This window comes from Microtus oregoni, unplaced genomic scaffold (genome assembly GCF_018167655.1).
Source record: "Microtus oregoni isolate MIOR12 unplaced genomic scaffold, Mior012 000015F_ref0000493, whole genome shotgun sequence".
NCBI lineage: Eukaryota > Metazoa > Chordata > Mammalia > Rodentia > Cricetidae > Microtus > Microtus oregoni.
Window position 1 is genome coordinate 37,112,189 of NW_024543074.1, and position 59,923 is coordinate 37,172,111.

Sequence of the window (59,923 nt, forward strand, 5' to 3'; positions counted from 1 at the left end):
GAGAGAGAGGACCGGGAGATCAGAAGATAGGGAGACCGATAAGTTTGGGATCAGGAGGCCTTGCACAGGCTATATCTATGCCAAGCAAGCTTGAGGAGTACAGCGTCTTACATACTATTCAGGGGAGAAATGGTCAGGCAATGATGAACAAAGGGGATGTAGGGTAAACGGGCTAGCCACAGAAACGCACCCTGGCCCTGAACCAAAGCCGCTAAGAAGCACACTTTGGCCCTGACCAACTTAGCAGGAAAACCAACCATTCCTGATCACGAAATCCAGCCAATCTCTGAATTTGTCCAAGCTCAAGGATTGAAATCTGACCAATTATCACCCTGAAAATCTTCACCCTGGAAAAACACCACCCCTAAGAAGCCCTATATAAGCCCAATGCCTGTTCAGTTGGGAGCTGCCTTTTTCCACCATGGCTGGAGCCACCACCCTCCTGGATTCTTCCTTCCCAATAAATCTCTTGAATGAAGTTTTGGTGAAGACCCTCCTTCTCCAGAGTGGACCACACTGGAGCAGAGCAGAAGAGTAACATTTTCGCTGGGGAAACCTTCCCCTAGCCTAGAAGAGTTGTTAGATGGGGGAAACCTTTCTCTGGAGCAGGGCTGGAAGCTGATACGTTTACAGTGACTTTGTGATACTCCTTGGCTCCTGACTGCCATCATTCCTTTCCATTCGAACTTCAATACTTACAGGGAAGTCAAAGAATCTCAGTGTATCTGAGCATGCAGAACAAGCACACGGCAGCCTTGGTACTGATAATCCCAGTCTCTTTGTACAGAAGCCAAATTCTTAGGAATTGAAACCTTAACTCCTTCAAGGCCCCGATCCCCAACTCTAGATTGGCCTTGCCATGTCTGCTCCCGAACAAGGACACAGAACTAGGTTCCCTTTGTCCTTTGATCGGGGTCTCTGAGAAAGTCTTGGATTGTTCATAATACTTTGACTGCATTTATGTGTGTGAACCATGTGTATGCCTCCAGATAGTTGTGAACCACTGCGTGCCGGAAGAGTCTTCTGCAAGGACAGTAGGTACTCTTAACTTCTGAGTCATATTCCAATCCTGTTTGTTATATATATTGTCTTGTGAAGTAGACCAGTCTGGTCTTGAATTGCAATTCTCCTGCCTCAGCCTTCTGGTGATATTGCATTACACCATTTCTGGCCCCTCCAGAGTTCTTTTACATAAGCAAGAACAATTCTCTTTGTTCCCTATGTTCACTCCTATTTTTCTGGGTGTTTTCCTGTGTAGAAAAAAAATCTAATCCCAAGAGAGAGAAGTTCATGCTTATCCTTGAATCACAGTGTGAATTCAGCAGGTTCTTCCCTCCTCTGGGACATAAATGTTCCTGTGTCCCTAAGAGGCAGGGCTGAAGAGGACATGTGTGATGTTGACAATCCAGGCTTTCACATCTACCATGGGACCACCGATGGTAAGGACCATCCCAGGGCACAGGGCATGGGCGGAGTCCAAAGAAGAAGTTAGAGACTGCCTTACTAGGCCAGTACTATGTCACCTTAAATGTAGATTGCCTTTAAAATAGAGTCCATAGATCTTGGGGACCCTCGGCAATTCTTCCCACATGAGACATTTTCCTCTCAGCAACACTGCAGATGAATACACACACACACACACACACACACACACACACACACTTACGCTCTCACACACATGTACACTGACACCCCAGCTATGGGCTGATGTTGACTCAGAGGAACAGGGAACTCTGGAAGATAAGGAAAAAGGAGAGTGGCTGGAAGCATCCCCTCAGTCTCCAGGAACCATGATCAAGGGCCAAGAATAAATGAGTCAGAGATGCCAGAATTTCAAGTCAGAGGGGTCTTTAGGGCACTCAGTATTCCTCCTGGTATAGACCATCTCCATGGTAGCCGGAAGGGAACAGATCCTAGCATCCAGTGTTCACCAGTCTGGCCACCTTCAGCTAAGACAAGTCTAGAGGGGACACAGAGAAGGTCTCCATTTTCTCCCCACATATTGTGAGGTCACCACCTGTTACTTCTCTAGTTGGTGGTGTGAACCTGGGAGAGCTGGGCAGACAAAAGTCTCATGCAATAGCCAGCTTTATTCAGAACATCAGATAGCTTATATTCTGAGGGTTTTCTGGGGGTTAGCATGGTCTTGAGCAAAGTTCACATACGTTTAGGCTGTATACAGTCACAACGACAATCGGTGCTTGGAGACACCTTTGAACAGCGGAAGTAAGATGGCGTGTAATCTGCAGCAAGCCCACTCCTATTCACTACACCTGGGAGGGGCACAAAAGCTCATTCCAAGAACAACGCATGTTCTGGAGGAGCAAAGGTCACAAGACTCTTGTCACAAGCTCTTGGAAGTCACTCGTGGACCATGTTCCAACAACACCTGTGGCCATACCTAGCTACAGCCACACTGATGAGCCGAGAAAGGGGTAAGGCTGTGGGTTTTGGTCCCATCTTATTGTAAAGAGCATTCTGGCAGTTTGGCTTTATGACTCAGGAAGTTTGCTGGTAAACTGTTTCTCATAGTCGACTTTAGTTTCTTCTGTGCCCTTGGTGCCAATTTGTGAGGAAATCTTGAAAAGAGGCCAAATGGAATTCACAGAGATTAGAGAGACTCCACTGTGTGGCACTGTGGATCAAAGGCAGATTCGGGGCTGGAATGGGACCGCCCATCTAAAAGGACCTCTCAAGATGGAGAAGGAATCTGAACAGTCCGGAAGAGTCCCAACAATCAAGCCAAGCAGTTCTGCTCTCAACCTTGGTCTGTTGTTTTTAACTATGTTATTCTATTTACCAATAAAGACTCCGGAGTGAGATAATTGGGGTGAAAACCTCCTAGATTAGAGAAGCTGAGAAGCAGCCTTCCTTTTTGGTCAGAGACACAGCAAAGAACATCTCTCCTCCACCCCAAACCCAAAAGGACCACAAATCTCTAAGTCCCTCTGTATCCTTCCTGTGAGTCTCTCTATCCATATCCCTGCCCTCCATATTCTCTATGGCTAATTCCTGTCAACTAGATGTTGGCTCCATCTCCTGATCCAAGATTAATTTTATTTACAGTCTTAGAGTTTCCCAGTGTGATCAAATATCCCACCACATCAGTCAAAGAAGCTTCGGCTTGCAGTGGGGCAGCAGTTGGCAGTCAGACTCCCAACTGGCGAGAGTGCTGAGAATAAGGGACTGCTGAGTATTTTCCTCCAGGGCTCAGCAGACTTCAGGGGAAAGGCATGGAAAGGACGTAAGGGGCGGAGGATGGGGAGCAGCATATGCTGTGCAATGTTGGTACAATGTGACGGATGCAGTCCTGAACTCAGCGCAGTGGCCTCCTGCACGGGACCTGCACAAGCCTGGGCCATCAATGTTCCACGACAGAATGGAAGGATATGAATGAGGCCCCCACCCCTAGAAGGGCTACAGGCAATTGGTGCTTGCTGGGAGACAAGGAATCATATTCTTCAGTGGTGTAGCCATTGGTAAGTCGCCCTTGCTCAACTAAACAATCCCACCCTTATGCTCATGCAGGCAACCTTAAGTAAATGTAGTGGGATACATACATATGCACACCCACAAGTGTGAAAGGAGGAGGGGCCTTTTTTGGAAGATGAAAGGGTTCAGAAGACAAGAGATAAGAGAAAATGGGGGTATGTGATCAAAGTACTATATATAGGTGTGTGTGAATACATATATATATTCCATATATTCTACATAATGGGGATTGAATTGAATCTGCATCTTATTTTTGATAATATATCCATGTTCACAATAGTAATTCTGCCAATCCAGAAGCATAGAAAGTTTTTCTATCATGGTATCTTCTTTAATTTCTTTCTTTTTTAATTAAAACGGATTCATGTGTGTTTGTGTGTATGTGTGTGTCGGTGTGTATGTGTGGGTGATGTTTGTGTGTGTGCCATGTCCTACATGTAGGAGGCAAAGGTTACCTTTGTAGAATTGGGTCTTTCCTTCCCCCTTTATCCACAAAGATCCAATGTCTTAAAAGTCTCATTGTAGGGGTCTTTCACTTTTGTAGTTAGGATAAATCCTAAGTATTTTCTTTAACTTTTTCCTCAGCAAATTTATTTCTATTATATATTGTAGGTGTTGACTAATTAGAAAGCCATTTCCAGATACTTAAAATATTCATCTTTACACTTCTGTTGCTCTAAAGCCACTTCTGGTAGCAAAATCTGTAGTAGTTTAGATTTTCTAGAGGAACAGAATTTGTAGAATTAATCTTCTACATAGAAAGGGGGTTTATTAGAATGGTTTATAGCCAATATAAAGAATGGCTGCCAATGAAGGTCCAAGAATCCAGAAGTTGTCAGTCCGTGAGGCTCGTGTCTCAGATGGTATTGAGTATGAGCTGGAATTCTGAACAAGTAAGCTCTAATCAGAGAGAAGGACTGGACTTGCCAGCAAGAATGAGAACACACAGGCAAGGAGCAGGTTCCCTTCTTCCACGTCCCTTACACAGGCTGCCAGCAGGTGCAGCCCAGATTAAAGGTGGATCTTCTCACCTCTAAAGATCTGGATTAAAGGTTTACCCTCCCACCTCAAAGATCTGAAATAGAAGTGAGTCTTCCCACTACAAATGATTTAATTAAGAAAAAGAGAATCCCTTCCCTCACAGGTGTGCCCAGTCATTTGGGTTTTAGGTAATGCTAAACATAGTCAGGTGGCCAACCAAGAACAGCCATCAAATATATGAAAGCTACTGATTTTAGTAGGTTGATTTCTGTAAACTGCAACTTTACTGAAGGCATTCATTAAGTTTAAGAACCTTCTGGTCGAGTCTGTAAGATGGTCTAACTACAGGTTGGGGGGGGGGGGTGTCTCTATTAAGGACAGTTTAGCTGCTTGTGACTCCCGTTTCCTTCACAGGTCTCTTTGGCTTCAGTGTTCTGAGACTTTAGGCACTGAATAGAGCAGGTGCCCTTGTCTCGATCCAGGTCTTAGAGAAAATGCCATCAGATTTTCTCTGTTTCATATGTGGGATATAAATTTGTCATATCTAACCTTTGTTATTTTGAGGTATGTTCCATCGATTCCTAATTTCTCCAGAAATGTTATCATTGAAGAAATGCTGGGCTTTGTCAAATTCTTTTTCTACATCTATCGATCATTTTCATAGTGTGTCATCTTTGACTCAACCTCACAGCACTGGGATGAAGCCCTCTTGGCCATGATGTGTGAGCTTAAGGTGAAGCAAGTATTTTGCTGAGAATTTTCCCGTCTGTGCTTACCAGAGAAATTGGTCTGTAGTTTTCCTCTTTTGTTGTCTTTATCTAGTTTCAGTTTCAGGACGGCACTGAACAAATCTGGTCGTGCTATTTCCCTCGTGGCGCCATTTGAGAAGGATTGTTTCTAAATCTTCCTTTAAAGTTTGATAAAAATTTACTGTTGGATCCATATGATCCTTTGTGGGGGGACCTTTAATTACAGCTTCAATTTCATTGCTTGTAATGGGTCTATTGAAGTGTTTTATATTTTCTGACTTTAAATTTGGTAGGTCATATTTGTTTAGAAATTTGTTTTAGGTTTTCCAGCTCTTTAGAATACAAGTTTTTAGAATGATCCCTGATGATGCTCTGGATCTCGCTGGAATCTGTTGTAAACACTCCTCTTTCTGCTGCAACTTTATTATTATTGTTTCCTCTTTCTTCCTGTAAGCAAGGGAGCAGTGAAACTTCCAAATGGACCATTCCGTAGTTAGAAAGCAAATTTAACTGGAAAAATTAACTGCCAGACTGCCTCTGGGAATAGAGGACAGCAGCTTGGCAGGAAAACCAAGTGGATCTTATATGATAGTCAGCAGGATGGTGTCAGGGGGTAAGGGTTGAACTGTGGGAGGTAGGGTGCTGGATACTTAGAGTCACACAAAACTTCTACAGAGCCAGTGGCCTCTGGGTTCTTCCCTTGAAATGAGAGGAATGAAATTCATGGACCAGAAAGGTTGAGCTTTGGAAAAGCTTTATCACAGATTCATAAGTGGAAACTTAAGCAAAAGAGAAAATACAGCTCTTGTACAGAAGGGTGGGTCAGCTGAAGTGGGGTACCATCCGGGGTCCTCAGACTGGCATTTATAAGGCTTTGCTGGATGGAAGCACGGAGTAGGAGGAACTGGTCAGTCCAGCTGGTCTGTTCTCAAGGTGTCCAGGTACCTCTAAGTTCTCGTCACACCCTCAGATACAGCTCCCAGGAAGGGCAATCTCTGGGGGAAGCCAGATGATGAGAAGCCAGAATTCTTGCCTAGCACCCCTAGCTCCTGGGGCTCAACGCTTCTGGCATCTCTGGCCTTCAGCAAGGACAGAGCTGCTGAGAGGAACAAGGACACCCTGTCTTTTAATCAGGGAAAACCTTTTAGGGTCCTCTACCCTTCAGACAAGCACCTGGCCAGTTTCTATATCCTGTTCTCATTAATAGCAAACAAATATTTGAACCAATAGAGTTTTCTTTGAACGTTACTCATGATAACGTTTACAAACACTGAATGGCTGTATTTTATCAAAATGACTACTTGGAAGCTACTGACACACTGGGATTTTTAAAAAACTGTTTGGGTCTTTTGTCTGATATTTATCTGAGTATTACACAAAGTTATTGATTTTTGTAAATATCTATCTTTTCTTGATAATATTTATAATAAATATGCTTATGTTTTTCTCATTGGGTAGCCATTACCATAACAGTGAGAAGAATTCTACTTAAACAATTATTCCTAAGTGGTACATTCTTGTCTAAATTATATAATAATTATAAAATTTGTCTTTCTAGTCATAAAGTTATCTTAATGGACCAATTCTAAAAGCAGTTCTCCAGACTGGTGATCCTTCTATATTGAAGAAACTTTTAAATTTTTGCTTGATAAAAATTGACCTAACTGGTAAAAATGATGCTTTTTTTAAACCTATACTGCAAGTAAAAATGATACTGTTTTTACTTTTTTTAAACAAAAATAACATATTTTATGGATTTATATAACTGAGAGTTTGCCTGAAAGTTTGTGTACCACCTATGCCTAGTGCCCATGGAAGCCAGAAGAGGGCATTGGATCCCCTAGAACTAGAGTTATGGGTAACTGTGAGCCACTATGTGGGTGCTGAGAACCAAACCTAGGTCTTCTGCAAGAGCAGCCAGTGCTCTTAACCACTGAGCCATCTCTCCAGTCCTTGTGGGTTGGTACACTTTGATACCATTGCTTCCTTTCCCAGTCTGGCCTGAGTAACTGCACAGGTTGGATCCAGAGTGAGACTAGAGGCCCCTGCACAGGTGGAGAGGTCCACTCTCGGGGGACCGCCCTTGCTTAGGGCATATAGCTGACTGGGTACAGAGAGAGAAAGTCGAGGGGACAATAGGGACGAATGTTGTCTCCATGAGATGCTCTCTAACTATTCAAAACGGCAAAGAAATCAATCTTGTGGAACATACACACAATGAGATTTTATTCCGCCATAAAACAATCAAATTATACAATTTACAGGTGAATGGAACTGGAAAATATTTGAGTAAACAAGGTGATCCCAGCTAAGTATGTTGTCTCTCACATGTAGACCTTAGCTTCTAATTTCCTATGTGTGATACCTATCTGAGCCTGATGAGCTTAGAATCTAGAGAGAGGCCCATGAGAAAAAGGATTACTTTCATCAGAAAACTGTTGTATAATTAAATCTCAGCAAATATTATCTATGCTACATTTAAAATCTAAAACGTCATAATGGTTGGATTAGCATTTTGACCGCTCTGAAGATCTTAATTTTCTGAACACGCTCTGTGAGGAGCTGCTGTTACAGTTGACTGCCTCTCCTGGTGTTCTCTCTCTCTCTCTCTCTCTCTCTCTCTCTCTCTCTCTGTAGAGTTCTGAACATTTAGCCATATATTCTGAAGTTCATCAAGTACATTTTTTACTTGATGCCTTTCAACTCCCATTGGTTTTCATTATGTTAATTAAAATCTGCAAATAGATTTAAAAACTTTCTAGGTGAAAATTGCACTTCTGGTAGGACCCACACGATGGGTCTTGTACCCTCTATTCCCTATGACTCAGCCCTGCGGGGTCAAAATGTTTAAATCTGACCCTCAGACTCTCAAAAAGAACTTTTCCTTTCTAACAAAAATTCCCCTTTGCTCCCACCTTGAGATGCCGTCTCATGGCGCATTAGGCTGTAACCAAGCCCTACCTTTTGGGTATAATTTAGAAAATGGCTCTGTGATCCCCTGCATCCAAGGCACTGGTGACCTCCCTCTCAGCCATTAGAGGATGTCACATCTGCCCCACTAGGCTCCGACACTAACCTGTCTCTGTCAACTTAGCCCCAGAGGGCATTCTCGATACAGAAGCCCCCTGCTCACCCTTGAGCTTCTCCACACTATTCACACCTCCACCTGCTAAACTTCGGCTCCTGCTTCCTCCTGTTTGACTCCTCCATCTCCCCTCCTCCCACGCGCTCCTGCGCATACTCACTTTAGAATTTCATATATGGAACCCAGGGGACAATTCTCCTCAGAGAAAATCCTTCCCCTTCATAAGACGACTAAAAATGAGGACTTTGGTACCATCTGGTTACATGTCCCCTTCTCCATGTCTGACCAGTCCCAGATATGACCAAGTATGGTCATTTAGCCAGGATCCCTACACTCTCCTTCAGGAATTCAAAGCCCGCTGTGGCTTTTGGTCTAACGAAATAAGATATCACTGTCATCCCAACCACCCACTGCACACATAAGAAATCGATTCCTGCGTCTGGTCTTTAGCACAAATGGGTTAATGGGTTCACCTGGAACCTAGTTACAGCCAATCTAAGCACCTCTGGGGTGCCAGGTTTGGAATCTCATTGATCATGTCAAACCACGGACATAGGAAGTGATGGGGAAGGGCCTGCCAAGTCCATCATAAAACCCACAGGTTGCAGGGATAACACATGGAACTCCTCTCCTTTGTTGTCGAAGTCAGCTGAAGCCTGGACCCCCAGACTCGGGACGGCCAAGCCAGCCTGGACACACATTTCATAAACCGACCCTCTTCAGATTTGAAGCAAAAGCTTCAAACACCACACCAGGCGCCCCTAGACCCTCTTCCCCACTTTTTTAGGCGTGGTCTTCATGTCTTTAAGAGACCTTGAGGGTGAGAACAGGAGGCTTCTGCAACTGCTGCCACCTGTGCGGCTCAGGAGGTCCTAGAGCTCCATCTAGTGACTGCCTGCTGCAGTCTGCGGAGCGGAGCAGGCCAAGGACAGTTTCCTGTTACCGTGGAATGTCCAAAATCCCAGGGTTTCCGTGAGACCAAGTCTAATCTGCAAAATGAGGAACCACTGGAAGCGAGACTCTCCCTTTCCCCCTTGGGAGGGAAGGGCACCTCCATCCAAGGACCTCACACTCAGGTCAAATGTAGCTCAGCAATAAAGCCCTTGCCTAGCACTTGTAAGATTCTAGATTTGTTCCACAGGAATGAAAGGTGGTGAGGAGGAGGAAGGGAAGGAGAAGACTGGTGTCTAACCTGGCTGATGCCTGTTTACTTAATAAATGATTATATATTTTTTTTCTACCTTTGCAGTGCTGAAAATAGAACCCAGGGCCTCACTCATGTCAAACAAATACTTTACCACTAAACCATACCTCTGCTGCCCTAGAAAAGATACTTAAAATGCTATTTCATCTGGAAAGAGATTTAAATATGCACGTCTTAAAATTGATTTGGTTTTAATTATAATTATGTATGTGTGTCTGTCAGTACAGCCATCCCTGGAGGGCAGAGGTGGCAGATATTCTTGGACTGTAGTCAACAGCTGAGCCATCTCTGTCTCAAGTTTATATTTTGATAAAAAGATGTCCTCAGCATCACTTTGAAAGGACAATTGTTGTGATGGTTGCTCAAGGAAGCAAGGCATCACGGATTTTTATGTTTGTTTTTAAAAAGGTTTTTCAAATTATTATCGTGCATTTGGGTACATGTGGGTGTGCATGCCACCACACACAAGTGGAAGTCAGAGGACTTGGGAATTGGTTCTTTCCTGCCACCAAGTGGTTCCCAGGGACCAAACTCGGGTCGTCAGGTTTGGTGGCAAGCACCTTCACCCTCTGAGTCATCCCACTGACCTCGTGTTTTAAAGTACATAGGGTTCTGTGATAATCCTTCTATACTTCTTTCTATGGCTCCAAAACTTCTTTCTTGTCTGTCAGACTATCAACACAATGTTCCCAGGTCTAACAAGCCATCAGAGCCAAGCCTGTCCACACACATACAACCAGTGTTTCAACTTCCCTGCAGCAATTAAGACACCTTAACAAAAGAACCTGGGCTTCCAAACACAGGCAAAGACCTGGGGATCAGCTCAGTGGTGGTGGAACCTAACACTACAACAACCAACCAACAAACAAAACAATAATCAGCACAGAGAGAGGCAGGAGGTTAACAGCACCAAGGAATACAGAGGGTAGGTAGGAAAAGTGAAATGAAGCAGCCTTTTGATAGACTTAGTCAAACAGGATTTATGCTCAAGAAGTTAACATGGCCCTGAGCTGGAAACTGGACCCTGGTCCTGTTTCCTCAGAAATTACAAAGTAAAAGCAAACCTGGGGTGATGATCTGTCTGAGAACCCTTTATCTGAAGCACTGAGTGTGCTATGTTCTCAGCTTCAAGGACTTTTCCACATCCTCGTCCATAGGTCAGGCAGTGCATTTTCTGTGAACCTAGGGATTTGAAGATCAGTGTGTCTCAATATCAAGACCTGGGTCAAAGCAGTCCTGTAAGTTCACTGCAGAATAAGCACAGCCTTCAGCAATGGTTTCCAAGGCAAAGGCAGTTCTGAAGCCAGCATGCCATGCCACATGCCAAATTGGACAGAAGCACCTCCATTCACAGTCCGAGGGCCATTCGGTGCACCTCTTCGCATTGTGTCCTCCTTCCTTCAGACTCAGGTGCCACCAGGCTGCCTTGTTTTCCCTCGAGAAAACTGATAACACCAAGATGCAGGCATTCTTATCATACCCAGACAAAATTAGAGCTGGAAGTTATGAGGGGTGGCAGGCCATCTGTCAAGAGCTTTGTTCATGTTCCATATGTATCTCATAAATTATTAGCCTCAGGAATGTGCACAGATTTCTGTAGCAATGTTTACCTCTAACATCCTTTAAGGCTGCAACAATTGAAAGGCTCTGAAGAGAATACCTGCCCAAAAATAGAATTTCCACTTGATGCTAGCCCTGCCTTTGGTCTCTGTCTTAGGATTTCTATTGCTGGGAAGAGACACCATGACCATTGCAATTCTTATAATGGAGAGCATTTAATTGGGGCTGGCTTACAATTTCAGAGGGCTGGTCCATTGTCATCATGGAGGGAGGGGAAGCATGGTGGCATGCAGACAGACATGGTAGCTGAGAGTTCTACATCCAGATTAACAGAGAGCAGGAGAAGAGTGCCTCACAGGGCCTGACTTGAGCATCTGAGACCTTGAAACCTACCCTAGGTGACACACTTCCTCCAACATGGCCACACCTCCTAATAGTGCCACTCCCTGTGAGCCTGGGGGCAGTTCTTACAAACTACCACAGTCTCCGAGATCAACGAACTCTACATCATAGTAGCTGAGGGTCCATTTTTGTCCTTTTTCCTCTTCAGTGCTGGGGCTCAAACCTAGGACCTTATAACATGTGAGACAGGGGCATGGCCACTATGATACACTCCATCACCCTCCTGGCCTTTAAACTCCTCTCCATGTTTCAACTTCCTTGAGCATGCCCATCATTTCTCTAGCTGCAGGAGCCTCTTAGGTCAGAGCACCCCCCGGAAGAGGACGGTTACCCATGCTCCGATACCTCTGAGCAGAAGTGAGCATCTTATAGGAAGCGGATTGGTCCTGTCAGGCAAGGACAATAATGAGCAGACAGATAACGTATTGGCCACCTTGGTAGACCAGAGCTGAGACAGTGCCTTGGTCCTGGGACTTGGTCAGGACTGCTTAGTTATTTCTCTCCCTCTGCCCCAGCTCTTGTACTTAAACCAGAAGCTCAGGTCACATCCTGAAGACGAGTTAAAGGATCCCTTTTCATTCCTCTTTCCAGCGCACATTGATTATATCTCCAGCTTCACACCGTACAGTTTCTCCAGTTGGCCTTGGTGGGACACGGAGTGATGCCTAGCCTCTGCCCCAAGCCTCCAGGTAGTGTCCACGGCAGACAAACCAATCAGGCTTGCCATGTGGTGTCAGCTTCAGTGTGTCCCTTGTCGTGAGCTAACTGAAACACCAAGGCCCAGTGAGTTTGCCCTGCACACTGAAGAGCTGTCACGGGCCATTAGTAGCTGACCGTTCTGGGTCCATGTCCAAATGTCCATGTCATGTCCTGCAGATATCCAGTGAAGAGGATGTGTTGGTAGGGTTGGTGTAGCGGCTACTTACAATATGAGAACAGTCTAGTCTAGCGAGTTCTTTCTCATCCATAAAGCATATTTATTAGTATCAGGTTCAAGCTTTTAACAATGATGTTTTATGTGTTTTCTCCTTTAAGACACCACCCTGTCTTGCTGATGGACACCAGTTAATAGGATCTAATATTAAGCCATCCATTTAAAATGTTACCATTGCTGTGTGCTGTTGACTAAGTGTTTAAGATTCTGGATCTGTGTTTACTCGGGACGGCATTAATCAACATGTAGGGGCACACAGGCAGAAGAAGCTGGAAGGCTGTTTTATTTAGAGTGTGTCCTGAGAATCTGCTGTATTTCTAGTTTGATAGTCCTGGCTCTCTCCTTATAAATAATTTTTTTTTAAGTTTTCCTCTCCCCGTTTGTATTCTCCATCTGGTCAGAGTTCTGTTTCTCACATAGAAAACTGGAAATTTTTCATTTTCTGAACATTTATATATCCTGCAATATGTTTGAATGAACAGTTAGTATGCAGATGCGCATAATATCTATTTTTTAAACATGCTGGTAATTTCCTCTTTGGGGAGGATGGCAGATCTAGTCTTCCTTGTTTTTTTGACATGGAGTCTGTAAGTACTGGTCTTGAACCTGTGAGCCCCAGTGACCCTCACTTAGTCCCAGGTGAGCTCGAACTCCTTGTCATTCTACCCACCATTTTGTTTTTCTTGATTTTTTTTCCTCTTATTTTCTTCTTTAATTTTCCCAAACTACTTCCATTCTCTCATTGTTCATATTTATTCCACTGTCTGATTTTGGTACTTTAATTACATTTTCCCCCGCTTTGTTAGTTGAGTAATAATTTTCTTCAAATTTTGAAAGGGGGCATTTTAATGTTAGGCATCTGATTACTTCTTTGACTTGATCTTATTGTTTCAATTTACTGTGTTTTCATCTGTTATTTTCTAAAACACTGGCAAGATGCCCTGTATTCCTGTTTCTCGTTTGTCTTATATATTCATATGTACTATATTATTCTGCACATAAATGTTCATGGTATTTATTTACATTTTAACATGAATTCTAGTTTAGTATGCTACAATTCCTGATCTTCTGTTTAGCTTATGCTGTCTGGCAGGTTGTTTTGAGACTAGGGTAGGAATGGTTTTAGACTCGGTGACCTTCCAGTTTCGGCCTCTTACGTGCTGGGATTATTTGTGTGTGCCTTCAGGCCTTGCTGCTCCACCTTTTTGTTTGATCATTATGATTGTTGCTTAAAAATGTATTTTATTTTTAAATTCTGTGTATCTGTGTGTGAGTATGTGCGCGTGAATGCAGTGTATCAAAAAGGACATAAGGCTCCCCTGGGGCTGGAACCAGGGTGTTGACATCAAAACTAAGATCCCCATAAGAGCTCAGAACTGCTGAGCTGTCTCTCTACCCCCTTTGTTTTAATCTTTTCTGAGATTTTTTTTTTAATTGTGTTTTTGTACCTTCTGTTGTGTAGTAATAAGGGCAGCGGCGGGGCTGCGTCCCCAACACCCCAGCCGCCTGCCCGGCTAGCTTATGCCCCGAAATAATTACACGGACATTGTATTCTTTTAAACACTGCTTGGCCCATTCTCTTCTAGGCTAATTCTCACATATTAATTTAGCCCATTTCTAATCATCTGTGTGTAGCACCCCAAGGTGCGCTTACCGGGGAGATTCTAGCCTAGTCCATCCTGGGTCGGAGCTTCATCCCGGGAGCGGGGCATGGCGTCTCTCTCAGGCGTCTGCTCCAGAGAGGAGAGCTGTCGAGACTCTGAGCTCACTTCCTCTTCCTCCCAGCGTTCTGTTCTGTTTATTCCTCCCACCTATCTTCCAACCAATAAAATGGGCCAAGGCAGTTCCTTTATTAGCCAATGACCTTCCTCCATCACTGTTGATTTCTAACTTAAAATTTTAACAGACGTTTCTAACCACATACTTTCCTTTTTGAGATGTGTTTTTGTTGGTGCTGGGAACTGAACTTGGCCTCGTGAATGCTAATGAGGGTCTGTCACTGAGCTAAGTTCTCCACCAACATCCCTCTCTTGAGTGATGGACATAAGGGTTTCTAAAAATTGCCCGATATGATCCTAAGTGAAAAATAAACTGTATCCATTTTCATTTTACTTTAAAATAAATAAATAGATGTTAATTTAGCCATTGACTTATTAAAAGGTTTATGTGTACATGTCTGTGTAAGCATGTGTCATATGCATGTAGATAACCTTTGGAACCCAGAAGAAGGCATCTGATTCACTGAAGTGGGAGCCAGTTGTGAGGCACCTGATTTGCTGAGACTGAACCCAGGTCCCCTAGAGGAGCCGCAAGGTATTCCTCCAAAGAGAATGGGCTCCAAAAAGCCAGTTCAAGGAGTAGGGATAAATCCTGGCCCCACTGCCAGTGCCCCACAGAATGACCCAGTCATATAACTGTCCCCACATTCAGAGGGCCTAGTGTGGTCCTATGCTGGTTCCCCTGCTGTCAGTCCAGAGTCAAGTGAGTTCCCATAGTTCAGGTAAGCTGTTTCAGTGGGTATCTCCATCATGGTCTTGACCCTTTGCTCATATTATTGCTTCACCCTTTCTTCTCTAACTCATTTTCGTATTCGTGATTGATAGGGGAAGGTCCAACTCATTGTGGATTGGTGGTTCTGGGTTCTATAAAGAAGCAGGCTGAGCAAATCATAGAGAGTAAGCCAGTAAGCAGCACCCCACCATGGCCTCTGCATCAGCTCCTGCCTCTAGGTTCCTGCCTTTCTTGAGTTCCTACTCTCACTGCTTTTGATGATGAACTGTTAAATGGAACTGTGAGTGAAATAATCCTTTCTTCCCCAAGTTGCCTTTGGTCTTAGTGTTTCATCATGGCAATAGTAACCATAACTAAGATACAAGTTATAAACCAGCAGGTAATTTAGAATACTCAAATATTTTTGTAGGTATTGGAGAGTAGGAAATAAAACACAAAAATTGCATCCTCATCAATTTTTCATTGGGAGTAAAAAAAAACAAAAACAAAACAAAAAACTAGGGACTGGGAATGTGGCTCAAGTGTTAGAGTATTTGTCTAGCATGCATGAAACCCTGGGTTTGGTCCTTAGAACCTTAGACACTGGGCGGGATAGTGTTTAACTATAATCTCAGTACTCAGAGGATAGGTACAGGAGCTGGGGCATCCTCAGCTACATAGTGAGTTTGAGGTCAACATAGGCAATATGAGACCATGCCTTAGCTGTGTGTACACACACACACAGAGACACAAACACAGAGTTGGATTTTCTTTTACTCTAGCCCTCTTTTTAAAACTCTTTTTACTCTTAGTTCTTTTGGGGGTTTGCCACCCTGCTCTCAAATAAATATACATGGAGGCTTATTCTTTTCTTATGAATTTCCAGTCTTAGCTTGGCTTGTTTCTTGCCAGCTTTTCTTAAATTATTTCAATTACCTTTTGCCTGTAGGCTTTTTCCTTTTCTTCTGCATATCTTACTTTCACTGTTACTTCCTGGCTGGCTGGGTGGCTGGGTGACTGGCCCCTGATGTCCTTCTCTCCTTGCTCCTTTATTGCTTCTTTCCTCGTCCAGATTTCTCCTACTATTCATACTCTCTGCCTGTGGTCCCACCTATCCTTGCTCCTGCCTCGTGATTGACTGTTCAGTTCTTTATTAGACCATCAGGTGTTTTAGACAGGCAAAGTAACACAGTTTCACAGTTAAATAAATGCAACATAAAAACACATCTTTACATCATTAAATAAATGTTCCACAGCATAAACCAAAGTAACACACACACACACACACACACACCACACCAAATAAAAGAGAAAGTCAACTAAACAAGTAACTGTACACTGTGGGATAAAAGTGATACATTCTTTCAAGTAAAATAAAGCAGGAAGTGGGGGTGGGGTGGGAAGGTGACTGTCATTTGTAATAGTGTGGCAGTGGAAGACCAAACTGTAAATGAAGCTTCTGATAAAGCCTGGGAGCTTGGGGGATATATTTTGTGGGATGCTGGGTGTAGTGAGAAGCATTTTAGGCAGAGGCTCTGGGTGCCTGCTAATTTGTCTTCAACACAGATTTTTTTGTTTTTGGTTTTGACAGGGGTTCTCTGTATAGCTCTGGCTATCCCAGAACTTGCTCTGTAGACCAGGCTGGCCTCAAACTCACAGAGATCCAGTGCCTCTGTCTCCCTAGTGCTGGAATTATAGGTGTGTGCCACCACGGTCCAGCTCAACACGGAATCTTTATTCTAGTTTTCCATCCATTAAATACCACAGCTTTAAGAACTTCGGGATCAAGACAATCTGGATGGCAGTTGCTGTTTTGTCCCACCTGTGTTGAAACTCTGTAAAACAGAGAGCAGTGGGACATAAACACACCAATAGAGCACCACACCTAAGCTGAGGGGCTTCCCTGGCCTCTTTGCTTTTCAGTGTCCCGTCCCTCCTGCCCCACCCCCCAATCTGTCCTGAGCAACTCGTTTACACATAGGATTCCCTTAGTACACCAAAACCCTCAGATGTTCAAGAGTTAACTATAAAATGGTGTAATGTTTGCCTCTAACCTATATGGCCTGCATGCACACTAATGGGTTGTATGTCTCCCCACCCCCACCTTCTTTCTCTTTTTAATATGAGTCTCACTACTTGTTTAGGCTGGCCACAAACTCCTGGGCTCAAGTGATCCTCCTGCCTCAACCTGAATAGCTCCTGAATAGCGGTGTACACAGACACACCGACATTCCCTGCTCTTCTGTATGCTTTAACTCATCTCTGGGTGATATTCAATTCATCAGAGATTCTAAATGCCAAACAGGACAGCAGGCTTAACTGTGTCTAAGTCTGGGTAAGACCATCATTGCTTCAAGGCCAGGCTGCTGCTAGCTAACAAGACAAGCCTTAACTGTAGTTGCTCCTGGGACTTGTGACATCGAAATGCTGTCTATTTCCATAGGAAGCTCCCTATGCAGTTCTCAGAAGGCCCGTTGGCATTTCTCTAGGCTGCTAGCTGCTTTCACCGCAGTGCGTTTGGTGAACTCTCTACTTCACCATTTTCTGTCTTGGTGAATTATTCCACTGCCCCACATCACAGGTACCTGTCACCAGAGTTTGACACCTAGCTGCTGTACTGTTTAAGGAATAAAGGTGGGGGAGGGGCTAGTTATTCAGAAGATATCAATTTGTAGGGAAGGTAGACCGAGTTGGCTGACGGCTCATTTGTGGAACTCCTAGATAGGAGAGCTGAATGCATTATAGGTCTGTACTGTCCCCACATAATATGACCTAGAGTGTGTAATATGATTAGTACAAACTGAATATGCAGTGCCGAATGTGTAAAATACGAGGTTCCAAAGCCAGTGCAAAATTTTTGAATACTTCACTAACAATTTTACAGTATCACACGTTGACATGATATTGTCTTTATTGGATTACTTTTACCTGCTTCTTGTTGCTTTGTAGCCACTAAAAAATATTCGTATGGCGTTCTAGTTCAACAGGAAAGGATTAGATTAGACCCTAGGGAAGGAATCTCAGTCTGTGTTCTTGCCGCGCCCAGCTCCTGGGTACCCAACACAGCTGCCAAGATGGCAGTCTGCAGAAACGCCCACACAAGAAAACTCCAGCGACCAACAACCACAACCTCGAAAACCTGCCCTGAAGAGAAAGCGCAGACGCAGACCCCGCCCCACCCAGTTCGGCGCCCCGCCTCTTTGCGGCAGAGCTCAGGCCGGTGCAAACCGGTTCAGTGGCCTGACTGACACTCGGTTTTACCCAATCCTTAGCAAGCCCCGCCTTCCAAGTGGAGACTCGAAGCGTCGCGTCGCCAGCGTCTCGGAAGGCGGCTCCAAAGCAAACCGGACCAGCCCTCCAGCCTATGATAACCGCCGACCGTACCGCAGACAGGCAGACAACCAATGGCGTGACGCGAGGGCGGGATTCCGTTGGCCCCACCTCCTCGGGTCCGGCGTCTCGCGGGAGCTAGCGGACTCGAGTGGGACTGTGGGGCGGGGCCTAGAGCGACGGAGCCTGCGCACTGCGGCCGCCGGCCTGGGTGACGTTATCCTCTCCCGCGAAGAGCCCCGCCCCGCCCCGCCCCGCCCTCCTCGAAGCTGGAGAGTGCTGCGTGAGCCATCGGGGCTGCAATCCCCTGCCTCGGTTCTCCGCGCGGTCTTTGTCCGCCGCTTTGTTCTCGCCGCTCTGGCGTCGTCCTCGCCCCCGTCTCCGCCCGCCCCGCGCGCTCGGGCTTTGCCCGCCATGGTCACCCGGCCCGAGCCTGAGGTCGAGGCCATGGATGCTGAGCTGGCCGTGGCGCCGTCGGGCTGCTCGCATCTGGGCAGCTTCAAGGTGGACAACTGGAAGCAAAACTTGCGGGCCATCTACCAGTGCTTCGTGTGGAGCGGGACGGCCGAGGCCCGCAAGCGTAAGGTGCGTCCGAGGCCTGCCCGGCTCTCCTGCTTGGGACACAGGGAGTGTGTGTGGGGGGGGGGGGGATGTAGGAGAGAAGCCTGGCAATGCGGGGAGGGGGTGAGGGGAAGCCAGGCGGTGCAGGGAGGGAGCGGGGAGAAGCCTCGCCGTGCGGGGAGGGGCAGAGGAAGGGGCGAGGCAAAGCCTCCCGGTGCAGGGAGGAGGTAAGGGGTGGGCGAAAGGAAACCTCTAGGTGCAGGGAGGGGAGTGTCTGAAGAGGAAGACTCGGCCTTGGCGTTCGGCCTAGACCGTCGAGGCCGAGTAGCCTTGGTCTGTGAAGGTCGCGGTGCGGGGTCGGGGTCAGCGAGGTGGTTCTGCGGGTGGTGCCGGGGCTGAGACCCGCAGCACACACATGAGGCTGGCAGGGCCTCTGCGCACTCGAGCTGGGAAGCGAGGTTTTAGATTGTAGGAGGTGATTGATGTCCGCAGCCATCGAGGTAGTAATGGCTGTTTTGTTGTTTACTGGTCCTGTAATCCCAGCAGCTATGACTATATTGTTAGTGATTTGCAAGTCGGAAAACGTTCTTTAATCTTAGACTTCATTATTACAATTTGATTTTGAGGTGAAAACTGGAATGGGGATTTTTTTTTTGTTCGGGTTCTAAGTCATGTTAAGTATTAAATTCTCTCTCTTTAGTTTTTGAGGCAGGGTTTCTCTGTGTAGCCCTGGCTGTCCTGGAACTCTGTTTGTAGACCAGGCTGCCCTCAAACTCACAGAGACCCACCTGCTTCTGCCTCCCGAGTGCTGGGATTAAAGGCGAGCATCACCACACCCGACCTAATTCTCTTTTTTATCAATCATGGTGGAAGACACCGCAATAACATCTTTAGTGTGACTAAAAGTTTATATTCTGTAACAGCCTGTTAGGGTCAGAAATTTATTGTATTTTCAGACAATAGTCTTCCTATGAAGAAAGGCTGGCCTTAAACACCTAAACCTCCTGTCAAAGTTTTGTGAGGACTGAGATTGCACAGGTGAACCATCATGGCACAAAAGTGCCAGATTGACATCAGTGTTCCACGGTCATAATTTTGTCACCGATCCTGGATTGAGATGTGTTGTAAAACTCATTTTTACATGGGAGGAATTGGGGGATCCTCCCCTTTCTCTTTCTGTCTTTTGCTTTCCCCTCCATCTTCCCGACTCTAGTTCCGTGTAGCATCACACAAGGAAATGAAAAATTTCCTTTTTAATTAGAACTGCTCAGCTGAATATTTAAATTTCCACTGTGCTAGAAGTTCTTTATTAAGTGATGTTCACAGCCCAGAATTCAGACACTCGTGCCACACTCACAAACCGTGTTTTGTTGAACTACAGTGAAGTAGGAAATGAAGGCAGCTAGTTGTGCTCTTGAAGATGCCTGGACTTTAGCTTGTGTGCGGAACTCCACTTCTCTGAAGTTCCCTCCGCCTCAGAATGTTCTCATTTCACAAGCCAGTTATTCTTCTAAAAAATACTTGACCAGGCATAAGAGGGAATACAAATAAATATCTGGAAAAGTATTGATCTTCAGCCATCAGAGCAGTGTCTGCCCCCAAGAAGAATGACAGCAAACAGGATATGGGAGACAGGGGAGTCCTTATATACACTGTTGGTGGGGGTGTAACCTACAGCCTTTTGTAAGCCAGTGGAGACCCCGCAAAGAGCTGGAACTAGACTACCATGTCACTGAGCCATTCCAGTCCTTTGTATAGACCCAGAGGACTAAACACAGGACAGCGATGCAGGAGGACTTCTTAGTGGGAAGAAATCCAAAAATTGGGGGGGGGGGGAGGGATAGTGTTGGCCATGAGTTTAAATATGTATTAGGATGTCATAATGAAACTACTATATGATAATTAAAAAAATGAAGGAAGAAGCATCGTTAGGTGTCTGTCAGATTTGTTTGCAGCCTGTGGGTTACGACTTAGGAGAGAGTACCTTAATGTGAATGTTGTGGAAAAAGCTCCTTGCAAAGCCCAGTCCAAGTTAACGTCCAGTTTCCACCATCCACAGAGCTAGCTTTGGGTACTGGCTGATGGGCAGGCTGAAACATTCCTCTGAAGAGGTTACCACAACAGCCACTCTTTGTAGGTGGGAAGCAGCCCTGCTACCAGTGGTTCTAGAAGCCAGCTGTGCTGCTCCCCAGATACCCCCTCAGCACCCTGTGCGCCCCGTTGTGCCTCTCCCTGGCAACTTCATTGCTGATGCATAAATTGGGTTTTTAAAACCTGAGCCTTGAGGATGACTAGAAATTCATCTTCACACTTAGTGGTATTGGTAGGGTGGACGCTAGGGTAATAGCGGATAGGAATCCTGTGTCACCGTTGGAGGACTGCTGTAACAAGTGCCACTGTAACACTCCCCACTATAGGGGTGAAGTGTCTGGAGGGCCTCCCTGCCAGGACTCTAAAGAGTTCATCCTGGTCTCCCTCTTCTGAGACCCAAGCCACGGTCTCCAGTGTCCATTTTGTCATTCACATGAGCTTAGCTTCTGGTCCTGTCATTGTTTTTTAGGAGGGAGGGTGCTTGTGCCAGCATTTAGTGATCACCCAGACTATCACACCTTTTCTAAATAGGATAACCTCACAGTTTGTGGGGTTAATACTTGGCCTTTGTTTAAGCATCGTGATTTTAAACTGAATGTGTTTAATGAACTACTCTAGGGTTTTTTTCAGTTCTAAAAATTAAAGCCTTATCTAAATTAAACCCTTCACTTGTAGGATAAATGAAGCCAGAAGGCATACCTCAAATAAACTCTGTGGGTAAATAGCACCCACTTTAGGGTCTTAAGCTGCCACACCATCCAGTGGCCACTGACCATACATGCCATTTTAAATAAAGGTTAAATTCTGGTTGTGCTAGGCATACCGTAGCCTGAGCTCAGCATGTTGCTGTGATCTACCACAATGAATAGTGCTAACAAATAATATAAAATATGTAAGGGGAGGTTATTATTAATATTTGTTTGTTTTTTAAGGAGGTATTTCCCTATGTAGTCCATACTGGCCTCAAACTCAGCAATTGTTCTGCCTCAGCTTTCAAAGTGCTAGGACTACAGGCGTGTGCCACTGTGTTTTGTTAAAAGTGAGAGGTTTATGACTGACTGTATCAAAGACCATCCCCGTTTTCTGTATTCATTGCAAATTCTAGTTTTTTGACTAGCTGATAACATTCAGAAGAGAATCTGCCCTGTGTTTTTAATCTAGTGTCTTCCACAGCAAGTGGCAAACCTGTAGTTCCGCCTTAATTTTACTGTGCTCCCTGTGTAGTCACCAGGTGAAGAGAGGAGGCGGGTCTTCCCTGAGAACTTTCTCTTGCTCTCGTACTCACCCAGAGATGCTGCTTATTTCATGTGTTGGAATCCTACCCCTTATAAGACACATGTGTATTCCACAGTTTAAACTTTTTACTCTCTTCTGACCCCCTTCCCCCATGCTCTTCCAGTGAGCTTTGGTGACCCTTTAAATTATTGCAACATCTCACCTATTAATTTACCTATGTAGGTCCTTTTTGTGTTATTTATTTTGTATTCTATTTTTCAAACCATTTGTAGAAGATGTATACATTTTAATGGTTATTTACTTATTTATTTATTTGGTTTTTCAAGAAAAGGGCCAGAAGAGGGCATCAGGTCCTCTAGAAATGGAGTTCTAGAAAGGTGTGAGTTACCACATGGGTATTGGGACTTGAACACAGGTACTCTCCAAGAGCAACCAGTGCTTCTAACTATCAAGCCATTTCTAGCTCCATTTTTGCCATTGTTTTCTTCAAATTGTCTGGAAATCAGTTGATGGCATCTGGGTAATATTGCCATCAACCTCCATGAGATTGAAGATGTAGTCTTATGACATAATAACGAACACTGTCCACGAATAACATGAGAATATAACTATCTCATGTCATGCATAGCCCATACTTAAATACTAACTTGCATTGCCTTCAGTTAGCACAACTCCCTGAGCTAACCTCCAGTGAGAAATGACTGGGACCAGATGTTCAGCAGGTAGATCTGCTGTGCACTCTGGGTCCAAACCTATGCACAAGTTCAGCAAAACCAGAAACTCAGTTAGTCCAAGCCCAGCACTTACGGAGCAGTGGAACAACTCTGTACAACCACGCCACCCAGAGTGTGCCAGCTTCCGTCACTGAAGGAACAGTGGAGTATGAGTTGGAGGATTCAGTCTATGCAGTCTGCCCACCTCACCAGATTTCGGCACATTGTATCTACTCCCTGTCTCCCCAGCAGAAGTCTGCACAGTTGACTTGTACTATGACATAGCCTGTGGTCATACCACGCCCATATCAGCATGTCTTTGGTACAGGGTAGTAGCACTATTTATCTGTTCATTGACTTGGTAGGTAATTGGTCTATTTTTGCAATTTTGAGTGCCATTGATAGTTTTATCTGGTGATCCTAGTGTCCATGAATGATTCTATTTAAGTCAGTTGTTACTGTGATGATTATAGAAAATGGGCTTTGTTTTGTCTTTCCCACTACAGTTATATGGAACTCTACTAGGAAGAAGACTTCGGGAGAGCTAGTATGTGTGCTTGTATAGTAGTAATTTTAGTATGGATTTGGATGCCTTTTGTTCTTTATCAGGTTTAAGTAGTTCATTCTTACTGTTCATATATATGTCAGATCATGCCTTGGTTGCCCAGTGAGCATATTAACTCTGGCCCTTCCTCCTCCCATCCGGCCTGCAGTGCTGCAGACGGGCACATTCTTGGGTGGTGTGAGTATGTAGACTTGTCTACCGCTGCATCCATACTTGCTGTGATTGCGTTGCTGGGTTTCTGTGGTCTGATTCTTAGCAGTGGATTTTTCTTTTTTTTTTCCTTTGTGTATTGCTTTAATTTGTGTCTGTTTTCTGTAGTTCTTCTTTTAAACTCATTGTACATTGTTTTTAGGACCTTGATTCTTAAGCTTCAAAATGATAACCTGGGCTAAGGATGGCTGGGTATGAGCTTCTGCCTGGCTGGGAATGAGCTTCTGCCTGGAGCGCAGGTGAACTCGCCTGGGGCACTATTCAGTACTGAGTGTGAGAAAATGATGTCATCACCGTAGCTGTTCTCTTGTTGATTTGTTTTTGAGCTAAACTAAGTGCTTTGGGAAAACAGAAAGAATGGAATGCTGTGTTAAAGTGTAAAGACTCAGAAGAAAGCTCCTGTACTCCCTCCCACCAGTGCCCAAATCGTGATCCTCTGACGTGGACTCCACGTTTCCTCTTGAACTCCTGTTGCATTCATACTGCTCATAACGCCTTCTCTGAATTTCAGGCAAAGTCCTGTGTCTGCCATGTCTGCGGCATCCACCTGAACCGGCTGCACTCCTGCCTCTACTGTGTCTTCTTTGGCTGTTTCACCAAGAAACACATCCATGACCATGCAAAGTCTAAGCGGCACAACCTGGGTAAGGCACCCTCCTGCAGTGGGAGCTAGAGCAGGCATCGGCTCTGGTAGCATGTTATCTTTCCAAAAAGCCCAATGGGATGAAAGAGTCCTTGTGAAACTGAGCTCTCAAGTGGGCGTTGGCATTTGTTTGAGACCTTTTAAACTGGTGTTATAGTTTGACAGTGAGTTTTCTTGTTTCCAGTAGTGCAGGTTCATGAAAGGCTAGCTGAGCATTATATGACATCAAGTATATGAAGTAATTATGCATGTATATGTGAAGTAGTTGTACATGCGTGTGTGCTTGTGTATGTGTTAGTGTGTGTTATTGCTGGCTGTCTCATGCTGTGAAGTTGCCATGTGGCCAAAGATAACCTTAAACTGAACTTCTGATTCTCTTGCTTGCACCTCCCCGAGGCTGGCATTATAGGTTATGTCTACCATGTCCAGCATTTGCTTTGTTCTTTTGAACAGTCTTGTTACATAGTCCAAGATGGCCTCAGACTTGGGATCCTCTTTTGTTAGTCTTCAACGTACTAGGATTCTAGGCATGCATCATAACACCTGGCTTGGTGGTGGGTGATGTAAGCACATACAGCCACCAGTTTCCATCTTAGCCCTGTGTCCTCCTCCCTCCCCAAGTCCCTAAGTTTTAGTGTGATAGGTTTTTCTTTTTTCTTTTTTTCTTCTTGAGACAGGATTTCTGGCTGTCATGGAACTTGATTTTAGACCAGGATGGCCTCTAACTCAAAGAGATCCACCCACCTCTGCCTCCTGAGTGCCAGGACTAAAGGTGTGCACCGCCACACTCGATGGGCTTTTATTTTCATTTCTCTTGAAATAGTTTCTAGGGCTGGAGAGATGGCTCAGGGTTTTAAAATCATTGACTGCTCTTCCAGAGGACCCGGGTTCAATTCCCAGCACCCACATGACAGTTCATAACTGTCTGAAAGTCCAGCTCCAGAGGATCCGACACCCTTAGCAAAACACCAATGCACATAAAATAAAAATTTAAAAAAAAAGAAATAGTTTCTAGTTTAAAGTAGCAGTTGGGACAGATACCTTGATAAGTTTGGTGTCTGTGCTATGAAGTCAAGGATTTTTGAGTGGAACCTGTTATACCTGTCCCTCGAGAAAAAGGACTCAGTCAAGGGACAACAGCAAATAGCTCTTAGTGTCCCTTACAAGATTGCCAGCCATTGAGGATATAGCAAAGTCTCATTCCCTAGCCAGACAGGTCACTAAGAATCCTTGTGGGCCTAAAATAAATTCTCTGAACTTTTGCCCTAGTTTTGAATTTTGTGCTTGCACAGCTGAAGCAAAGCATCCTGATCCTTGAATCAGTGCTTTACGAGGCACAGGTATGTGCGTCCCGTTCTCGCTCGGCCCTGGGGTTAGCAGACATACTTCATCCACCCTGGATGAACCATTGCAGTTGGAACTCCTACAGCTCACAAAGAAAGATGCTCTGGACAGCTAGTGTTCAGCTGCCTGCAGCACTACCTTGACATACTGGATTTAATTGTGTTCTCTTCCCTCCTTTCTTTCTGCAGCTATTGACCTGATGTATGGAGGTATATACTGCTTCTTGTGTCAGGACTACATCTATGACAAGGACATAGAAATCATTGCCAAAGAGGAGCAACGCAAGGCTTGGAAGATGCAAGGTGCGTTCATGGTGCTTAGAGAAGGTTAGGTGGCCAAAAAATGGTCAAGGGAGCTGGCTTGGGCTGGGTAGGAGAGAAAAAACAAGTCCTACTTTTCCTTTGGCTGTCACATAGCTCACAGAAGTGATGAAGGTAATGCAGAAACCATGAGATGGGTTATTGGTCCTTAGGAGAGGATGGATGAGCTGAGATGGGTTATTGGTCATTAGGAGAGGATGGATGAGCTGAGATGGGTTATTGGTCCTTAGGAGAGGATGGATGAGCTGAGATGGGTTATTGGTCCTTAGGGAGGATGGATGAGCTGAGATGGGTTATTGGTCCTTAGGAGAGGATGGATGAGCTGAGATGGGTTATTGGTCCTTAGGAGAGGATGGATGAGCTGAGATGGGTTATTGGTCCTTAGGAGAGGATGGATGAGCTGAGATGGGTTATTGGTCCTTAGGGAGGATGGATGAGCTGAGATGGGTTATTGGTCCTTAGGGAGGATGGATGAGCTGAGATGGGTTATTGGTCCTTAGGAGAGGATGGATGAGCTGAGATGGGTTATTGGTCCTTAGGAGAGGATGGATGAGCTGAGATGGGTTATTGGTCCTTTGGAGAGGATGGATGGGTCTTCCACCACAATACCCCAGGCTGTGTTCATCCTTCCCACAGAAGGTCTGTTAGACATTACAATCCCTCCCTTTTCTTACTCCGTTCTCAATCCTGGCAAGTTGGGATGTTGTATTGCCTCTTGCTGGACTGGTGTGGGAATTCCTTAACTATTGGGCCAGGTGTCTGGCTCAGTTAGTGGAACCATTTCCTAACATATACAAGGCCTAGGGTTTGAACCCCAGCGTTACATATATATGAGGAAGCAAAAACTGTTGAAATTTGTCTTTCTTAGTTAGGGTTTCTATTGCTGAGAAGAGGAGGAAAACATTTAACTGTAGTGATTTGCTTACACAAATTCAGTCCATTATCATGGCAGGACATGGCTGTGTCAGGCAGATGTACTGGAGAGGTAACTGAGAATTCTACTTTTTGCATGGGCAGCAGGAAGTGATCTGTCTGTCTGGGCGTGGCTTGAGTGTATATGGACCATCAAAGCCCACCTCTACAGTAACACGCTTCCTCCACAAGACCACACCTACTCTAACAAGACCACACCTCCTAATAGTACTATTCTGTTTGGGAATTGTTTTCTTTCAAAACACCACAATGCCTGTGCCTAAATGATATAATGATAAGAGTTTCTTTTACAGTGGAGTTAGATGCATCTTAGAGACAATACCGTTAGAAATTGTGTTCTCTATTTAACAAATAACACACACATATTTTATGTGTGTGTGTGTGTGTGTGTGTCAAAAGCAGCCTGTCTCAGCATTCACAAAATGTGTGTATTCCAGGTAAGTAAAGTCCAGAAACCGTGCAGAAGTCCCCCTAACACAATGTCAGTCTTGTAGCTTTTATGTCCTAAATTTACATTTTACGCATTGAAACTTAAGTGCTCAACGAAAACGTATGGTAATAGCTACTCCTTAAATGTAAGATGTTATGTCTTCATTCTCGGTGGCATCAGTCTGGCCACGTGCCCCAGTGCCCCTGTGGTTGTGACTCCTAAGGGGCACTGCCTGGGTCAGAAAGAAGTACAGAGAACTCAAGAACAATGGCAATAGGTTTTTGATCCTACTGCACGTACTGGCTTTGGGGGAGCCTAGGCAGTTTGGATGCTCACCTTACTAGACCTGGATGGAGGTCGGTGGTCCTTGGACTTCCCACAGGGCAGGAAACCCTAATTGCTCTTTGGGCTGATTGGGAGGGGAACTTGATTGGGGGAGGGGGAGGGAAATGGGAGGCAGTGGCGGGGAAGAGACAGAATTCTTTAATAAATAAATAAAAATACCACCTTAAAAAAAAAAAAGAAGGCAAAACTCACTCTGATGGCACATTTGAGAACCTGGCTTAGTCTAACCTTTACCAAATCAGTATCTCCTCCTACCTCATCCAGACCGGATGATTCTGCCTGCAGAGATCCCTGACCAATGATTTACTCTCAGCCCTAAAGTATTCTGGAAGATGTTCTGTCTGAAATAATATCAGAAGTAACATACCAACCAGTTCCTTGTAGGAAAGGCACCATTTCCCTGATTGAGGATGGAGAATGGAGTGGTGGCTCTGGTGTACCAGTTTCGTGTTTCTGTCTGTCCTTACATGTGTTTCGTGTTTCTGTCTGTCCTTACATGTGTTTCGTGTTTCTGTCTGTCCTTACATGTGTTTCTGTCTGTCCTTACCTGTGTTTCGTGTTTCTGTCTGTCCTTACCTGTGTTTCTGTCTGTCCTTACCTGTTTCGTGTTTCTGTCTGTCCTTACCTGTGTTTCGTGTTTCTGTCTGTCCTTACCTGTGTTTCGTGTCACACCTTAGTCACAGGTGCAGCAGTGCTATGCAGCTTTGTTCTTTATTATTTCTGGGTTTACCTGGTGTCTTAGAGTTTCTATTTCTGTGACAAGACACCATGACCAAAAAGCAAATTGGGGAGAAAAGGGTTTATTTGACTTACACTTCGAAGTTGTTGCTCATCTACAAAGGAAGTCAGGACAGGAACTCATGGGAGGATCCTGGAGGCAGGAGCTGTGCAGGCCATGGAAGGAGTGCTTCTTACTGGCTTGCTCTACATGGTTTGCTTAGCCAGCTTTCTTACAGAACCCTGGACCACCAGCCTAGGTATGGCACCAATCACTAATTAAGAAAATGCCTTACAGCCAAATCTTATGGAGGCCTTTTCTAAATAGAGTCTTCCTCCTCTCAGCTAACTCTAGTTTGTGTGTCCGGTTGACATAAGACTATCAGCACACCTGATTTCCCCCAGTTTCCAGAGAAGCTCACAGTTGTCTGCATTAACAATACTGGGTCTGCGTCCCTCTTGAGCAGTAAACAACATGTCTCTAATGTGTCAGCATCATTGTTGTGTGCTGGGGAAGTAGACCACAACCCTGACATGACTGTTTTGTTTTTGTTTGTTTGTTTTTAAACTTCCCCGTTTGCCTTCTATTGCTGTCAATAAAACACTGACCCAGAACATTTTACCCTTCCAAGTCACAGTCCTTCACTGAGGGAAGTCAGGGCAGAAACTGAAGCAGAGACCATGGAGGAAAGCTGTGTACTGCTTTGGTTCTCATGGTTCATACAGCTATCTTCTTTTGTACCCTAGGACCACCTGCCCAGGGGTAGCGCTCCCTGCAGGCCAGTTTGATGGAAGCAGCTCTTCAGTTGAGGCCCTCCCCTCCCAGCTGATCCTAGATGTGTCAGGTTGACAAAGAGTTTCCGGAAGGTAGAAACAGGTGCTCTCAGGAGTCCAGGGTTTCGTGTTTTTTTTAGCCAGTTGTTTCTGTTCCCACAAAACAATTCATATCACCATTATGTGGGGATATAGTATTTCTTTGTGCAGAACACTTGAACCATTAGTTGACATTCATGTGCTAGGGCCATCTGGGCAAGCGATGGTTACTGAGTTAGAAATTGAAAGTCGTTTAGGACAGGTCCTTCTGAGTGGGGTGTGCGCCAAGTGTGCTCTGCGTTACCTTTTGGGTACCATTGTCGTGGGTTCCAGTCTTCAGGACTATCACCAGCAAGTAGGTCAGAGTGCATTTTCAGCAGGCTGTGGCGTATGATTTCTGGCACTTGGGAGATGAGCAGACTGATCTTTGAGTTTGAGGCCAGCCAATCTACATAGCAAGTTCCTGGCCAACCAAGGCAACATAACTCAGCCGACCAAAAAAAAAAAACGCATTTTCTTTTTCTTAGGCAATTCTGGGGATCAAATATGGGCCACACATTGGTAGGTAAATGATCTCCCACTAAGCTGCACCTCAGACTTAAAGTACTTATTGTCTGTTAGTCTCATTTCCGGAAAGATCCTTTGTGAGTTACTAGGTTGCCCTATTGTAACTGATGTACTATCTCTGGATCCAAGGCATTTGAGAAACATTAGTGTCTGGCAGTTTGATGGGTCGTGTTTCTTTCCTTAACTCAATAAACATGGCGTATTAATAGACACTCGCTGAGGGAGACTCGAGGTAATCTGGCACCTCTCAGCACAGCGGGTGTTAGAAGAAGGGTCCCTTCTCCGAAATGCAGCCTTACAACTGTTATTTACAAGAGAACTTAAATACCATTGCCTGAGACTGTTTCCCATCTGCTTAGGTGTTGGAGAGAAGTTTTCAACTTGGGAACCAACCAAGCGGGAACTGGAACTGCTGAAGCACAACCCAAAGAGGCGGAAGATCACCTCCAACTGTACCATAGGTGGGTGAGGGGCATGCAGGGTGTCAGATAGGTAGAAAGCCTTGCCTTTCTGTTAGTACAGCATTCTTCCCAGGCCATGCCTTAGGGGCCTTCCTGGATTTGTTCAGCACTCAGCTCTTAAGCGCCTAGTCTTCAGGGGTCTTGTAGACGTGGGATGCAAAGGAATGAGTGGAGACGACCCCTCCCAGTTCCTTGGCATCTGCATGGCTGAAAGCACTTGCATGTGTTCTGGTCAAAGCTGCTCCTCATGGAGAGTTGATAATGCAAGTAAGTGAAGTTGTTCTGTTTTTGGTTTTTTGAGACAGGGTTTCTCTGTGTAGACCAGGTTAGCCTCAAACTCAGAGATCCAACTGCTTCTGCCTCCCTAGTGCTGGGATTAGAGGTGTGCATCACCACCCCCGCTGATAGCCACTTCTTCTAAAAAGGAGGAAGTATATTTTAGAGCTTGTTTGAAAAGCATTTTGACTTGTTACAAAGGCTCTTTTCTGACTGATGTGCCTGTTTTCATAGTAAATACATTTGGGTAATACTGTGGAAACATAAAGAAGAAAGTGGAGGGGCAGTGGTGAAGAGCGTTCTGCTGTCCATACAGAAATTAGAGAGCACTGCACTCTCACTTTCCCGCTCTTGTCACGCTGCATGATGAGTGAAGAAAGTGACTGGTCGTGGGGTGTAGAGGAAGCTTCGGCTGGGGTCTGGCGTCCTGGGTCTGCACTCAGTGCACGGGTAACACTGCTCTCGATGGCTCCCATCCAGGTCTGCGTGGACTGATCAACCTGGGGAACACATGCTTCATGAATTGCATCGTGCAGGCACTGACCCACACACCACTTCTGAGAGATTTCTTCCTGTCAGACAGGCACCGCTGTGAGATGCAGAGCCCCAGCTCCTGCCTGGTCTGTGAGATGTCCTCTCTCTTCCAGGAGGTGAGTGCAGGCACAGCTGTACAGCTGCCCCTTTCCCTGCTTCTAAGGAAGTGAAGCAGTTGAGGATAACCATACCTAAATATTTTTCAATATGTGACTGTACTGTGAAAGGCATAGCTTTTTACAAAGGGATTGCTAGAGATAGGTTGTTGGTTTGGCTTTTTGGAGACACATTGTTCACCAAAGAAAAGAGCCCTCAAAGTAGGCAGTCAGCTTAAGGATGGCATTCATCTCCAGGAATCCTGGACGTTTCATATGTAAATGCTGTTGTCTGGGTGAGGGACAGTTAGCTCAATGATTAAGAGTACTGGCTGCTCTTCCAGAGGACACAGTTCAATTCCCAGCACCCATGTTGCAGCTAACAACTGTTTGTAACTCTGGTTCCAGGGAATCTGATGCCTTCATACATATACATGGGGCAAAACACCAATGCACATAAAATATAAATAAATAAATAAATCATTTAAAAAAAATTTTTAAGCTGTTGTTTGATCCCTGCATTCAAGACATGCTGAAGATGTGTGCTGGCCCCTTTTTCTGCTTCATTCTCAGTGGCAGTGGATAACCCTTCCCAAGTATGCTCAAAGGCCTCTGCTCTGCAGACTGGCAGCACAGGGAGCCAGTGCTTACTAAGGCTGTCCTTGATCTCATGATAAAACTTGTGATGTCTATCCCTAAGCAAAGTGATGTCCCCTTGTTCAGGCTTGATTTCAGCACTTACTGACTTAGTGGAAGAAGTCCTGGGATGAGTTTGGGAAGTGCGCTCTGGTAGAAGGGGTGGTGGGTGCTTTGTGAGGAACATTGTATAGAATGAATCACTTGATTTTGCTCTTCATTGTGTAGGCTTACCAGCAGAAGTAAAGTGGAAAAAAGTGAGATTCGAATCTAGTGAGTTCAAATAAAATTGCAATTGGTGGGGCTGGAGGAATGGCTCATCAGTAAGAGCACTGGCTGCTCTTCCAGAGGTCCTGAATTCAATTCTTAGCACCCATACAGTGGCTCACGACCATTTGTAACTGTAGTCTCATGGGATCAGATGCCCACTTCTGGTGTGCAAATATACTTACAGGTAAAACACCCTCATACATAAAGTATATAAACAAATAATTTAAAATCTTTTTTTTTAAAAAAAAATATAATCGTGAAAAGAAAAACAAGCAATTGTCTGGTGGTAGTAGCACACGCTTTTAATCCCAGCACTCGGGAGGCAGAGGCAGGAAGATCTCTGTAAGTTCAAGGCCAGCCTGGTCTACAGAGCAAGTTCCAGGACAGCCAGGGCTATTATACAAAGAAACCCTGTCTTGGACGAAAGAAAGAAAAGCAAGTCTATCTGAGCAGGCCACCTACCCAGTCTATAGCCATGGATTTTTTGCCAGATGAAGACTGGCAGGTGTTCTAGTTGTCTCTTGTCCTTCTCTAAACAGTTTTACTCGGGGCATCGCTCCCCACACATTCCGTACAAGCTGCTGCACCTGGTATGGACGCACGCCCGGCACCTGGCGGGTTATGAACAGCAGGACGCACATGAATTCCTCATTGCAGCCCTGGACGTCCTCCACCGGCACTGCAAAGGTGAGCCTGCCACCATCTCCCTGCTGGGCTGGGCAGGTAGGGACTTTCCTTAAAAATGGAGCAGAGCAAGGCTGGTGCTACCCCAGCAGCTGTAGATAATGCTTGATCTGTCTTATAGACAGTGTAGTTAGGTTCTGTTTCCACTAAGAAAGATCGCATGGCCGCTTCTAAGGAGTTCTTCACAGTTTGTTTTGTTATTATCAATTGAATTTGGATATTTTTTGGAGGCAGCATCTCACTGTGTAGCTCAAACTGGCCTAAAGCACAGGTCCTCTTGCCTCAGCCTCCTGAGTACTGGGATTACAGGTGTGAACCTCTGTACAAGAATAGTGGTCCCAGGTGAGCATGCTGGCACATCTGTAATTCTAACACCCAGGTGGCAGAGGCAGGCAGATCTCTGCAAGTTCAAGGCCAGCCAGAGCTACCTTCCCCTGACTCGGGAAAGAAAGAAAGGAAGAATGACATACCCCACCCCACCCCTGCCATCAGATAGATCTCTTGTTGAAATAAATACCTTCACATACCTCATAGAGTGTTGGTCCTCCTGGTGTCCTCCTTTTTGCTGGATGGATGTGGACTTACTGACTGCTTTGTGCTGTCTTGGTGACATTGCTAATGGTAGTCACACATCTCTGTCCTCAGGTGATGACAATGGGAAGAAAGCCAACAACCCTAACCACTGCAATTGCATCATCGACCAAATCTTTACGGGTGGGCTCCAGTCTGATGTCACATGTCAAGTCTGCCAGTAAGTGTTCCCATCAGCTGGACAGTCACCATGAGTGTTTTAATCTGCCATAGCTATGCCATATTGCATTTCCCCGTCTGCAAGGGAAAGTCTTCTCTGGACTTCAACCCTAAAGCTCAGTACCTTAGAGAAGGCTCCCTGAGCTCTGTGGTGTTCATAGTGGAGCACCTGCACTAGTGTCAGGTGAGGGATAGTTACTTAAACAGCTATGCTTGGTCATTTGACGAAAAATGCCTCCAGTAGAGAAGACACGAGGAATCAACAGATTGCCTCAATCTGCAGGCCGAGAGCTCTTCCCTTGGGGGCCTGTAGAGTTTTGCTGAACTTGCAATTAGCAGGGTGTCCTTGGCAGCTTCATACATATCTCTCTGCTTTTCTTAAAGTCTTCGAAACTAAGATCCAAAGCAAGTAGCCCCTTCAGATGGCAGATCATTGGTGTCCTTGCTCCTAATGTGAATTGGCTTCTTTGCATTAGCTCACATAAAGCCAGGGTCCTTTCCAGGTGCAGCAGTTGCCGAGTGCTTTCCCCTCCAGAAGCAGAAAGGATCCTTTGACGGGAGCTGGAGAAGTGCCCCAGGCACACCCCACACCATCCCCCAGTGCCTACCTGTACTCTTCTCAGGGTTCAAGACCAGGGTGCAGGAATCTGGGGGTGCTCCTAGAGCTCTTTTGAGCCTTGTCTTTAATCAATGTAAAATCCCTCTATCCCTGACCTATAATGACTATTCTGTTAGCAAGAGGTAGCCTCGGATTTTGGTCCATAGCTGAACCCATTTTCTTATTCTGAGTTTCCCCTTTTAATATTGTAATGTAAGTCTTCTAACTTGTTAGATGCAGTATTGTTTATGGGGCTGCCAAGTGTGGCCTGTGCACTCTGTGGATGGGGGTTTCTCAGTGTCTTTGTCCATGCAGAGCACCTGGTTTCTGAGCAGTGTGGCTGCAGTTCCTAAGTGTTGTGAGCTGGATCCCAGCAACCAGGGTTCTGCCTATAGCTCAGGATTTTATACTCTGCCAGACTTCCCAAATGAAGTCATTACTGTGGACATTCCTATTATATCCTGAGGCTTCTGATGGACAGGTGGGCAGAGAAGGCAGCGTGTTTAGCCTATCTAGGGACTGCCTCAGGCCACAGTTCTCACCAGTCCTCATGTGCCCTCATGTGTTTTCATCTTTTCTTGCAGCGGGGTCTCCACCACCATAGACCCCTTCTGGGACATCAGTTTAGACCTGCCCGGTTCTTCCACCCCATTCTGGCCCTTGAGCCCAGGGAGTGAGGGCAGTGTGGTTAACGGGGAGAGCCATGCATCAGGCACCACCACTCTCACAGACTGCCTGCGAAGGTGAGACACATTCTGCAGTATTGGTTCAGAATGCTACTTCTTCTTTCCATTTACTGCTTGATTCAGTCTTTAAAAAGTAACAGAAAGGTCTGGAGAAATGGCTCAGAGGTTAAGAGCACTGGCTGATCTTCCGGAGATCCTGAGTTCAATTCCCAGCAACCACATGGTGCCTCACAACCATCTGTAATGAGATCTGGTGCCCTCTTCTGGCCTGCAGGCATACAAGGAGGCTGAACACTGTGTACACAATAAATAAATAAATAAAATCTTTAAAAAAGAAAAAAAAGTGACAGAAAAAATGACCAGAGAGAGAGAGAAAATATTAGCACATTGAAGATTATCCTGCTGCTATAAAGTGACATGGTGATCTCGGTACCCAGTGCTGCATCATAACCCCACCACCACCACCACCCACACACAGAGAAGATTGCTGAAGCTGGTGTAGGCAAGAGCATCACAATCCGTCCCACCCACAGCCCTCTTGGGCCTCACCTAAGCAGTTCAGGTCTGGCTTTCTCTAGAATTCTCGGAGGTTTGTGAGTGGAATCTCATAACACATCACCTGTGAGGTGACTCTTCCACTTTGTCTTGATCTCTGGCAGCCCAGAGAATTGTGTATGGGGTAGATCTTGCCATTCCATTACTAGCTGGTGGGCCATGGGTGATGACACCATTTGTTTATTGAGCCCTTTGGGTCTTCTGAACTGCTGCTGTCCTCATTTGTAGCTTTGTGTGGATGTATGCTCCATTGTTCTGAGACAGGTTGAGTTGCTGGAATGTATAATAACAAGAATATTAACCACCATTTCCCCAGACCTCTCAGGAAAATATGTTTGTGTATAGGTAAGAGAGAGAGAATAGATAGATAGATAGATAGATAGATAGATAGATAGATAGATAGATTATATGTATGTGTATAGGTAGAGATAGGTGGGTAGGTAGATAGAATAAGCTTAACAGAAGCAGGGAAAGTTCTTTGTGCTGTGAAATACAACACCTTTAACTGTTGCTCTGAATCTCGGGTGGTAAAATAACCTGTTCCCCCCTTTCTCCCTGTCTTCTACCTTCCTCCTATTTTCTAAATGCCTTTTAGATTTACCAGACCGGAGCACTTAGGAAGCAGTGCCAAGATCAAATGTAGTGGTTGCCATAGCTACCAAGAGTCCACAAAGCAGCTCACCATGAAGAAGCTGCCCATTGTGGCCTGCTTCCATCTCAAAGTGAGTTTCCCAGAAAACTAGCCTACAACACAGCCTCAAACTTACCAGCTCAGGTTAGAGCCCCTCAGTGTGTCCAGTCCCAAGAAACAGGAAGTAAGACTGCCTCCTGCACCTTTCTGTGTCTTGCTGACAGAGTATGCGCCTCCTTGTGAAGACAGGAAGGAACTCCTGTAGGAAGTGGGATTAGATTTTACTACTTCTGTCTCTGTGTGCGTAGGCCAGAGGGGGTGTCAGATGTCCTGCTCTGTCATACTCCACCTCACTGTGTGGAGACAGGGTCTCTCACTGAACCTGGATATAGGCTTGAGGTTGGCAAGCCCAGTGGTCCTCCTGTCTGTGCCTCCCACAGTGTTGGGGTTACAGGTGCATATGTCCAACCGCTGGCATTTTAGGTGGGTGTGGGGATTTGAACTCAGGTCCTCAAGGTCTCATAACTGCTGAGCCCTCTTTAACTTTGTTTCACTAAAAGACCCAGGCTAGGGGTGTGAGTCAGTGGTAGAACTCTTACCTAAAATGAACAAGGTTCTGAGTTCCACCCCAGAACTGCGGGAAGAAAAGATCAAAAAAACAAGGACCTGAGCATTGTGGTCTGGGCCAGAGGCCAGCAGGCTCTTTGAGAAAAGCCAAGTAGTAGGAAATTGAGTCTTTTTGTTGTTGTTACATGTATGGCTGTTTTGCCTACATGTTTATCTGTGTACCATGTGCATTCCTGGTGCCCACAGAAACCAGAAGAGGATGTGGGATCCTCTAGAACTGGAGTTACAGACTGCTGTGAGCTGCTATGTAGATGCTGAGACTCAAACTGAAGTCCTTTGGTAGAGCAGTCAGTGCTAGTATTTGAGTCTTTAAAGGCTACGAATGATTTATGCTTCCTGTCTTTATTTTAATACCCCTTTAAAATGTAAAAGATCAGTCTGATCTTGGTAGTATGCAGCTGTAATCCCAGTATTCGGGAGGCTGAGTCAGGAGGGTCCTGATTCTATGTCTACCTGAGCAGTACTATTTCAGGAAATTAGTAAGTCAAGTAGAAGCTGGCCAAGGGCCCTTTGCTGGAGCCTCCAGTTTGGACAGCCCAGCTGTTACTTTCTCTGCTCATTTGTTCCCTTCTCCCTTCATCTCTTCAGCGATTTGAACACTCAGCCAAACTTCGGCGGAAGATCACCACATATGTGTCTTTTCCCCTGGAACTGGACATGACTCCCTTTATGGCCTCCAGGTAGAAAAGTCTGGTGCCCCTGTGTGCGTCCTGGTGAGGAGGCGAGTTGTCTCATGGGTGATCAGTGCCAGGTCTTAGACCAGCTGTGTTACAGCTGTGTAGGCCTCGCCTCTCTCCCCGGCCTCAGTACTTATCCTGCTCTTATTTGGTTGCCTCCTCCTGTGAATCCTTCATTGATCACTTGTCAACTCTCAGAATTGGCAGAAGATAAAGTCACAGGCAGACCACATAACATGTTTTGGTTGATGGAGACAGATTTTGAAATACAGATAGACAGGGTTCACTTACACCAGTGGATCCTCTTTGAGATCAAATTCTGTGTATCATAGACCACATAAAATTTAACCCTCAAAAAACTACAGTGCTTGCAAATGTGTTTGCTGTCTCTGGCTGGCATCTCTAAATGTGGTGGCTTAAAACAGTAGAAATTTATTCTCAGAGTAATAGAAGCCAGAAATAGGAAACTTGTGAGAAGGGTCCTGACGGGGTTCCCTGGTGTCATCTGCTCCTGGAGCTTCCGGGTCCTTCTCTGGCTGTTACTGCCCTGGGCCCAAGGCCCTTCCGGAGTCTGTCTCAGCCGTTGGCCTGGGTACTGGTGGTTAGGGGTAGAGCTTGACTAGAAAGCCTCGTTTCAACATCTGTCGTCACATCTGCACAGGTTTTATAAATAGGTCACGCTCACAGTTTCGGGGGTCAGGGCACAGGTATTTTCAGAAGCCACACCTCAGCCCACTGTACTGTCTTCAGCAGGCTTCCCGTTATTAGTCATTGATGTCCTTCCTTTTGGACTGTGTTCCTGGGTTCACAGATCACTGTCTGAAGTGATGTCAGAGACCATGAGAATTCTCTTTGGAAAATGAGGTGCTGACATGTCCAGGGATGGGGTGACATTGTTGCCGATCCCAAGGTCTCACAGGTCTTGCTGTCTTCTGCTAACTTTGGGATTAGATAAATAAATTAGTTTGGAACCTAGCACTCCGTGCACAGCCCCTCCTCCCATTCTGTCCAACGAGCTGCTAGTGAGACACTTCTTGATGTCCCTTGTGCTCTTCAAGAACGTAGTGTGGGGCTAACTTACAGCCTTGGGAAGGAATTCTTTCTTTATTTGGTGTATTACAAGCAAAACATCACAAAGCCAGGATCAGAACCCCTAGAGGCAGAAAGTGGCTTCAGGGTCCACGGGATGTGAGGGTTTGCTGCACAGAAGCAGTAGGACCAGCCCAAGCTGGATTTCTCACCACTGTGGGGCAGTCTGCCTAGGAAAACTCACGTGTATGAAGTGTACAGTCTCGGCGTCAGTTAATCCTGTCGTTGGAGCCTGTCCCTCTGGTGGGTTAGTAATTAAGTCTTATTGCTGCCTTACAGCAAAGAGAGCCGGATGAATGGGCAGTACCAGCAGCCCCTGGACAGTCTCAACAATGACAACAAGTACGTGGGGTTGCAGGGCCTGGGGGCTGGGTGAGAGGGCATTTCTCAGATAGATGACCCTTCTTCCCTCCTTACAGTCTCCCATCTGGACAGACTCCTTTCTTGTAGCAACCCCCCCCCCCTTTTTTTTTTAAAGAGACTTCTGGTGTGAGGGTTTGCCTTGGAGCGCAGCACAATGAACTTGCTCCTTCTGGTACCATTCCCCTTGCTGTTGGTAGCACAGACGGATGGCACAAGGAAAGCAGTTACTGCCACTGCGGCTTCAGTGCAGTTCTAGGAGTTCTCTTTGCTGGGCCAGAGCTGGGTGGTGCAGAACTGGCTCTCCCAGCTGTGCAGCCGGCAAGCTCTGCTGTAGGCTGTTCAACAGACCATGATTGAGATGCTCTCTCCTTCCACACCAGGTACTCCCTGTTTGCTGTTGTTAACCATCAAGGGACCTTGGAGAGCGGCCACTACACCAGCTTCATACGGCAGCACAAAGACCAGTGGTTCAAGTGTGATGATGCCATCATCACCAAGGCCAGCATCAAGGATGTGCTGGACAGTGAAGGGTACGTGTTGGGTGGGGTTGGAGGACCTGTGCTACTGCTTGTCCATCCCTTGTGTCTCAACAGAGCCACAGGCTGGGCTGAATCTGCCACAGTGGACAGTGGCTCCTTGGATCAGATGTCACTTTAGGTCATGTTTACAGGGTGGAAGTGTTGTGGAACAGAGTTACTGTCTGTGCGTCCCCTAGATCAGAGAACATTGTGGTCAGCATTTGTCCTGCCCATTCTGTGCAGTGGTTCTAATCACCTTCTCTGCTGCTTTTGTTGCCCATGGTGTATCATCATTCACCCTTAACTTCCTTGAGTCCTTAGAATTCCCAGCCCCTAGGGTCAAGACAGACTGCCTGCCACAGATGGAGATGGTGGGTGTGAAACTCTAGGCCCTGGGAGCCTCCAGAAAGATCTCATGGAGAAAGTGTACTACTTACTGGGCAGGGGTTGGGTTTGAAGGAGATGTGGACTCTGTGTGAGGGTAGCCCCACTGGGAACAGGAGAGGTAATGACTGTAGGAGGTCGCCAATTCAGGCTGGGTAATGGGAGGCCTGTAGTGTCTCTCTGTCTTGAAGACTTGAGGTGCTGTAGTGTCCGTTCAGAAGTCAGGCTGGTGAACCGTTCTTGACTGGCGTAGCTACTTTGGAAGTTAGGATTAAGCCCATGTTCTCCTTTGCCTCCTCAGGTACCTACTCTTCTACCACAAGCAGTTCCTGGAATATGAGTAGCCTCCTACCCTGCTGGCCAGGAAAAGAGAAAGAGAGAACAAGTTGGCAATCTTCCCGACATGATCCCTGGTCTCCTCACATCAGAACACCGTGGTATCCCTCCTGTGCAGATGTGCCTCACCACATGGCCCCTCTGCACCAGGAGATGTTAGGGTGGGCATGAGCTGTAGGACTTGAGTGGAGTGTGCTCTTGGTGGACAGGAGCCAAGGGGCCACCTCTTCTCAACCTTGTGGTATGCTGAGGGCGGATGTCCTCAGAGCAGACCAGCCTCTGCCTGATGCTTCACCCTGTCACCCCACACGGGTTTAAAAAGCACTGCGCTGTTGAAAATAAGCCCATGAAAGCTGTAGAGTAGCAGAGGTGATGCCGGAGGGCAGAGTGCTTGCTGTGTTGTGTGGCATGAAGGGCAGGGGTGTGTCCTTTCTAAAGTTGTAAAATAGCCCTGGTCCCAGGTTGAGGCCACCCACAGGCTTAAAACATCTGGTCTACAGATAACTTTGTATCAATTATCTGCATGTGGAAACACCAGCCCAGATGTTCCCTTTGTTTTCTAGAAATAGGCGTCTTTACCTCTACCCCTTGCTCTTCTTCCACGCTAGTGAATTTCATAAACGTGATAGCAGTGAAGTGAATGATTATCAAGTTTATATGGAAAGCTAGGTGACCTTTCCTGAGAGCAGAATGTCTTGCTTTTTGATCAGTGTTGTTTCCTCACCCTGTACCCCTCCTTCCTCCCCACTCAGCTGGTGGCCAGGCATGGGGAACAGGGTCTCTGTTATCTTGGTCTTTGGTCCTTTTGCCTCTCCGGGTGGTTTAGTGGAGGAGTGAGATTTGAAGCTGAGTGCTCCAGGTGGAGACCGCATTGCTTTGTGTCGCCCGCCCGCCCGCTTCCCTCTGCTCTGTTCACTATAGTTTCAGTAAAGGCCAGAATGAAAAGGCTTGGTGGTGACCAGTTCTGCTGACAGAGTCAATCATGAAATTTCTTGTAAGATATTTTGCATGTGTCTTTGGACAAGGCTTAGGTTGAATATTTCTAAGAAGTTAAAATCTAGGGTCTTAGTGTTTCTCTTTATAGCACTGCCTTTTCAGTGGTGCTTGCCTAGGGGCCTGCGGCACATCACTGCAGGGGTCTCAGGGCCGCCAGGCTCTGAGCTTTAGTCTACAGCAGGTATCGTATGCATCACTCGTGCATAGCAAGTACAGCTCTATTCCGATTGTCCTTTATTTACACACCTTAAATTTGAATTCCATATACTTACCATGTGTACAGAATTTTTTTTTAACTATTTGAAAATGAGACATTTATTTACTGACAGGCTACAAAAAAGCAGGGCAGGTTCCAGCCCAGCTCCTTAGCTAGTTGTGACAGGATGAGGTAGCTGTGGCAGAACTAAGTGGCCGCTGTCCAGTTAGTGTAAAGATCACCAGAAGTCAGGGGCAGCTAAAGCCTCCTGTGCAGTGTACCCGTGTTCCTATTTCTGCATTTAAAGCAAAGAACAAACTTGAAGCATGTTTTTGAAGAAGCTCTTTTTGAGAAATATGGGTGAACCCAGATTCTCAGACATGGACCCGTGTTTGTGGGACTCAGCTGTGGAGGTACCCTTGGGGAATCTATTCTGTTTGTGAACCCCCATAGGAAAGACTTCACTGTGGTTGGCCTAGAGGAACCAGAGCCCAAACCTCTTCCTGAAGGTCTGCCTCTTTGACACTGGTGGATGGGGCATCCAGAGACAGAGGAAATGAGCAGGTGTGCTGGCCAGGCCTGCTTCCTCTGTCCCCACAGCACACAGCCCGTCTCTACCTGAGGAGGACAAAACCTGTTTTCTGCCAGAGTGACTCCAACCTTTTATATCCAAATATATTCCCCTTCTTTACCAACTCCTTGACTGCCGCACGTCTGTCTGGCCCTACCTCTGTGTCTTGGGACCTTCAGCATGCTGTCTCAGGCATGTGTGGACGGCTGAGGAGCAGATTGGAGCGGTGGGCTTGGGAAGTTCTTTCAGTTACCCCTTTGGATAGCAGGGCAGGAAAAGGGTTTCCCATCCAAGGACCATCCAGTATAGGTGCCCAGATGGTTGGGAAGTGTGTGCGACCACAGGACTGCGTTACCCAGCCCCAGTCTAGAGCGTGAGCAAACCTCTTCTATGACCGCTGGTACCAGCCTCACAGGAGACCAAACTAGCTCTCTTCAGATGTCTTCAATTCAGGAGGAGGGGTGGGATCTGCAATTCCTCTCTTCATCCCAGGAGTCCCCCCTCAAGCTGGGCTCTGGCCTGAGCGACCTACACCATGTGAACCTGAGTGCTCTTGTGTTTGGCTTGGTATGTATGCTTTTCCTTGTGTAAAATCATTGTTCTTTTTGACCAGTGGCTTGTTTCATTTATTATAGCTTTGAAATAAAATGTGAGGGGGAAAAAATCCAATGATTGTATTGTGGTTAGAAATTTTATTACCAAGACATTTGTCACTTTCTCCCCTGTCATTTTGAGGGGCTTGACTGTCTCCTCCCTGGTGACTTTAGTCTTTCCTATACCCTAATAAAGCTGCATTTTCTTCTGAAACTGACTGCTGACCCTGTTCCTAACACAGGCAGCCACAGGGTGGGTAGCAGCCATGGGTTTCCTGTGGGTAGAGATATCATGCGCTCCACCTGTTCTGTAATGAATCACCTGCTTAACCCTCCCACCTGCCAGGCACACGGCCACACTTTAATCCCTGCTCTTGAGAGGCAGAGGCAGACAGATCTCTGCCTGGTCTGCATAGTGAGTTCCAGGTTAGCCAGAGTTACACAGCGAGACCCTGGCTCAAAACACAAAACAAACACTGCTTCCTTCTGTGGGCAGGAGGATTAGTGAGGAACACTCCCCAGCAGAGGTGTGTGGTGGGTGCTGATGTCTCTTCCCCATCCCAGCCTCAGGTGGTCAGAGCTCACCTGGTTGGATCAGACCTTTGTCTCAGAAACCAGTGAGATCTGAAATTCTGGCCCTCCTTGTTTGGATGCTCTTTTTATCAAAATGGTCCAGAGAAATGTGCCCCTTAGAGTCCTCGGCCTCACTGTAGCAGTTTCGACAGATTAAATGGGACAGCTGCCAGGTACCACAGGTGGAAAATTTCCCTACCCTCAAGGTCTAAGACTCAAATTAACACTCAGAGTAGTAGAGCAAGTGCATTAGTATGCATAACATTGTGGGGTCAATCCCCAGCCCAAACCTCCCAAAAAGGAGGGGGCCTGGAGAGATGGCTTAGTGGTTAAGAGTACTAGCTGCCATTCCAGAGGACCTGGGTTCAGTTCCCAGCATATGGTGACTCACACCTGACTCCCAATTTCAGGACTTCTGACACCCTCACACAGACATACATGCAGGCAAAACACCAATGAACATAAAAATATTTGTTTAAAGGGCAGATACAAAGGGACGGAGAGATGCATGGGATTGAGATGTGTGATGTAAAAGCCACAAAAAGCAAATGTTTTTTTAAAGCCCTTTTAAACAAAACAATCATTTTTTTTAAGAGAAATAAGAACAAGTTTGAGTTAGTTTCTAATTCTAATATTGATCAGGTTTCATAATCACCTGAGTTCTTGACCCAATGCTGCACTGGCTTGTGAGGCACCAGCATTAAGTAATGATCGTAGACATCCCATCACTTGCGCTTACCAGTTCTCCCTGAGTCAGCTAGCAGGTGAGGCGATAGGACTGTCCTCTGGCAGGCTGGTGCAGAGTTGGCAGAATGGTGGTGTGTGAGGGTGCAGCTTCTATGGCAGAGTGTTACAGCTCTGGTAGACAGGTACCCGGGCTCTAGGAAGCCAGGGAAACCTAGAGCCCTGAAGGGAAAGGTAGCCCATCGCAAGTGGAACAGCTCTGTTCCAGCAGGGACTGCTCCCCCGCAGAGTATCACAGGCCCTTGCTCCAGGAAAGGTTTCCCTAATGCAAATGTAAGGACTCTGCTCCAGCAGGGGAGGCTTTTCCCAGTGAGGTTGCTGAAGCATCTCTGTTTGATGGAGTTGGGAGCCAGGGAATAGCACAGCCACAGGGCATAACAAACCTCACTGGGAGGGAGGAATTCAGGAGGGTGGCTGCTTCTGCCAGGGTGAAAAAAGGCAGCTCCCAACTGAACAGGCACTGGATGGGGATTGGTAGGACCTCAAGTCCTGAACTTGGGGAAAGCACATAGATTGGTTGGACTTCGTTCTCAGGGATTGGTTGGATTCCAAGTCCTGAGTTGGTTAGGGGCAGGGTGTGCTTCCTTGGCTCTGTTCTCAGGGCCAGGATGTTCTTTCTCTGACCCTTTCTGCCCTATGGTGCAGCCACAGGAAGACCAGATGGTGCACACCCCTGTCTGGCACACCTGGTCCTTTGCAGGAACCCTCATCCACGATGGGGAGAAAGGTATCATCAAAAAGGCTGAGGGAGGCTGGTCCAGAAATCCAGATAAGAAAATCGAGAAATGAAGCCGGGCGGGAGTGGTACACACCTTTAATCCCAGCACTCGGGAGACAGGTAGGCGGATCTCTGTGAGTTCGAGGCCAGCCTAGTCTGCAAAGTAAGTTCCAGGACAAGTTCCAAAAAAACCGAGAAATGAAGAGGTTGTAAATTAAGAATAAAATTTTATCACCTTTTATAAAACTTTATCATCTTCAAGAAAATGGCTGCAATGAGAAATCGTGTTGAAGAGAATACAGTTAAGAAAAACAAACACCAGGTTTTCTCACATTTACAGAATCTGGACATTTTTTTAAAGACATGAAATGAGGTGGGTACTGATTTATGTAGAGAAAAGACCAGTAGGAGATGAGAGGATTATGGGGTTGGGGAGACTACCAAAGCACATGGTATACAGGCTTGTAAAAGCTGCAGCAAAGCCAGTTTTATTCAGTTAATATATACTAATAAAAAAGTTTGTAAGGGGCCATGCAAGTGGAATCAGGCTATATTCTTCAGGCTGACCCAACAAAACAGATAAAGTTGGCAAAAGAGCCCTTTCTTTACAAAGAGAAGGAACAAAATTACACACAGGATCCACTGAAAAGTGGGCCAAACACTCTCAAGATTGTCTTCAACAAGATTGTCTTCAACTGAGGCTGAGACTGGGCTCTCAGCACCCTGTGTCCTGGCACCTCTCGCCCTCAGTCCCAGAAACATTTTGCACTCACAGCCCCTTGGGTTTGAATGAGCAGAATTTTAAAACCACAGATCTTAAAGACTAGAAATAGGTTCATCTCCCAGATAAGCTGAGCGCTGGCGTCTGTCTCTGAGCATGTGCTGTGTGTTCCTCAGCGCACAGTCAGCACATGACTGTCTGTAGCAGGGACCAGGGGCTTCCCAGCAACCCTGTTGTAAGAAGTTGATCATGGTGGGCGTGCTATTGGTGAGACACGCCTCAGACAAAAACTTGTTAGATGCCAATTTGTCAACAAAGATAAAGCAGTGATGGTCTCACAGGGTCTCCGTCGTGGGTTGAATTTGTCCCCCAAAACTCATGTTGAAATCCCAACCCTTAGTGCTTTGAATGTGGCCTTATTTGGAGTTTTGACAGAGAAGTCAAAATGAAGCCATTAGGTGGATCATAACATGAGATCTAAAAGGGAGAATAAACAGAGAGAGTGGAGAGAGAGAGAGAGAAGGCAGAGTGTAGAATGGCAAGGAGAAACCAAAGACAAACCTTGCATGTGCACCTTCAGACATGTGCAGCCTCAGGTGTGTGCAGCCTCAGGTATGTGCACCTTCAGACATGTGCAGCCTCAGGTGTGTGCAGCCTCAGGTGTGTTCAGCCTCAGGTGTGTGCAGCCTCAGGTATGTGCAGCCTCAGGTGTGTTCAGCCTCAGGTGTGTGCAGCCTCAGGTATGTGCAGCCTCAGGTGTGTTCAGCCTCAGGTATGTGCAGCTTTGGGCATGTACAGCCTCAGGTATGTGCAGCCTCAGGTGTGTGCAGCCTCAGGTATGTGCAGCTTTGGGCATGTACAGCCTCAGGTATGTGCAACCTCAGGTGTGTGCAGCTTCAGGAAGAGTCAATTCTGCAGACCCCTTGACTGCAGGCTTCCAAACTCTGTGGCAGCCACCTTGTGTTACCAGAGTATATCAGTGTTATACTGTGAAGGGCACCCTTCTCCTGTACAGCCTGTGGGCTGTGGATGGTGAGGGCAGGGGTGCCCTTGCGGGTAGGTCTGCCAAGTACCAGGGTAGGGAGGATGAAATTTCACTGTGTACAGTTTCACACTTAAGCTTGCTGGGAAAACACTTTATGCACCTGGAGGTTCAAATGCAGCTAAAAGGATAAGTGTATAGGTGCTCATTAAAAAAGGGTGCAATTGAACATACTCGTGGTGAGGTCCAGGAAAAACCCATCATCCTTTTAGACGTCTGACGTTCACCTGGAGTCTCTCACCTTCCTGGGTACATCACATTGGTCACATGCACATGTGGACACACTACCTGCATACACCAAATTCACACACATGCATGTGCATGCACATATACTTGCCACTCATACAGACACACATTCACATACACATGCACACAACACGGTCCAGCATCTGCACACACACATACAAATTCTTTTATTCACAAACCTACACACTGCACTCAGTTATCTGCCTAAGGCCCTAGGGAAGGGCACTTCTTTGTAAGAACTGTGAGGGTGATGCTCCAGGTGCCTGCTGCTCTCCATCGTTCTCCACTAAAGAGGAGCGTACAGGTTCACTGCTCTGCCTAAAGTCTGGGAAACCGTGGCACAGGTGGTACTGGGGATGTGGGCGCTACGGGTGGTTGCTTCATTGTGGGTGGATGCAGCCAGGCTGCCTATCTCCTGTCTTCTTCCTCCTGTCTCTTTCCCATCCCTCCCCTCCTCTTGCACTCCATCCACTTCATTGTCTTCTTCTTCACTGGCTGTCAAGCTCCTGGACCAGCATCTCCGAGGGGCACGCGCACGACGCCAACCGATGCACGCGCACAGGGCTGCGGGGCAGCGGTTCCTGCTAAGCCGAGAGTCCCGAGCGTGCGAGTGCTCTCCTGTGTAGGCGACCTGCGCTCCGGGAAGCAGAAGCTACATGTCTCGACAGGCTGGGGTGGCAAGGCCACCTCACTGCAAGCCTCTGTCGCGGGGCCTGAGGGGACAGAGAGGGTGTCGTGGGCACCGAGGGCTGTGCCACACTGCCTGGTCCAGCAGCCCAGCGTTTCTACAGCCACCCCAGGACTTCTTGTCCTGCGTGCCCCCAAACAGGCTGTCAAGGCTGGGCTCACTTCTCCCTGAACCCAGAAATCTTCTAGCCCCCACCCCTGGATGCCCCCCGTCAAAGCTGAAGCTAGCAACTTGACACCCACCCTTTCTCCTGGCCCTGCTGCTTGAACCTGACTTCGCTGAGATGCTTCAGGATGCCCAGTTCTCTCCCGTGGGCTCAGAACCTGTCCACTCGGAAGGAGGGGTAGTGGTGGGTAGGGAAGGGGAGAGGTATGCTGGGGCTTGCCCGGGAAGGAGGCCTGGCTTTCTGTACTTACAGTGAGGAGACTTTGCCTGGGACACACGCGGCCCTGAACACTGCTTAGGAAGCGGCTCTCTACGCCGGAGGAAGCAGGCCAATGCCACCAAGAAACAGCAGAAGATGGCACAGAGGCAGAGCCCCAGTGTGCAGTAGACAAGGGCCAACTGGTCGCTGCTCACCCTCAGTCCTGTGGATGCTTCAAGAGAGAGCATGAGTTCAAGGGGTGCACCCGCTCCCCAGTTTCCCCTTCTCACAAAAGTGTTATATTCAGGCCTGTAGCTACTGATACCCTCCCTCATCCCAGGACTAAGTGTTCTCCCTACCATGGGCTTTCTTTTTACCTCATTAGGCCCAAGCAATACACATGGCCATCCCCAGGCCTTCATCGCCGGTGAGGACATAGGATTCCTTTCCTGGCCCCAAGATATCACTGCTATGCTGAGTATTGAGAGAACTGGCCCCTCCCACCCCAAACAGATGGCACATTTTTCCAAGGCCTTAAAGCTGGACCTCTCTGGAGCTGGCCCGTTCTGTTTACTCCACGTGCTTTGGAAGTAGACAGACCCAGGGATGGATGCACACATTCTTGTTTGCAAGGATGGCAGTCCAAGGAGGATGAGTTCTCCTAGCATCACAGGGAGCGTGGACTTGAAATCAGGACCAGGGGAGATGACTAAGGAGTCTCGGGCACAGGTGTGGCGGGGGTGGGGGGCATGGGACACTTTACAGCTCAAGACTTGAACCTCGGGCTTTGAATGAGGGACTAAGACCTTGTCCCAGGGCAAAGCTATCTGCTCCTGACATTCATTGCTCCTCTCAAACTATCCCCTGGGTCCCGCAATGCAGTCACTAGGGCATACATACTCTGTGCCAGGGAAAGGGGGGTACGGGGAGCCACTCACTCCCTTGAAGGAAGAAGTGGAAGTAATAAACTTATAAAGGGGTTATCAATAAACTTGCTCAGAAAGCATTAAGTCCACAAAAGTAAAGTTTAACAACGGAACACTGCATCTTCCGGGCAGTTTAGAAGGCAGGGAAGGGGGGAAGGCGGGGGAGCAATGCTAATTCATCCTGTGCCTCTAATCAGGACCAGCTGCCTAGGAAAAGCAGGCTGATCTGTCTCAGGTAACTATGACAATACTTTACACTGTAAATCTCCCCATCTGTCCAAACAATCAAACCTTGGAATTCTGTCTCTGCAGAACAATGGATAACTTATTCAAAGTGTGACTTGGGGCCCTGAGTCCATATAAGCTGGGGGGGGGGGGTTCTGTTCAGGGCCGGCTCCCTTCTGTACATTAGCCAGGATCAGTCACACACTACTACTCAGTTTTCCCTTTATTGATTCCTTAAGTGCCTGGAGTGTTTTCTCTCTGAGAAAGCATAGCAACACCGCGATAACTCAGCCCATTCTGGGTGCCAGGTGCTTTTTGTATTGGACTTTCCTTAATTCTCCTGTTCCTTGATGGGGGGGGGGGGCTAGAAGATAAAGGGGAGTCAGTACCTTTGTACCGGGAAGTAATCTGTAAGTCATCACATTCACCACTAAGAGAATTGTATACATTTCCTTTTTTAACTACGTTCACAACCATGTTGCACAACCCCCTAATTTGAGACTGTTTCTGTCTCCAATAAAAAACTTCCTGTCCCTCTCCCATTAATGTTCCCTCCCCATCTTCCCTCACCCGGCCCCCAGGGACATTCATCTGTGCCCTATCTCGATGGACTGACCAGTCTGTGCTGGACATTCTGTACCTCCCACCGACAGGTTTGCGGAAATGACTCAGGATACTCATGTAGTAGTGTTCATGAGACATTGTGTACAATCTGGACTCTATTTCTTCTTCTTTTTTTTTTTTAAGTTTTTTCGAGACAGGGTTTCCCTGTGTAACAGTCCTAGCTGTTCTAGAACTGGCTCTTGTAGACCAGGCTGGCCTCGAACTCACAAGGATTCACCTGCTTCTGCCTCCTGAGTGCTGGGATTTAAAGGCGTGCACCACCCCCACCCAGCTCTATTTCTTCGTTAAGTTGTCAGTTAGATGCTGATTTTAACCCAGTTCTCCTAGTTTTCAGGCATTCACTCCTTATACAAACTGGAGTCTGATGTAACAAGCAGCTTACTGTACAGATACTGTATCCTTCGGCTTATGTTTTGTTTAGTAACGAAGCTGTCTCATGACCTTGAGACATTTTCCTCATTAACTTTGCCTCTTAACATTCCTCACGTAGTTGTACTAGAGGAGACCCAATGGCCGACCTCTGAACTTAAATGTGGTCTCCTCCATGTGTGTATACCACACAGTGGACGATGATAACAGGAAATCATCGATCTCACTGATCCTTACGACAGAGCCTACCAAGTGATCTTTGGCCTCTCCACTTCCCCTAATGAGGGCAAATCTACCCAACTATTCTAGCTAGACCCTCACTGGGAATTATGATACACCAGCAGTCTCACTCCTGGTGTGCTGCGGATGCTCTGTGCACACGTAGCTCACTCCAAGGACACACATTCTCACCACTCTGATGTTCCGGAGCCTTGCCAGATGTTAAACACTGTGGTCCCTTGGATGGACCCTCCTCTGAGGGGCTCTAAATGCCTTCCATTCTACATCACCCCTTTGCCAGCCCACAAGCCGTTAAACAGTCTGAGCCTCCAAGTCCCTAAGCAATTGGGGGACCTCTGAGAGTGGAGGGATGAGAGACTAGAGTTAGCCAGACCCCCTGGTAGGCAGACAGAGAGAGGGGCTGAGACGAGGTAGTGAAGATGGTGAACTTCCAAGATGCCCAGTGTCTTCCTTACCTGAGGCAAAAGCCTAGTAGCTTAAAACAAAGGCCTAATGGTTTTTCTCAGTGGGGCCCCCTGCTGATGGACTGGCCCTATGACATGGATTCAAAACCAGATTGAGAGGCCACAGTTATGAGCCAATCAGCTACCCTGTCCTTGTTCAAATCTGTCCTAATCAATCCTTGTTGATCATGGTGGCACACACCTTCAATCCCAGCACTCGGGAAGCAGAGGCAGGTGGATCGCTGCGAGTTTGATGTGTGCCTAGCTACACAGCAAGTTCTAGGAAGCCAGGACTAGATAGAAGTACACTGCTTAAAAACAAAACAAACACACAAAACAAAACAAAAACATAAACAAAACAAAAACAAAATTGACCGACCCTAACTTAGGAGAAAAAGACCCTCCAAAAACTTAAAAACCAAAACCTAGCTCTTGAGGAGAGACTGGTTTTGGGGGCTCCAAAGTCTCCCCTTTATCTTGTAGAGGTTTTCTCCTCTGTGCCTCTTTTGGGTATGTCTTCATTAGTCTCTAACTGCTAATCAAGCTTGCCCTGCCCCACCCTCAGGCTTCCGCTTCACCCAGAAAGATACTGGGGGACCCTTGGAACAGTAGGGAGGGATTTCCTAAAGGGCTTGTACTCTCATCTTCTAGCGAGACGTTAGAAAACTCGCTCCCCCCAACATCTGCTCAAGGCATCTTACCAGTCAGAAACAAGCTGACGTCACAGCCTCCCCCCCCCCATATGTGCTGGCAGACCTCACCTCCCTGCGACCACTCCTGTCAGTTCCTTCCAACCTCCAGTGCAGCTCACCCCCCCACCTTTGCTCCACAGGCTATCTGAAGCACTTCCTCACAGACGGCCCTCCTGGCGCTATCCTCCACTACCCATCTGTCTGAATCCTCTTCTTGTTCCTAATACTGCTGGGAACAGGAGGACAACCTGTTTTCCTTACTCTAGGAAAATCCTATCAAATCCTTAACGATCTGTCCCCATTCAAACCTGACCCTTCTGCGGCCTGGTGGTTCCTAGAACCTGCCTCACCTTACCAGTGTCCCCTCAACACCAGAACTTTTGCCTAGCTCAAAATGAACCAATTAATTAAAATAACCTTTGTTTTCCTAGTCAACTTGCAGCCGTTCACTGCCATGTCCCTGGGACACTCTTCCAAAGTGCCCTGCGGAGGGAATGCTACACCGAGTAACCATTCTTGACTCCATTCCCTGTTTTTCCTATAAAGCATGGCTCTTTGGGGGCTGCAGGACAAATGTCTCTGTGTGCTTGTCCAGTAGCTGAACAGGTACCTCTCCTCTTAGCCTTTCCACCTCACCATTCCCCTTCATTTCCCCATGAAACTCTAATCCTGTCTCGACACCTACATAAACAAGAGCAGAGAGGACCTTCCAACTCGGCATTCTTCCAGGGACTACAAGGAGGACAGCAGAAACAGGGGGTTCTTTCCATCAGCCAACCCCCCTGTCTCTGCAGCTTGCGGACAGCCTACATCCAGACCCTCTATACACCCTTCAGCTCCTCCAGGGACAATGCTCTTTCTTCACCAACAGATCAAAACTGCTTCAAGACCCCACACAGAAAACTCAGGAACAAGCCTCCTCTGGGTGAGCTCCTGGCTCCTGCCCATCCTGGCCCCTCTCCGCTCACCCCTTCCTCCTTAACATCCTCATACTTAGAGTTTATCCTGTCTTTTCAACTTTTTCCCCAGTTTCTCCTAGGCAGCATTATTGCCTTCCTCTGCTCCACCACACAAGATGAAGTAAAGACAATGCTTCTTTTAGGGTCACTCCAGACTTGAGAGCCCCCAGATGATGCTCCCCCCAACCAGATAGTAGCCAGATAGAAAACAGCACCTACATCCCTCACATGTAAAGAGTCTGGGATTAAAGGAAATTTCCCCCCTTGCCACTCACACAGAAGCAACGCCCTAAAAGAAGCCCAAGGCCCCAGATCTGCCAGCCTGGAATTTCCATAAAGCAGCTAATCCCCTGGAGGGTTAGAGAAAAGCAACTGACCTATCTTTCACTCAGCCATTCCAAGAAACAGATCATGTCGAAAAGCAGTTCACTTCCTTGTTCTGCCCCTGACAATACCCTCCGCTCTTCCTTCTGTACCCTTAGCTATGCCAGTCCCCAAACCACGCAATTTGCATTCCTCTGCAGGTTCAGAAGCTGTGCCTCTGGGTCTTGGGGCACCACCTCTCAGACCAATGAATGTCAACAACTTTCATCATGAAGGTTGATCTGAGTTTTCATAATTTCCCTCTGATTAATTATTTCATTTACCAAAAAAAAAGTCTGCCGCCTATACCAGGCCCTACGGAATCCTTCTCTTCAACTTTGCTCTGGGCTGGGCCCTGTTTGATCTCATGAAATGAGAAGCTCAGAGCGGCTAGGTAGAAAGGGACAATCCTGGGAGGCTGGTTAGGCCACACCAATGTATTGGGTGTCTCAGACGCTAGAGGGATGTGTGCCTAGCTCAGCAGCTGGCCGCTTGACCATACCACCATGAGGCTCAGGGTCCAGCCCCAGCACTGCACAGAATCAAGGGGCAAATCTGAAGAGATTTGGAATATTTTCATTACAAAGACTTGGTTCAGTGCCTGGGGTGTCAGATTTGAGCAGTATACATCATGTATGTGCGTCAAAATGCCCGAAGACTTCTGAAATTTTCGTCTCAATAATTTTCCTACCCTGGAGTGACCTCCCTGGCTTCTGGCTATTCGCCAGCCTGGGCCTCTTGAACCTAAGACACTCGTTATTGCAGCCTGCTGCCTGGCCTCCTCCCCATCCTGATCCTTGGATACCGTAGGCACTGACCTCTGGCTGCTTACCTGATCCTGTCTGCAAGCCTCCGTGTTCTGCTCCTTGGTGCCTTCCTGAGCTGCCTAGCCTGGCTTCCACTTCCCCGGCCTGTGGTCTCCTGAGCTCAGGCTGGAAGTTCATCTGGCTTCTGGCCTTTTTCTCACAGAAGTGTGCACACTGCAGAGGGTGCTGCGTGCAGGTGGAGTTGCAGCTCATGCAGACCCCCAGGAGATGGTCGTAGTACTTGCCATGCTCTCTGCGGCAACTGAGGAACTCTGGGAGATGCAAAGAACAATGCTACTGGGTGTTAGAGACTTCCAGGAGCTTAGGGTCTGACGAAGAACTATGTCAAAGTGACGGAACGAAGCAAACCGACCCTATATGGTTCAGTGTGAAAACAGCAGTTCCAGGTCAGCTGGGCCCTCTGGGTGCTCTCTAGCCGGATGATTCGCATTTGGATATTTATATCTATATTTATATGTATCTTCTTGTACCTAGCTGAAGATGCATCCGGTTTCTTATTGTTGTTGTTTCTTCTATGACCCATAAGTTTCTCATACTTCTTAGTTTCCAAATGTGGTGGAAACACATTCTTAGTTTCCATATATTTAAAATCTTTTAGATTTATTTATTTTATGTGCCTGGTGATTTGCCTGCATGTATGCATTGCATCACACGAGTGCTCTGTGCCTGTGGAGTTCAGAAGTGGGTGTGAGACTCCTAGGGATGGTTGTGAGCCACCGTGTGGGTGCTAGGAACAGGACTGGGTCCTCTGCAAATTAGCAAATGCTCTAAACTGCTGTGCCATCTCTCTAGTCCCCTCAACGTATCTTTTAAAATAAATATCTATATTATTACATGGTCATATAAATTGTTTATTTGCATTTTCAGATCTCCTGAAGGGGAAACACACTTCGGGTTAGTGGAAGGAATAGAAGAGAAAATGCCAGAACCTTCCCTGGAGAGCTGGGGAGGGGAGCTAGGAAAGTCCGTGGTGATATATTGGCAACATGTGGGAACCACAGCAGCCTCCACAGGTAATGATGCTGGGCAGAACAGATGAAGGGAAGCTAATCTCCTGGGTGAGTGGATCCAGTCACAGCTGCACAGCCAGAAAGGCAGGACATAGCCTACTTGGAGGAGGTACACTCGGGAAGGGGAGATACTACCCACTTGCTTCTCAATAAACTGCCTTCACCACATACCCAGAAATAAAGAGCCAAGGGACATTGATTGAGACCCTCCCCCCAAATCACGAGCTTTCTCCCTTTAAGACTAACAGAGTTATAGATTTCTTTAAATATTTTAAATATTTATATACCTTGCCCACCAGTGTGGACAAGATTGTTCAGTGGATATCTAGTTTGGTCCCCAGGACCCACATGGTGGAAGGAGAGAACTAACTACCAAAAATATCTTCACACACACACACACAGAGAGAGAGAGAGAGAGAGAGAGAGAGAGAGAGAGAGAGAGAGAGACTAAGTTTTAAGACCGAGTGATAATCAGTAAATATTTGAAAAATACTTGAGTGGAAAAAAACGAGATTGGAAAGGAAAAGGCAGAGTTTTAACAATTTCTGAAGCTGTACAGGTGGATATGCTGTGCTCGCCTATCCCCATATTTATGTGTTTGATAATTTCCACAATAAAATGTTTCAAAGCAACAATAGAGCTGGGGAGGGGCTACGTGCCTGTAATCCCAGTACTCAGGAGGCTGATGCAGGAAGATCTCAAGTTCAAGACTAGCTTGAGACCCACAGTAGAGCTGTCAGAAAAGGAGGAGGCAGGGGGAGAGATATTGTATTTACTGACTGAATGACCAAAGAATAAACTTGAAGAAAAATTTTAAGGAGATAGAGATGAAGGGTTACGTGATGAGGACTAATTCCTCCTTTGTGTCAGAGAAATCCTCCAGGAACGCTAAGAGACACTGAAGGCTGAATGAAAAGAAGCGAAGGGAAGAATGGGAAATGCTTTCAGGCAGGGGAGTAGGCAGTTTCCCAGGGCACAAGGCAGGGAAGAATGGACGTGTATAAACAGTTGAAAGGCTGAATGGAAAGAGACCACATGGCACATCTCATCCCTCCATCCCTGTCCTCCACCTGGCTGCAGATGGGCCAGAGGGGTTCTGGGGCAGGCGAGGGAATGGCTCAGAACTCACTGCACAAGTCTGTACAGCTGCGCTGGCTCCTCTGGCTGCAGGAGACGCAGGAGATGCAGGTTTTGGTTAAGGAGTCCCAGTACTGCTCTTTGGGGCAGTTTGCCATAGCCGCCCCTGGCTGCCTGTCCTGTGGAAGGAGAGAGGGAACATTAGGAGAGAGAGCAGATGGCCAAACAGAACCCAGGTGGCCTCTCCTGCCACACTCTGAGATGTTCTCCGTCTCAGCAGGCAGAGGGCAGACAAAGCTGGCTTTCACCCTCAGCTGTGATCTGGGCTGGGTTCTTTTTTTTCCCCCCGTTTCCCATTTGTAAAATGGTTTCTCCGAGGGTCCCTCACTAATAAAGTTGCACCCTGTCTGTTCACGCATCGTTCTTCATGTGTCCTAGGCCTCCTCCCCAGAATCTCTGCTTATATCCCCACCCTCTGTGACATCTGCCTAAACAGAGGGCTCTAAGGACCAGGTTATGTGTCGACAACCTGGCACTGATCTAGATACCCAGCCCGGGCTGAGGTGGCTAATGTTAGACATCGGGGTCTATGACAGTACAAAATGACTGACATAGGATGCCTGGGGAACCCAGAAGCAAATAATGATGTCATCTCTTCTCTAACTGTCCTGGACAGAATGTCATTTTTGTGTGACTCTTGATAAATATGCTTTGAGGTCAGAGGTAAAGGCTTTAGCCTTCACCCTTTCCAGCTTGTCTATGAATGTCTGCCTGTAGGCCTGTATGCCTGTGAGATTGTGTGCTGGACTGCATGTGTGTAGGTGTGTGCTGGACTGCATGTGTGTAGGTGTGTGCTGGACTGCATGTGTGTAGGTGTGTGCTGGACTGCATGTGTGTAGGTGTGTGCCGAGGTACCAACCATTGTCTGCCTAGTGGTCTGTGTGGAGGCCTTCATGCAGAGTAAGTATCTTTTAAAAAATAGATTTATTTATTTTAATTATATATATATATATGTGTGTGTGTGTGTGTGTGTGTGTGTGTGTGTATTACATGTATGGCTGGTGTCTGTGGAGGTGAGGAGAAAGCATTGCATCTCCTATAACTGATGATATAGGTGATTATGGGCTGCTTTTTATTGGTACTTGAAACCAAACCTGGGTCCTCTGCAAAAGCAGCAGGTGCTCTTAACCACTGAGCCCTAGTACAGGATGCCTCATCCGCCCAAGGCCCCTTCATCTCTGCAATCCACTTGCCTCGTGTGACCCTCCTCCTTTCTTGGCCTCAGAGCACGACCTCAAAAGGACCCTACTGTCTCCCACTACCACGCACCCACTTCTTGCTCCTCTCTGTGGCCTTGACATTCATGGGTGTGGCTGCTTCCCACCATTGTTTAGGTTCACCACGGGCTTACCCAACCACAGTGGGACAGAGCAATGCCAGGTCACAGTGGGCACCAGTCACACTGGAGCCTGGCTATACTGGAGCAAGATGACCCTAGTCACAGTGCTGGTGTCACTGAGGCAGGCAAACACAGGGATAATTTAGTCCTAGGGTACTTGGTTTTGGTTAGGCAAGTCTGTCTCCTGGCTGCCCAACTCCCACTACACACCCACCCCTCTTCAAACAAGGCACCTTCCAACCTCAGACCCCCACCTGTGTGGAGCAACACCTCTCTCTGAATCTCTTAGGTTGCTCTGCCCCAACAACCATCAAATTCACTTCCTATTCAAACACATTCCTAATGTACCAATAGGAAGATCAGCAAGGCCAATCCAACTTTTAGGGAGCAACCCCTTATTTAGCAGTTTGTGCATATGCATAATTGGGCACACATATGATTAAAATCAGTTGCATTATGGGAAGAGACATATGCAATAGAAAAAAAATGCCTATATCACTTAATCTATCCATCAAAACAGAGACGTGTCCATATTACACCCTTAGAAACCAAGCTCCCCCTTCTCTTGACCTGGGGCTCTCGAGTGCCTTCTTCCCTCCGTGGCTGCTGCTCCTTTGCAGTGTGTTCAGATCATTTCGATTGCGTTTGCATAGAGTTTTCTTGCTACGTTGCAATCTGTGTGAGCTTTTGTTTCATTCTTGAATAAAATACCAAGAATCTGCACACAGTCAGTGCAGACAGCCATCCCAACCACTGGCTACAAAACAGGAGCAGGAGGATGTCTGCTCACCTGGAGCCCAACAAGGACCAATAAGAGCCAGCATCCAGACTGCAGTGAACTCAGGTGGTTCACTATTCAACAAAGAACCCTCAGTCTTACCAAAGGTTTACAAAAGATGCTAGCAGACACTTCTCTAAAGAAGACAGAATCACCCACAGGCACCGGAGAAGATACTCAGCCTCATAGCTCATCAGGCTTACTGCAGGCCTATCCAGCCATTGGGGAGGCTGGGGCAGGCTCCCCAACTTAGCAAGACTACCTCAAAACTAAAAGTGGTAAATAAAATAAATAACAATTTTAAAGGCCAGAATACAGCTCAGTGCTTGAGCACTTGCCCAGTATACATAAAGGCAAGGGAGGAAGGAAAGAGGAGGGAGAGATGAGAGGGAAGTAAAGGAGTGAAGGAGGGGATGGAGGGAGGGAGGAAGGAAAGAAAAAACTTCAAACCTGGGCCATGAAACATTACAATAAAATTACAGAATCTGAGGATAAAGAAAACTATGAAAGTAATGAGACAAACATAAGCTGTGTGCCAGGAGACGGACCAGCAGGTAGATGCCTATTCTTCCCAAGCCTGGAAACCTCAGTCTGACCTCTGGCACCTCTGTAGGGGTTAAAGAAGATAAATGACCCTGCCAAGTCGTCCTCCGACCTCCACATGCCTGCGATGGCACCTGGGCCCTCACATGTATGTACATTCTCTCTCTCCCCACCCCCATACACATCAACAACATCATCATCATTATGAAGAAAAAGAAAGGCAACTTGTTATGTACAAGGGACCTTCTGGAAAATTGATGGAGATGAGAAAGAATGGGACAAGATCTAAAGGCCTGGAAGAAAAGAGCTGTCAGCCCCAAGTTGTGTCCTGACCAAAACTGCCTTTTAATAATGAAGGGGAAATGAAGACAAACGAGAAAACAAAATCTGAGGAAACCCATTGCTGGTACCAAAGGCTACTAAGAGTCCTTAATCCACCTGCCTCTGTCTACCCAGTGCTGGGATGAAGGGTGTGCCACCACCAGCCAGAGATCTTGACTGTAATGGAAGTGACTGGATAGTGTCGTGGAACCCAAGAAAGGATGGGAACACTGCTAAAGGTCCCTGCACAGAAAACACTAGCTTTATTTTGCTTTCTTTTTATGTATATGGGCATTTTGCCTGTAGGTGTGTCTATGTGCATGCCTGATGCCTGCAGAGCCCCTGCAACTGAAGTTAGCAAAAGCTGTAAGTTGCCATGTGGTCCTGAAGCCCAATCTTCTTGCAGAGTAACTAATGCTCTTAACTGCTGAACTGTATCTCCAACCTCTGTTTTATTTTTTGAGACAAGGTCTCCTTATGTAGGTCTAGCTGGCCTGGAACTCTCTATGTAGGCCAGGCTGACCTCAAACTCACTGTCTCTGCCTCCTGCATGCTGGAAAGGAATGTACCAGCCACCATGCCTGGATTGTAAATTAATGTGTGTGTGTGTGTGTGTGTGTGTGTGTGTGTGTCCGTCTGTCTGCCTGTATGTCTGTCTGTATGTCTCTGTGTGTATGTATGTCTGTCTGTATGTCTCTGTGTGTATGTATGTATGTGTGCTTGTGTGTGCCCACAAGTGCATGTGGTACTAAGGACTGAACCTAGGCGTTCCTAGGTGCCAAGCACACACTCTTGCAGTGAGCAACATCTCCAGCTCTTTTGTTTTACTGTGAGACAAGGCCTTGTTAAATTGGCCCAGGCAGCCCTTGAATCCCGTCTCTAGCCAAGAGAGGGCCTTAACCTTGCAATCTTGCTGCCTCAGCTTCTTGGTACCTGGGCTTGCTCCACGAGGTCAGCCAAGATAAACTTTTATAAAGGCAAGAATTATTGCATGCTTGTTATGAGTTGAAATTCCTGTTTCCCTACATAATTTAATAGACAATACATAAAACAATTATTAAAAACTTATGTTAATAGTAATTCAGTATTTAAAGAGAAAATATGTAACAATAGCAACATAAAAGGAAAAGGGCAGAGAGTTTTAGGAACAGAGTTTTGCATATTAATGAAACTAAGTAGATATTCAAATTAAGGTATCACAAGATCAATTTGTTAATTTTACTCTTTAAGATAATCGCTAAGAAAATAAATAAAAAATCTACATAAAGGAGGGTGGGCAGTGCCATGAGTCAGTGGGTATAGGTGCCTACTACTAATCCTGATGACCTGAGCTCAATCACCTGATCCCATACAGTAGGAGACAATCAGCTCCCACAAAAAGTCTTCCAATCCCCACCCACTGTTCGTGGCACAGAAGTTCCCACACATACACACATCTATGCACAAAATAAATAAAGTGGAAGCAATATATAAACCGTAGAAATAAATCTTTATCAGAAAAAGTATTACATATAAACGATCTGAACTCTCTTATTTAAAGGCGGAAATGGGCAGTCAGATTTGCACAAACCCACAAGATTCATCTACATGCTATTTATAAAGGATTTGTTTTTATTTGTGGTGGTGTTTCTGATGAGCCCAGGGACTAGAGCACTAGATGGTCTCCTCCTTAGCCACGCCCCAATCCCAGCACTCAGATCAAAGGACACAGAAGATCTAAAGTAAAAGCACAGAGCAAGACACTTTATACACATAGTGCTCCAAGAGCAGATGCAAACTCACGATTATTA

General features: G+C 46.5%; 2 protein-coding genes across 2 annotated transcripts; one reads left to right on the plus strand and one right to left on the minus strand.

Moving 5' to 3' along the window:
- Window positions 1–18,459: 18,459 nt before the first annotated feature.
- On the plus strand, window positions 18,460–42,455 carry Usp22 (ubiquitin specific peptidase 22). The gene is made up of 13 exons (XM_041664583.1): window positions 18,460–18,812; window positions 24,115–24,247; window positions 25,779–25,892; window positions 30,075–30,176; window positions 30,933–31,102; window positions 32,527–32,674; window positions 33,317–33,422; window positions 34,604–34,762; window positions 35,856–35,982; window positions 37,107–37,198; window positions 38,564–38,626; window positions 39,028–39,177; window positions 39,851–42,455. Exons 1-13 carry the CDS (start codon window positions 18,642–18,644, stop codon window positions 39,891–39,893), a joined length of 1,578 nt encoding a protein of 525 aa, XP_041520517.1. The 5' UTR covers window positions 18,460–18,641; the 3' UTR covers window positions 39,894–42,455.
- A 4,328-nt stretch (window positions 42,456–46,783) lies between these two features.
- Tnfrsf13b (TNF receptor superfamily member 13B) lies at window positions 46,784–55,266 on the minus strand. The gene is made up of 4 exons (XM_041664430.1): window positions 55,145–55,266; window positions 53,011–53,256; window positions 47,390–47,569; window positions 46,784–46,998 (listed from the first exon to the last, which is right to left on the minus strand). Exons 1-4 carry the CDS (start codon window positions 55,248–55,250, stop codon window positions 46,784–46,786), a joined length of 747 nt encoding a protein of 248 aa, XP_041520364.1. The 5' UTR covers window positions 55,251–55,266.
- Window positions 55,267–59,923: the final 4,657 nt, after the last annotated feature.

Excerpts from the sequence above, each read along its gene's own strand:
- Usp22 (XM_041664583.1), top strand. The coding sequence starts at position 18,642 with ATGGTCACCCGGCCCGAGCCTGAGGTCGAGGCCATGGATGCTGAGCTG. Across the intron at positions 35,983-37,106 it reads TGGCCTGCTTCCATCTCAAA|CGATTTGAACACTCAGCCAA; the intron begins GTGAGTTTCCCA and ends TCATCTCTTCAG. Across the intron at positions 38,627-39,027 it reads AGTCTCAACAATGACAACAA|GTACTCCCTGTTTGCTGTTG; the intron begins GTACGTGGGGTT and ends CTTCCACACCAG.
- Tnfrsf13b (XM_041664430.1), bottom strand. The coding sequence starts at position 55,250 with ATGGCAAACTGCCCCAAAGAGCAGTACTGGGACTCCTTAACCAAAACC. Across the intron at positions 53,257-55,144 it reads CAGCTGTACAGACTTGTGCA|AGTTCCTCAGTTGCCGCAGA; the intron begins GTGAGTTCTGAG and ends TGCATCTCCCAG. Across the intron at positions 46,999-47,389 it reads CCAGGCAAAGTCTCCTCACT|GCCCCGCGACAGAGGCTTGC; the intron begins GTAAGTACAGAA and ends CTGTCCCCTCAG.